The 60,948-nt window shown below is 37.4% G+C and overlaps 3 protein-coding genes across 10 annotated transcripts; 1 reads left to right on the forward strand and 2 right to left on the reverse strand.

The window, feature by feature from the left end:
* Positions 1 to 33,505: 33,505 nt before the first annotated feature.
* On the reverse strand, positions 33,506 to 36,633 carry LOC145069021 (uncharacterized). 4 transcript variants are annotated; one of them, XM_079015996.1, is made up of 6 exons: positions 35,856 to 36,633; positions 34,679 to 34,731; positions 34,540 to 34,576; positions 34,187 to 34,442; positions 34,004 to 34,066; positions 33,506 to 33,907 (listed from the first exon to the last, which is right to left on the reverse strand). In XM_079015996.1, the coding sequence occupies exons 1-3, from the start codon at positions 36,593 to 36,595 to the stop codon at positions 34,557 to 34,559; spliced, it is 813 nt and encodes a 270-aa protein (XP_078872122.1). In that variant the 5' UTR covers positions 36,596 to 36,633; the 3' UTR covers positions 33,506 to 33,907; positions 34,004 to 34,066; positions 34,187 to 34,442; positions 34,540 to 34,556. The 4 variants fall into 4 exon arrangements, with proteins under 4 accessions (XP_078872122.1, XP_078872121.1, XP_078872123.1 ...); XM_079015995.1 differs by having other exon boundaries at positions 34,004 to 34,093; XM_079015997.1 differs by having other exon boundaries at positions 34,004 to 34,093; positions 35,856 to 35,982.
* Positions 36,081 to 43,484, forward strand: LOC145069020 (uncharacterized). Its single transcript, XM_079015993.1, has 14 exons — positions 36,081 to 36,214; positions 37,265 to 37,407; positions 38,056 to 38,298; positions 38,722 to 38,810; positions 38,908 to 39,060; positions 39,329 to 39,473; positions 39,656 to 39,896; positions 40,040 to 40,231; positions 40,296 to 40,535; positions 40,610 to 41,204; positions 41,309 to 41,571; positions 41,958 to 42,102; positions 42,201 to 42,307; positions 42,983 to 43,484. Exons 6-10 carry the CDS (start codon positions 39,364 to 39,366, stop codon positions 40,958 to 40,960), a joined length of 1,134 nt encoding a protein of 377 aa, XP_078872119.1. The 5' UTR covers positions 36,081 to 36,214; positions 37,265 to 37,407; positions 38,056 to 38,298; positions 38,722 to 38,810; positions 38,908 to 39,060; positions 39,329 to 39,363; the 3' UTR covers positions 40,961 to 41,204; positions 41,309 to 41,571; positions 41,958 to 42,102; positions 42,201 to 42,307; positions 42,983 to 43,484.
* Positions 43,485 to 43,614: 130 nt separating this feature from the next.
* On the reverse strand, positions 43,615 to 46,777 carry LOC145069018 (TMV resistance protein N-like). Of its 5 annotated transcripts, none has more exons than XM_079015992.1 (5): positions 46,174 to 46,777; positions 44,645 to 45,662; positions 44,230 to 44,547; positions 44,060 to 44,122; positions 43,615 to 43,966 (listed from the first exon to the last, which is right to left on the reverse strand). In XM_079015992.1, the coding sequence occupies exons 1-3, from the start codon at positions 46,371 to 46,373 to the stop codon at positions 44,341 to 44,343; spliced, it is 1,425 nt and encodes a 474-aa protein (XP_078872118.1). In that variant the 5' UTR covers positions 46,374 to 46,777; the 3' UTR covers positions 43,615 to 43,966; positions 44,060 to 44,122; positions 44,230 to 44,340. The 5 variants fall into 5 exon arrangements, with proteins under 5 accessions (XP_078872118.1, XP_078872117.1, XP_078872115.1 ...); XM_079015991.1 differs by having other exon boundaries at positions 43,615 to 43,983; XM_079015989.1 differs by having other exon boundaries at positions 44,060 to 44,125.
* Positions 46,778 to 60,948: the final 14,171 nt, after the last annotated feature.

Raw genomic sequence — 60,948 nt, forward strand, 5'->3', positions numbered from 1 at the left:
GATCTAGAACAAAATACCTATTACAAAGTATTTCAAGGTTGTTGCAACCAACAAACTCAATTAATTGGACATTTCAAATTCCTATTACTATACCACAAAAAATGTCTAATAGAATTGAAAACCTCGTCCTTTCTCAACACCTTATCTACAAATAAAGCATTCATGTATTTCCAATATACCAGATTATGGTATCAATAATAACATCGACCAACAACTTATTTTTTAGGGGAGTATCACGTTGTTCAAATTTTTGAGATCTCCACCTACTCCCGCCTCCATAACAGCAACATCTACTTGCTCTGTTGCAAAGTTGTACAAATAATTTCTTCCCGTGAATATCAGAACGACATATAAGTTAAAAACTTACCCTGCAAGTGAAACATTTTACCAAACAATTAGTGAGTATATTAATAAAATCACTATGTAAAGTCTCTTCTAAGCTTTTGTGTTTCTCCCTTAATAGTGGCATTTACATATCACAAACCATAAAATTTCTCAAATGATTTAGTGAAGTTCAATAGATTAACTAATTAAGTAGGTGTATTGAAAGGGAAAAAAATAAACCTTAATCGAACAAAATCCACAAGCAGGCATAGGGGTGAAACAGATTAAATTCCATCTAGAAAACTACATGCCTCTCTAATTTGGTTTAAGCTTAGGAAGCATGTCAGGCATGTCATCCATAAAGCATCAAGTAATCCATGCAATTTTATTACTAAATAAAAATGAATAAAAATATAATCTATATATAATCATCCGATATCAACACTCTGGACACTTTAACCTTATTTTATTCCAAAATCGAAATCGCATTTTGTAAAACCAATCGACCTTTTTTATAGTTAAAATTATCAATTTAATACTTTAATCAGCAAATTTATTCATCAAGTCAAGGATAAAATTGAACTAAAGAAACACCAAAATTGCACATCAAAGTAATTCATAACGAATTCATTCAGACTCCAAAACCAGAAGTTGGTGCTTTATCGGAAAATTAGGGTTTACAATAGCGGTTCAAAATAAATTCAAAATCGACAAATTAAAATTAAAAGTGAGTTTATAACTTGTTTATCGATAAATCGACCGCAAAAGAAAAGACGAAGCCAGAGACGTCAAGTGACACGATCGGCTCCAAAAACAAAACCAAAAATTACAAAACTGAATTTGAGAAATCAAATCAATTAAAAAACAGGATTAAGGTTAAAAACATACGAAATAGACAGAGTAATAACAAGCTAACCTATTGATTGAAGCTGTGAACGGTATACCTAAGTGGTTGAATGGATAGTATCATATGAAATGGGTCAACGTTCACCACCAACAACTTAATTCGCAAAGAAACACCAAAAGTGGAAAGGATGTTTGTGAGATGGATGGCGAAGGAATAAGAGCGTTAATATGAAATTATAATTGTGTTAATGTAGACTATAGAGAAAACATGGTGACGACTATCCTCCAATTAGTTACGGGAAAGCGAGGGACATCAACTTTCTTGAAGCGTCGTCTCCAAGGCAAATCAACCAAGAAAAAATGTTCGTCTTTGAAGAATGAATCATGACAGGTAGGTCGAAAATTAAGAACCATGGTAGAAGCGTGAAGATGAAGAGACCCACAGAGGATATGGGCGTATAGATAAATAAAATAGAGGACAATAGGACATAAAACATATGATAGGAGAGGTGTCGTTTGGAGGAAAATGGTGTAACCTAGACCTATAGAGAAATAAACACATTTTGACTTGGCGCCTGAAACCAAGCAAGAGGTGGTGAGCAGCCTTGGAGGAAACGCCGAGGAGAAAGAAAACCCAACAACGAAGTATTGAAACGCCACAATGAGAGAATCATGAGGTCACTAAAGATGACGGTGAGGCGACATGAAGAACCCAAGTTGCTGACCACCATACAAGTTAAAAATGGCCACCCATAACCATCTTATTAGAGGAACGAAGCAACTTATTGACGTGTGCCCAAGTATAACCCCTTAACATATAGGTAAGGGTTAATGAACTAGAAAGGCAACGAATTTTGATCTTTGTTCACATTAAGGTAATCATGTTTTTTTCGTACACATTTGACCATTGAACTTGTTTGACTTGTTCAAAATAAGGTAATATGACTGGTAATCAGCAGTAACATTACCCATTTATGAACAGGTCAAGCAAGTTTACTGGTCAAATGTGTATGAAAAAAAAATATAGTTACCTAAATATGGACAAAAACCAAAGTTCCTTACCCGTTTTAATATTATTAGGTTTTTTATGTTAAGTGCAACTGTCATAAGACCCATTGATGTGACATGAAATTGGGTTGTCTGGTCTTTGTGTATGAGGAGATGGTCAGGTCTTAGACCAAGCTAGTTAAGGGTTAGGTTGTATACGTATAAGGGGCTAGGTTGTATGTGCTTTAAAGACCTAGCAGTACAACGTAGCCCATAACTAGCCGCTCCTGAATTGGGTTAGACCAAGTCTAACCTAATTGTTCGTTGACTGTAATACCCTGACTCTCATGTATTAATTTTACAACTTTATTTTTCATATTGAAAGGTCTACTCGACGAGTTAGATGCCCTGATTCGTCGAGTAGGAACGTTTTGGCCATGTGTTTAAGTGACCAACTTGACGAGTCGGAGGACACGAATTGACGAGTTGGAGCTGAAGGATGAAACCCTAATTTTCAGAGTTTTGCACCCTATTTAAAGGATCATTTTCTCCCTTAGCCCCTTCTTACAACCCTTTGTGAGTCCAGAAACCCTAATTCGTGTGTGCACTCCATTCTTGTGTGATTTTCAAGATTGGAAGATGATTTGCAAGAAGAAGACTTGATGTATAAGAGGAGTAGTGCACGAAGAGCTAGTGGATCTGACTCTTCTGCTTATTGGCATCAGTTTGAAGGTAACAAGTCATTACCTTGACCTTCCCTCTTTCTAGATCTCTTTATGTTTAAGATTAGGGCTTTTCTAGTATATATCTTATCCATTTTTGAGTGTAAGCTAGGATTTGAAGTTGCAACTTTAGATCTGAGCTTATCTTGGTCTTTATAGCTATAAAGTCTCCAGCTTTAGCAAGTATAAACTTTCCCTTTTGAGTTAAACCCCATTATAAGCTTGGATCTGACATTCTAAACCTTTAGAGCCTTGCATGCACGTAAAGTTTGCAACTTTACGTGATAAAAATGCCTTAGGAAGCTTGATATGTAATATAGAGCTTTGGATTGGCTTAAAAAGCATCTGAATGAAGGAAGGACTGAAGGGACTCGATGAGTTGCATGGTCAACTCAGCGAGTCTGATGAAGATTGTCGTGCAAGGATTTCTACATGGACTCGGCGAGTCAGCTTGGGTTTTCCCGACATTTGGACATACATGAACTCGGCGAGTTGCAGGGAAACTCGACGAGTCAACTGGGGATTTCATGACTTCTCGAGTTCAGGAAGGACTCGACGAGTCGGTGAACTGCACTCGACGAGTCGGGTTAACATGGATTTTTGGCCTTGACAATTGACTTGGACATTGACCAAGGGTTGACTAGTTGACTTCTGGGGTATTTTGGTAAATTAGAAATTTATGGAAATGATCTTATGGTAAATATAGGTGCTGGAGTTCGTGGCCATGGTTTGAGAATTTGAGTTTATCACTTCAATTCGACAGTTGAGAGGTGAGTTATCCTCACTATACTAAGGGGTCGAAGGCACTAATGTCGACCTATTAGATATGTTATCCTAGCAGCTGGTATTATGTTGAGTATGAGTTAGTTTTTCATGCTAGTTGCTATGCCAGTTTGGTAGATCTGTCGGACTACCTATGTTATTATCTGATTATCTGTATATGAATTAGTTATGTTATATGTCGCCATATTATGTAGGTTGGGTTGAGGTTATACTGCTCCGTACGGTAGCCAACAAACCCTAGAGTATTCCAGATATGAGTTAAGGGGCGGGCGGGGCATGTGAGACTCATATTGAGGACTCGGGAGCATTCCAGATACAAGCTGAGAGCCGGGTAGGGCATGCCAGACTTGTATTGTGGGCTCGTGAGCATTCCAAATACGAGCTGAGGGTCGGGTAGGGCATACCAGACTCGTACTGTGGGCTCGGAGGTAATCCAGATGTGAGTTGTGGGTCCGGAAGGTAATCCAGACTCACACTGTGGGTCAGGGGTAATCCGGTCTGTAAAGCTATGGGCCCAATACATGTTGTTATTTGTATATGTGTTATTTGCAGTGTATCGGTATTTTAGGGGAACTCACTATGCTTTGGGCTTACAGTTTCAGTTTTTTTTAGGTACATCAGATGATCGCGGGAAGGCAAAGGCGTAATCGTACAACTCCTCATGTTTATGACTTGTTTCTAGGATACTCTGATATTTTACTATTTGAAAACAAGTTTTGTAATGATTAATGGATTTGAAATGTTTTGAAAAAATTTAAATTTGACATGATTTTTATGGGTGTTACATTGACCGTCGGAGCTTGATCACATGACATAGTCCCTGAGACGGTTCTTGTCCAATATTACCAAAACAGGTAAGAGACTTTGGTTTTTTTTTATCCATATTTAGGTAACCGTGTTTGTTTCGTACACATTTGACTAATAAAGTTGTTTGACCTGTTCATAATAAGGTAATATTACCTTAATTACCAGTCATATTACCCTATTTTGATCAGGTCAAACAAGTTCAATAGTAAAATGTGAACGAAAAAAACATGATTATCCAAATATGCATAAAGACCAAAGTTTGTTACCTATCTAGGTCATTAAACATATATATATATATATATATATATATATATATATATATATATATATATATATATATATATAGGTTATTGCGAAAACATAAGTAACTTGCGAAAACGAAAAGAACCTATCAAAATGTGCTGCTTATTTATGTTTAATATTTTTAAAGTTAATTTATTTTTAATTATATATAGTCGTGAAGGATAATTTAGTAAAAAAGTTACTACTAATTTAAGATATTACAGTTAGGTGTTGTTTGTTTTTAAAAACAAAACCTCTTCAAACAACTTTTTGCTGCGGGGCGCAGTACACGCACAACACCTGTCTTCTCACAACAGTTTGTTTTTTTTTAAGACTTCAGACTACACAACTTCTGTGCATGTTCTGCTCGACATAACACTTGACTTGCATCTTCAAACTTCTTCAACTTTAATTTTTTCCAAGTGGTTTTTTTTAGAATTTTGGTATAATTTTTTTTTAAAACTTATTTTTTTTAACTTTGATTTTTCTAAACGTTTATTTATGGATTTGATACAATTTCTTTTTATAGTTTCTACAATTTTTTATAACTTGATTTTTAAAATAAAAAAAAACTATGATTTTTAAATTTTTTTTTACAATTTCTATTAATAAAATTTTCAGTTTCAATTACATATTTTTTAATGTGTGTAATTTTGTACGAAATTTGTAGACATCGTTTGCAATATTTTCTTCAATTATTATTATTTTTTATGTTTTTTAAAATTAATATTTTTTCTAGAATAAAACAGATAGTTTCTTTTATAATTTTTTTTCTAGATTTTTTATTTTTTAAGTTTTATATTTTTGTTTTTTATATGTTTCTTTTAGTATTATTTTAATATTTTAAACCTATCATTATTAAAATTTCGGTTTAAAGATTAACCTGACGCCGCTGCTCCTCCTTCTTCAACCTTTTAATCCTCTTCCCCCAACCCAACTTCCATGTATACTTATCATCGCCGATTCAATATGTTAGTCCCGATACTCTATAATGTCTTTTTTTTTAGTTTAATTCCATCATCTTCTCACAATTATATCTAACTCACACCTCCTCACTCTTCTTCGCCATCAGTCGTTGCTTCTATGTCGCATACAATCAACCATCGCACCATATGACGATCAATATCTAGGGTTTTGCCGTTTGCATATGAGAAAACGCCCTCGTTTGGCTGCCACTGTTTCTTCTCCACTGCCACTGCTTCACTCATCTCCGACAACTGTCATCGGTGGTCACTACTCCGGTTAAGGTATACCCTTCTATCTATATGTCGATTTCTAGAAAAATCGTTGTGGTTGGCCCTTTTACTTTTGATTTCTGCCTTTATGGTTCGTCCTTCTCCGATAAACGTCTTCTGTTTATGGGTCGTTTTGTATAGGGTTAATGTCACTGTATATACATCATAAACTTCTTCTGTTTATGGGTCATTTTGTATATACTTAGACAACAAGTGAAGTGTTCATTTCAAAACGGATTCAAAGTGACTCTATTCTATTTGTGAGGATGGTAGTAGGACCTGTAATTTTTGGTGATCTGGACTTCATTCTTACAACGAACCTGACTATGAAATGATTCCTTGTCCTTTGATCTCAAATAAGTATTTGCACTTGTAGTCCAATAGAAGTGCCTAATATTTTGGTGTTTTTATTGTGTGAAACTCTATTATGTTATGCAAGATTTCATGATGAGGTTTGGTATGGAGAGTATAAAGGGTAGGGTCATATAAGTGAATCTTTTAACTTTTTTTTTAATCTATTAAAACGATGTGATGATGAGGAAGTGGGTGAAATCCTTTGTTTGTTTTGTAGGTGAGGATGACATGATTAGGGAAGTTGAAGATGATCCAAAAGCAAATGGTAACGTTTTTTTTTCATTTTGTGTCTCTTCACACCACACACTATATACACTAGCAATTGTTCAGGATCTAAAAACAACATTTTGCTAAAAAAACGTTGCACCTTCCTCCATCCCTTCTTAAAAACTAAGTTTGAATTAATGATGGTTTATGCATTTACTAATGATGATGATTAAATGAATGTGCATACATTTATATGATGATTAAAAAAGAATTGATTGATACAAAAAATAAAAGGAAAAATTGTTGGACAAGAAGTTGCTACAAGTCGATTGGAAAATTTATTCAAACGCAAGCACAAAGAAGCTCATAAACTAACCATAACTTTAGGATATGGTGGTTTTGTGCATTTCTGGATAATAGGTTAAAACCCATGAATTTAAATCAAGAACCCATGAGTATATGAGTTGAACCCAAAAAACCGAACCGACCAGAAACCGACCCTATTGGGTTCTAAAAACCATAATTGAACATTTTTGGTTTAGGTTAGATTTGGGTCCAAAACCGACACATGCACGACCCTAATTAATATTCCAGACTGCTCTATGATTTACTAAGTCTCTAGATAATTAATACAAAAAAAGAAATTAAATACCCTCCTACTTTTTGTTCATACATATCATCCTACCAAATTAAATAGTGATATGTGTAACATAATTCTCATTTAATGAAATTTAATGATATCTTAGGATACTAATATGACACATGTCATCATTTAAATTGATAGAAGAATTGGTAGGAATAAAATTAGGAGTATATTTTATTTCTCTAAAAAAAACGAAATGACCTGTTAAGATACCTCCACTGGCTGCTTAATTATGTGGGTGTCGGTGTGCTATCCATGGCTTGTATGCGGCAGTGGGGTCTAAATACTATGAGGTATATATATCGGTTACAAAAGCACAAGACTGAAGAAGTGATATGGATCCGAAAACAAGTAGACCATTCATCGAGGAAATACTGTGTGGAAGACAACTTATTCCTATAAACCCTATATTTATCCCTTCTAAAAGCTTTAGTTTCCAAAATCCTTTGAAAATTTCTCAACTTGACTACATTGGCGGAGATAGAGATGACTCAAAGATTTCATGTTATAGATGTTGTTTGGAATATCTTGTAAAGATTCAAACTGTCCCAGGTTCAACATCGCTAAACTCTTTAATTGCCCAATATGCTCGGGTAACTTCTCGAGACGTCTGCAAGACTCAAGGTATAGAGATTTCTGATGAATCAACATGCAAATGCTATCTAGAATACGTCTAATACTTATAGAAATGTACATTAGCTCCTCTAAATTTTCTTAGAAACCAAGATTCTCTGGTAACTCTTCAAGGTGCTGGCAGTCACTAAGTTTGAGAGATTTCAAATGTTTCAACATACAAATGCTATCAGGAAGACGTTTGACGGGTGTAGACAACAAAATGAGTTGTTATAAGCCTTTCAACTGGTCAATGTCTTTGGGCACCTCCGGAATGCAGCCCTGGAATTTAACTTCTCTTAGATGTTGTAAGCCACAAATGCTTGCTGAAACACTCCCAAGTTTTTGGCAAGACATAATATCTAGAAAAACAGCCTTCAAATAAATTCTCATTGTTGACGAGGGTAGATCTTCATAATATACAAATGTAAATCGTAGATTGTTTGTGGAGTCCCTTGGAAAATCCTCCAAAGGATCCACATTCACAGCTAATACAGGTAGACTAAGAAGTACATGTGGTTGCAATTGTTTAACAAAAGGAAAATATACAAACTATAGGCAACCACGTAAATCTATGTAGATTAGCCTTTCTAGACATCCAACACGTGCATAACTCTCTTTCAAACCATGACATCCTTCAAGATCTATCCTGTCAAGATTGGGAGCCATTCCAAGGTCAAAGGTGCTGACCTTCAAATTTTTAAGGTTGTGGAACCGGAGTTTCTTAAGAACCTATCAAATGTAAAAACAAAAACAAAATTAGATAGAGTATTGTTGTTGACGAAAAGTATTATAATGAATCAACCATTGTACCTCTCTTTCCCCCTTCCCCGAAAGGTCCTTAAGTTTGAACTACCCATGTGGAAGAACTTGTGCTTCTTAAGAGATTTTATCATATGCAGAAAGAACAAAAATTAAACAGAGTACCGATGTATCAACCAAAAAATAGACGAAAAACATTACAATGAATCAACCATTGTACATTGTCTAAGTTTTATTGGTTGATACATCAGTATTCTGTCTAATTTTTGTTCTTTTTGCATATGATATAATCTTTTAAGAGGCTAAGTTCTTCCACCTGGGTAGTTCAAACTTAAGGACCCTTCGGGAAAGGGGGAAAGAAAGGTACAATGGTTGATTCATTGGAATGCTTTTTGTCTACAACAATACTCTGTCTATTTTTTTTTTCTTTTTGCATTTGATAGATTCTTGAGAAACTCATCTTCCTCGACGTTAAAAATTTGAAGGTCAGGACCCTTGACTGTGGGATGGCTCTCAATCTTAAGAGGTTAGATCTTCAAGGATGTCATGATTTGAAAGTAATTTATGTGTGTGTTGGATGTCTAGAAAGACTTTATTTATGCAGATTTACATGGTTGCCCATGGTCTGTATCTTTTCCTTCTGTTAAACAATTGGAACCACATGTACTTCTTAGTCTACCTATGTTAGATGTGAAAGTGGATCCTTGGAGGATTTTCCAAGGGACTCCACAAACAATCTACGATTTACATTTGTATATTATAAAGAACTACCCTCGTCAACAACAAGAATTGATTTTAAGGCTGTTTTTCTAGATCTTAAGCCTTGCCAAAAACTTGAGAGTGTTTCAGGAAGCATTTGTGGCTTACAACATCTAAGAGAAATTAAATTCCAGAGCTATATTCCGGAGGTGCCCAAGGACATTGACCAGTTGAAAGGCTTAGAACAACTCATTTTGTTGTTTACAACCGCTAAACGTCTTCCTGATAGCATTTGTATGTTGAAACATCTGAAATCTCTCAAACTTAGTGATTGTCAGCACCTTGAAAAAAATTTAGAGGATCTAATGTTCATTTCTATAAGTATTAGACGTCTTCCAGATAGCATTTTGTGACATCCCCATGTTTACGGCCAGAAAAAGACCGATTTTGTTTATGCTTTATGAAAATCGGAGTACCTCTTTTAATAAAAATGTTGCGGAATTTGTTCCTAGTAAAACATGATAAATACGTTATCAAAGCATTTCCGAAGAAAAGTATTTTTATTCATTTTAAAACATTTGGGATGTCATTTTCAATACAGAAACATAAGTATAAGCAGAACTTGCATTCATTATCACTAGTGATTTAGATCTCCTTCATTTCTCAGTGTAATGTGACTTCATAACCACACATGCGATATAAATAAATTGAGTGGGTCAGGTTGGGAAACCTGGTGAGTACATAGAGTTTTCAACCCACAATACTATAATTATTATGTTTAAACAATTAAGCAATCAACCCAATTACCCATCCCCATTATCTTCTTTATTCTTAAGGATCTACCTTAAGAATCAGCTATTCCTCGTTCATTTATTCCTAAAGATCATCCTAAGGAATCGGCATGAAGTCCATCATTGCCACGGTTTACACAACAGGCACTAAGTCTGCATAGTCGCCAGGGGTTAGGCATCAAGTCTGCATGATCGCCAAGGTTTACACAACGAGCACTAAGTCTACATAGTCGCCAGGGTTTAGGCATCAAGTCTGCATGATCGCCAAGGTTTAGGCACCAAGTCTGCATGGTCGCCAATGTTTAGAGTACACTGGGTGAACTCATCGTTCACAACGCCTATAGGTTACGAGCCTGCTAGTGTTCCACTGGATTGTCTAGAATAGTTCGTGGTTGTCATCCATACTCTACTGAATGACGGGGCCATCGTTTGGGAAAAGGCTTCTCACATCGTCCACATCTCACCCTTACCTCATGGTCTATATCACCTCTTCACTCATATTTCATTTACCCATGTTTTACCCAACATATTATGTAGATATAAATACATATACAATTTAAATCATATAAAACTTGTATAAAATCGTTCATCCAACATAGATAGCAATTATACAGATAATATGCACACATAGCATATAGTTTATATAAAATACTTCATATCTATGTGTAAGATGAAAGAGACCATGCACTCACCTAAGAAGGTGGTGACTCGGTACTCGGACAACGCTTCGTTTACTTTAAAATAATTCCCTTCGACGAAACCTAGTATTATTACCACTAGATTTTTGTCTAATATTTACCGTGACTAATTATTAGTCTTATTATTATTATTATTATTATTATTATTATTATTATTATTATTATATAAGCGTTTAAACAATACTTTCCAACCGCTATGTACAGACAGGGGCCAGACATAAAACATCGGAGGGCAGGACCATTTTGGCGTATAACACTTCTGAAATCCAACAACCCTATGCGGCCCTTTAAACAATATTGATTTTAAATATAAGCTATATTAAAATAGGGTAAGAATAACTTACTTACAAGGGGATTTTAGCTAGGAGTCGGGCTCTGCATGGGCAGAACTTCATCACTGAATCTTTCTAAGAAAGATTTGTGTAGCGCTTCAGTGCTCACCTTACTATACTAATAACTACAGAAAGAGAAGTCGAATCACGAGGGACCGAAATGCTCGGGGGATAAGGAGAGAAAGACTCTTGAATCAAGAGAATGGTGCAAGAAATATGAGAGCCTAAGGCTCTTATTTATACTAATTGAATTTTCAAAAGCTACCCTGCATAATTACTTAATGACCTTTTAGTTATATAAACAACTAAACACTCCTCTATAATACTATTTTAAATGGATTTAATGATACTTGTACTAAACTAATGTTGAAAGAACTCAACATTAGTCTTATAATGACCGCATCGTCGATACCTTTTTAATGATATATACATATGTATATATATGTGTACGTATATATGATTTATACTTTATTTTAATATGTAAATATGCTATTATAATTTGTAACTTGTTCATACGAACACCGTTTTTGATGTTCTTTATATCCACGCGTAGGTGGAGACGTACTCTACAACTTTCGTTTAGACTCCGTCGGGTAATTTTGACTTTATTTTTAAAGTTATATTTTTAACAGGCCGGAACAGGATTGGTCCGTTAAAATCTCATAACTTCTTCATCCGATGTTCATTTTCGTCTGTCTTTTTATCGTTACGCTAATAATAATGAGGTCTTCGATTCTTGTTTAGGTTGTGTCGGCTAAAAACCGCTCGATCTAATACTCGAACTTCGGACTGTACATCGCTAAGCCGAAACTTCAAAAAATCATAACTTCCCCATACGAAGTCAGATTTTGGTGTTCTTTTTATGGATGCAACTTCCCCATACGAAGTCAGATTTGGGTGTTCTTTTTATGGATGCTCTCAGGTTAACATATTCTACGACTTTCATTTAGATTACTAAGGCTAAAAGTCGCTCTATCATAAATTCACTATTTACGTCTCCCCGGTGCCGTGCCGGTTCCGTCGCGAAACTTTGACGGGTCATAACTCGGATTTCGGCGCTCTTTATATGTACGGAACCCTTGAGACATATTCTACAACTTGGTTAAGATGATTTATTCTAAATAATATTTTGTAGAAAAGTCATTTTCGACCCCTATTATCTCTAAATTGACTAGCCCGGATCTATGGGCGTTACAATTATCTCCCCCTTAGGATGATTACGTCCCGGAATCATCAACGAAACAGGACTCACATGATGACTCCATACATTATCTCTTCGTCCTAAGTAATAACCATAACTTCTATGTCATTTCGAACAAGTATCTAACTCTTGGACCCCTTGATTGTAGGTGGTGCTCGATTTTACACTTGCTCCCTATCTCACGTTAGACTCCAAATTATGATCTTCAAGTCACAATCTCGATCCTCAATGGATACAAACTTAAGAAAAGTTGTTTTATTACTACAATGGAACGATGTGTCATATCCTAATGACCTATCATCGTATGATGCATCGCTTGGACTCAGGTCTTTTAGGGTTAAATTTTAGAACAGACTATACTTTCCTTCATGTTCTAAGCATATCTTAAAAGGTAGCATTTCTAGCTACAAGCAACCTTTCGTGATACCTCTACTGATCGCTTTTTATTTAAATCTTTCGTCTTAAGTCAGACGCTACGTCGAACTTGATTCTCTAAACCACATAAAATACTCAACGTAGTCGGATTCAATTTGATATGACCACTAGGGTTGGAATAACAATCATCTTTTTAGTCATTACCCAAATGATGGTAATGACATACTTGAATAAAACGATATCAGTTACTAGCTTCTTGGTAACCTTGTGACTTTCCCTGATCCAAGCGTGAGTCATGTGCTTCCGGTAGTACATGCATCTACTACCTTTCACACCTACTCATTCTCATCCCAAGTATTCTCTCGCAGTTTTCCAAGTCACCATACAAGAAAATCACATAACAGTTTAACACATCAGATAACAAAACGAAGGCTTTATTATTTCCCGAAACTATTACATAGGTGTTCAAGTTCACCCTAGACTATGCCTCTAATAGGCTACATCATATGATTCTATCCCCTTGGTTACTTCATAACTTGATCCTCGGGTATGAATTCCTCATCCTTGGTTCCTCGCATGGTTTTCTGCTTCATCAAGGATCATGTGGAATGCCCTTGGCCTTGGTGGTGTGTTTGGTCTTGCTGCCTCATTTTTCTTTGGGCAGTCCCTAGAAATATGCCCTTCTTTGTTACATCCATAGCACACCTTTTTGTTGGACGCACACTTGCTGGCGTAATGCCCTATCTTTCTACAGTTGTAGCAAGTCACCTCCTCACTACATTTACCGAAGTGCTTCTTTTTACACTTCTTGCACCACTTGGCTTCACCTCTTCCTCCTTCTTCAGTCTTTGGGAATTTCCTTTCTTTGTTGGATTTTGAAGATCCTTCATGCTTCCTTTTCTCGCCAACTTCAGCTTTCTCCAGACCCTTTTCCCTAATCTGGGTCTCAACATTCCTGGCTGCCTAGATGGTGGCTTTCAAAGTGGTTGCTTGTTTGACCATTGGACCAAAGTCTGCTGGTAATCGATGGGCAAAGTTGTTAACCTTGGAGAGTTCGGTTGGGACTAGGTAAGGAACCAACTTCCTCTTTTCCGTAAAGCTTGCAGCGTATTCTGTAATGCTCATTCTTCCCTTCTTCAGATTCTGGAAGTCATTTTTGATCTCCAGAAGATCCTGCTCAGAGCAGTACTGCATCTTTAACTGTACCAGAAAATCTTCCCACGACATCTTGCTCGCTTCTCCTTTGGGCATCGAATCAGCTAGTAGCTTCCACCAGCTTAGTACTCTAGATTTCAACAGAGGAACTGCGAGAGTGGTCTTCTGCCTGTTGCTACACTCGCAACTCTCAAACATCGTCTCCATCTCGGAGATCCAGTTCATGACTTCCACCGGCGTCGGTTTTCCAGATAGACTCGATGGTTTGGATGCCATGAAATCCTTGTATTTGCATCCACGTCCGTCATTTCCTCTATCCTGATTGTTTTGTCTAATTATCGGTGGGTTGGCTTGGCCAAACGTCCCACTGTAGTTTCCTCCTTCTGACTGCCCATCATTCAGCTCGAGTTGTTCAATTGGTATCGCAAGTTCTTCTTGGTTCTCTTGAAGTAAACGCCTTGTTTCCTACATTTGGCGATCCAAAATCATCTGGATCATCGCTTGAAGTAAAAGAAAGTCGTAGAGTTCGTTAAACCATGAGCGTGCATAAAAAGAATGTTTGAATCTGACTTCGTATGAGGAAGTTATGATTTTTCTAAGTTTCGACTTAGCGGTATGCAGCCCGAATACTCGATTTGAGATCGAGCGGTTTTTAGCCGAAACAATCTAAACGAGAATCGAAGATCTTGTTGATAGTAGTGCAACGGTAAAAAGACAGACGAAAATGGACGTCGGATGAAGAAGTTATGAATTTATAACGGAGTTTTCCTGTCCCGGCCTACTAAAATAATATAATAAAAATAAAGTCAAAATTAGCCGACGGAGTCTAAAAGAAAGTTGTAGATCGTAGTCTCACCTACGCGAGAATATAAAGAACATCGAAAACGGAACTCATATGAGGAAGATATGAATTTTTGAAGTTTATTAAATAATTAAAGTATTTAATTTAAATATAAATTCGGATATTATCCAAAGGGGGGAGTCACCGGGCTTATCCGAGTTACGCGCAGCGTACCTAGATTTACGCCCAACGTAATTCGAAGAATCAGCCCCTATATAAAGGGTACAAGGGCAGTCGAGTTCCTTGCTCAATTCCTCTCATCTCTCTCCAGTTTTACCTCATTTTTCGTGCAAGAAATATCCCGAAGTCCCGGTATCATTCCTGAGCCCCGAAGTGAGTCCCGAAGCCCCGAAGATCCCGAGAAGAAAGATTTCCAAGCCGGAGCTTTGCCCGCGAGAAGCCAAATTTTGTGAAGATCTTCCAGATCTACCAAAGAATACTACTTCTACAAGTCGTAGTGTTATCCAATCATCTTCTGATCAAGTGAGTGTGTGGTCACTTTCTTCTAACACATAAATATTAAGTATTTGCTATGAAATACGTGCTATGTGTATAATATATTATGTTTTAATGAGTTAAACTATATATGTATTTTGTATCTAAAAATATGTTGGGTTGAACATGGGTAGATGAGGTTGTTGGTAGGTGATAAAAGATGGGTTGGACCATGAGATAAAAGGATAAAGAGATAAACTTGTTTTAGATCCGAGAGTATGGATCAGATCAAGAGGTTAGTTTTAGATCTGAGAGTATGGATCAGATCAAGAGGTTAGTTTTAGATCCGGGAATATGGATTAGGTAATGAGGCAAATTTAAGATCTGGGAGTACGGATTATGTATTTTTGAACTACGTGTTCATTGATAAGGTATCATGTGTATAGTCCTTTTTAGGAACGTGATTTTAATATGAGTATTGATTAAAATACAAAATATACATATGTATGTGAAGTATATGTTATTGTCCGAAATACGGGTTGGATATATTTGATGATATACAACGTGCGAATCAGATATGGTTCAATATGTGTTAAGATGTGTGTATATATACGATATTATTACTTAAAACCTTGTGTTAAGTATACACTAGTTGGCATTGCCTAAACGGAGATAGTATAAAAAAAATAGATTATAAACATTGTAGGTTTGCCTAGTGATGGGTTAAGACTTAAATGAGATGTTTAGTTCAATTAAGTTTGGACATTGGGTAGTCTCTTATTAAGAGTACGTGTGTTGCGAGATTGATGATCGGTGGAGTACGTCCTCCGTACAGAAGTACATTTTATGTATGAAGTCTTTTTCAAAGCTTTGTGTCTTGGGTGCTGCTTGTGCCAGGGTACTATTATGTTCTCGGGTATGAGTCTTTCGCATACCAGAGTACTATAATGTGCCAGAAGTACTATCATGTACAAAGTCTTTTTGACAATTTTGTGTGTCGGTTACGGGAGCGTACGGGAGTACTCTAGTAGTATTTCCCCATACTTTTATTTTGAGAGAGCTATAGAGTCAGTGTTTCTTTTATGAGGTGATTGATCGAGCTTCATATGTCAGCGTTTTCTTTCACAAAGTAATTACGTGAACTTCGTAGACTGCCTAATAATGTGTGTCGGTAATAGACCACTGCTAGTTATGTCTGGTGTTAAATTGTTGGATAGGGTGCATCTGGGGGTGAAATACCTCATGTATTCAGGCCACTGCTAGGCAAAGTTCGATGCTTGATAGGGAGAGTCTAGGGGTATAATACCTCACGATATTCGGACCACGCCTAGGCATTGTTATCTAGATAACTACCCCTGACTTAAAATGTCTTGTGGTTCTTTCTTTTACGAACAAAGGTTCGTGGTGAAACTTATTCCATTCCCCTCATTTGATGTCTTTATTGATCCTCGTTTGCTGCCAGGGAATTTCCGAAGCAGCTTCGTCGGTTTGTTGTTCATATCGATTCCTTATGCTAGATCTCGTAAGATCATAGTATAGGGTCACTATGTGGGGATCGACGAGATAGGATGGATTGTTTTAGAAATATGATTTATATGTGTTAATAATATTAGTGGTTTTACAGGATCGAGATCTACATTATTATCACGTGGTTTGAGCTAAGAGCTTTCGTACTCTGTGTTCCTTAGGTGATTGAGTTCACCAGGGATATTTGAACTAAGTGTTCACTAGATGTTTTGAACTATGTGTTCGCCAGGGATATTTGAACTAAGTATTCATTATGTATTTTTGAACTAGGTGTTCATTAGGTATTATTGAACGGAGTGTGTTCAATGGGTGTTCTTGAACTAGGTGTTCATTAATTATTTTGAACTGCATGTTCACCAGAGGTAATCTAAGAACCTTGGCAGCACTAGACTTTGTGCCAGTTCCTTTGGGCAATCCTTAAGAATGAATGGGAGAAGGGTAATCGGTTCCTAGGATAGATCTTTAAGGAATAAATAGAGATAATGGGGTGGGTAATTAGATTGATTATTTGATAACTGAATATAATAATTATATTATTGTGGGTTGAAAACCCTATATGCTCACTAGGATCTTAAGCCTGACCCACTCAGTTTTCTTTGCATTACAGGTAATGGCACAGGATTATAAGTTGGTGGACTTGATGAAAGATTTTGGATTATAGATCAGTAATTATGAATAACTGTTGTAAGGTCTATTTTGTTCTGTTTATGCTTTTGGTCTGTATTGAACATGACATCCCGAGATTTTGTTATATAATGAAAATACATTTCTTTAAAGGAATGCTTTGATAAATTCGTATCATATTTTTGTTTTGGGAACAAATTACGCAATTGTTTTTCTTTAAAAGATTACTCTGATTTTAAAAACAAAGCATAAACAAATCGGTTTTTTCTGGCCGTGAAATTGGGGATGTCACAGTGGTTCGCATGCAACCCATGTCCGTGGTAATGATATTGATTGCCATTCCAAAAAAACATATTTGAGTTTTGTAACGAGCCAAAAATAGTAATAAAATTTTCATTTTAATTCGACCAGAAACCATTGAATATTAAAAACGTTCCCAAATAAAATATGTCAGTGTGAGAATAAACATTAGAGTACAAAATCCAAATCATAAAGATATGCAGAATATGAGTGGATGTGTTGCGATCAAGTCGGGTCCTTCCCATTCGAAACGAATGTACCTGAAACCATAAACATAAACTGTAAGCAGAAGATTAGTGAGTTCCCCCTAAAGTACCATATACTATACATGATAAAGTAAATTGCTACGAGCCAGGTCATAGTCTTTCCTTGCAATGTAGAGGGCCAAATCTTGGTCTTACATTCAAGTGCCAGGGACCGAATTCTGGTCTTTCATACATTTGCCTGGGGTAGATCCTGGTCTTTCATACAATTTCTAAGGGCCATATCTTAGTCTTTCATACGATTGCCAAGGGCTAGATCCTGGTATTTCTTACACATATCGCAAAGATTACTAGAATTCTATAACAGACTAATGGGTCAACATTGGTACCTTCGACCCATGGATACAATGAGGAGACTCACCTCACCTCACATCCTAAACCAACGTCCTTAACCATAAAATTATTAAATTAACGCCTTTGCATGGCTCAAATGGACTCCAATCCTATATTAGCATCATACTTTCACCAAATTATGACAACCGTCAATTTTGGTCAAGCAAAGTCAAACAAAGTCAACATGTCAATAAAAATCAAACGAGTCAACGAAAGTCAACTATTTAAAGCCCCAAAACATTGGGATTTAGGTTAGGCACCTGGACCGAAATCATTAGGTGATATCGGCAGGATCATGGCCGAAATAAGCATTGCGATCTCGGTTGGACCATGGCCGAAATCACCATAGTGATCTCGGTTGGTGCTAAGGCTGAAATCACATGTGATTTCGGTTGTACCATGCCACTTGATTGGTTGATTCCTTTCCCAATGTGATATATTAGACATAACAATGCAAACATCACTTCACCCTCACTCCCCTCCTTTATATATATGGCTGAAATCACCTTAAGGATCATCATTTACATCTTCAAACTCTCCCACTTTTCTCTCAAGAAATCATGCTCAAGCTTTCCCAGAGGGTTATTCTTCAAGTTTTGTTCTTAGGATTATGGTAAGTTCCTTCTTAATCTAGTGTTTTTACAAAAACTTTCATGCTAGTTTCATCTCATTTATACAACTCTTAGGATAATAGTATCTTCAAAGAGTTTTTCGACCACCCTCAAGAGTTCTAGGCTTGAAGATCTTCATGATCACTTTTTTTTATCCAACCACAATCACGCTCAAGTTGAGTTCATACCCCTACATTTTTCGATATTTTCATGTTTTTAGGGGGAGGATACAAGTTAAACACAATAGAACTTGTATTAATATAAAAATCGTTATATATGTTTTCTTACATTTTATGTAAAAATACTAGATACATGGAATAACGTTACTACCCAACTTATGAACTTTTACATGCAAAGTTTGCTAAAATACAAAGGTTTTCATTTCAACCGACCATACATTATAAACTATAATACGTATAGTTTATGGGTCATTTACGTTATTTTTCCATTTCGGGATGCAATACAAAAAAATAATTATTTGAAGGCATAATTATTTTACACTACGTAACTACTATGGAAGGATAATACTTCTACATAAAAAATTGGTTTCTTTATTACACTACACGTAAACCGTCAATACATCTTTGTGAGACACTATCTTCAAGTACTTACTAGAGTACCTACAAAAGTCTTATATTATAAGCAAAATCTCCCGTAAGAAAGTGTGATACTTGTGTATAGATCTATACGGCATCGATAATGCCGCACCTAAACTGTTAGCTACAATTGGACCGGCAGGTCTTGGGTGACAAATGTCATTAAAATTCCGATGCCTGAAGAACGTCGTAGCAGACATATCAGGTCATAGTACGGTTATAATAACTCACATGGGGTATTGACTATACATTTGGTTTACAGAACTAATATACCTTCAAATGGTTTTATACAAATAAAACTACATTACACTATTTTCCTGTACAATACAACTTGCATTTCTGGAATCATACATTCAAATGGTTTTATATAGATGTAAAATACAAAATACTATTTTATGTATAATAATATTTAAATATATTGGTCTTAAGGTTTCTAAAGCAACAACTCATTTTAAGAGAAAATATTGGATTTTCAGGAAACACACTCTATCATTTTACAAGGATAAGTGGCAATCTTTTCCTCATACAAAATTCTTATGAACTCACAAACTTAATTGTTGACACTCTTTCAAAACTACTTATACTCTTAGGAAATCATTAAACATGTAACCAAAGAGGTTTTGAAGATGGGGCGTTGTAGCATCACGTCACATATTTTTGTCACATGTATTTTGTATCAAGCAAACAATGTTTTGAACACAATGTAAACTTATAAATTATCAATATGATGATTGTATGGATTTGATCATTAATATTCAATTGTTATGATAATATATATGAAGTCATCTACCCTCGGGCATTTCCGCCGTTCTGGTTTGGGGTGTGACAGATTGGTATCACAACAATGTTTATAGTGAACTAAGTATATCAAACCATATAAGATATACAACTATAAATACAGTGGGACTAAAACTCTCTAACTAAACTTTTTTTCACACAAATATACTTTTAAAATAGAATGATATTTTTATAAAAATATAAATACATGCATACATTTTAGAATAGTGTCATAACTAGAAGAATACAAAAGTAAAAAAAAAAAAAAAAAAAAAAAAAAAAAAAAAAAAAAGACAAATTGGACACTACGATTATGCCTAGATAGTTATGTAATCATATCTGGGATAAATATAGCTTGATCAACTATATTTATGCGAGATATGACTAACATGTGTTTGGGAATAGTCGTGGTGAACAATGAGTCTAAGACTTACCAACCCTATATACCTAGAAACTCTAGAACCAAACATAAAGTTTAAAAATACTATAGGAGTATTTTACGATACCATAGAACCATACACATAGATTCTTTATATACCCCTATTCTTGCACAAACGACATAGTTGGATATCGCCACAAAGACCCCTACTACCCTACCACAACAGTCAACAGATGAATCGAGGAAGAACCAGAAGCGGTTCATGAGGAGGGATCAAACAAGGAGGCAAGTGTTGGAAAGATCGTTAATGAGCCTTACCCTATCAGGAGGAGGCATGAGACCCTTTCACCCCTCTCTTTCCAGGATGCACCCCTACAATAGGCGACCCAACTACATTCATAGGCTTGAGAAGACAGTCGACGATCCACATTCGGCATACACCCACTACACCATGCTCCGGGCCCTAGCACCCAGGGATCGAGCACTACCTCTGATTGTACTATGAGTGACTCGCTTGAGAACTCGGGTTCAGGCTCTCCATTATAAAATAGTGAAGATCAGTGGCGAAGCCCGAAACACAACGGTGCGAATTCGACACATCCACGAGGAACAAGAACACCATATGGATGACATGCCAAACCTACAAGCAGATTTGGAGAACAATACGGACCGCCTACACTCCTTAGAGGAGGAGATAGCCGCCATAAGACGACAGATCCTTGCAGCTGAAACTAGGGCAGTCATAGCGAAACAGAAAGAGGAGGAGGCCACTCGCGAGACGTATGAGATGGCAGGGCACCTTGTGTATCATTTTGGTATATGACATACTAGTATAGCCTAGTGAGTTAGCGACTACACTACTCACACTATGTGTTAGGCTTATTGCATCTTTCATTGTAAATCAAACGAGATACGACCTCCTAAAACCCATGAAACCCAAACCAACTTAAGGTTTTGACATCTATGTTCTATTTTGGTAACTTAACATTTGTACAATGCCTACTACTACTCACTGTCATAAGTACATCACGAGGATGTTGGCCAAAACATTGGGAATCATACAGCAAAACATGAAATTTATATGTATATATAAATATAGATGGGATACAACTAGCAATGACCATAGTTACTTAGGAACTCGTTTCATACCATGTAACAAAATCATGCCACCACGTGGAAGTAACCGACATACCGGCGCAACACTAGTTCTACAAATGGACCTTGCCACATTCCAAGTCGCTGTAGCAGCCGCCTTGATAGCCGTCATGACACAACTTAGCAATAACAACACGAACGGAAACGGGAATGGTAACCACAGTTCCAATCATGGTGACAACCAAGGACACCGAGTGTGCTCCTTCAAAGACTTCCCAAATTACGAACCTAAGAACACCTACGACGAAGGAGTATTGCCCAGAAGCGAAAATTTTGGAACAAGAAAAAGGGTTGTCCGACTAAATAGCCAGCCAAAATACAACAAACTGTGGCGGTCTATACTACCACTATCCCTACTGCCTTAGTACCGACAAAACCATATGATGGAAACCTGCCTAAATGCAACCAGTGTAACTTCTATCACAATGGATTCTACTAATAGATACATTGCAACAACTACAACAAGAAGGGGCATACCACTCGTTCCTATAGGGTGCCAGCTCAACAGACCACTGAGGTTATCGATGTTGGGATGGGTCAGGCTTGCTACAGATGTGTGGAGGTGGAGCATTTAAAATGGGAGTGCCTAAACACGAGAAACCAAAATGTACGAGGTGTCAGGAAAGTTTCAACAATAGGATATGAGGAAGCAACAAGGGACCCCGTTGGGATTACCGGTACGTTTCTCCCTAACTAACTCATATGCATGCATACCCTACAATAACGGTGTGGAGAGGAGTTTCATGAGCAATAAATTTGAACATTTCCTCAAACAAAAACCTCAAAGTAGAAATGGCTATCGGGAAGACTGAAACCACAAAAGGCAAGTACGTAGGATGCACTCTAACACTAAACAACCATTCTTCCAAATCGGCCCAATGTTGGTTACAATAGAAAATGCGATGTGATTACCGGCACATATCCCCATACCAATATCAGGTGTTACAAAAAGGCCGTTCAACTTAACTTACCAAATGACGACAACCCTTGTAATCTATAATGACAAACCTGACATAAACCTCTGAATCGTCTCTCGCTTCAAGGCTCAGAAGTATCCACACAAGAGGTACCACGCCTTCCTAGCCCACGCTGTGAATGAGAAACAAGAAGCGAAAGACATCATGGATGTTCCAGAAGTCCGTAACCTTTTCGATGTATTCCCAGAAGACCTCCCAGGAATACCACCCGTATGACAAGTCAAGTTCAAAATCAACTTAAAAAATAGCAGCTATGGAAAGAGTAGTTGTAAATACTGTCTCACCCAAATTAATCACTTCACTCACGTAGAAACTAAGGACCCATGCTGGTAATCTATGATTACTAAGTGTATACGTTAGGTTTATACATAATTAAGATTCTACAGACTTAGGATTTGTGATTCCGCTTTAACTTCTGTTCCTGGTTTGGTTATGGGCTTAGGGTAGAATCACTTATTCGACTGTCTTTTCAATCTTGATTATATACAAACTTTATACACAAAGCAGTTATGGAAGGACCACATATGGATCATACCACAAACTTCATGACAATGTTGCCCAGTACTATGGGTGGATATGCTACCATTTGGGCGATCATAGACAAGTTAACCAAATCTACACACTTCCTATCGATCAAAGCAACAGATGAAATAGAAAAGCTGAAAGGAACGTATCACAAGGAGGTTGTGAGACTACATAGTGTTCCACTACATATTATCTCGAATAAGGGACAACGGATTTCGCCTCGCGTTTTTGATAGTTGTTACAGAAATCTTTGGAAACCCAAATCTTCTTGAGTACAACTTATCATCCCTAAAACAAACATTCAGAATGAGCAAAACATTCAAACAATGGAAGATATGTTTCATGCCTACGTGATAAACTTTGGAAAAGTATGGGGCGCTCACCTACCACTGGTTGAGTTCTCTTGTAACAGTAACTACCCCACCAGCATCAAAGCCACTCCGTTAGAAGCACTATACGGATATAAGTAGAGATCACCGTTAGGTTGGACTGAAGTTGGGGGCTCCCAACTTGCTGAGGGGTCGAACGACCAGTAGCACCCTCATCGGCCCTGAGATCATACATGAGGTGACAAAGAAGATCGTTCGGATCCGTGAGCGATTAAAGGTATCTTGGGATCGACAAAAGAGCTATGCGGATAAACGACGAAAGCCCTTGGAATTACAGGTTGTGACCGCGTACTGTTAAAGGACTCACCATGGAAGGGGATGATATGTTTTGGAAAACGTGGGAAATTGAATCCAAGATATATCGGGCCGTTTGAGATCCTCTCTAGGATTGGCCCGGTAGCTTACAAACTTCAACTATCATAGGAACTCAGTAACGTGCACCCCACCTTTCATATGTCCAACTTGAAGAAGTACTTATCCGATGACACTCTTGTCATTGCACTTGACTAAATTGAAGTCAACAAGAGTCTAAACTTCATCGAAGAACCAGTGGAAATCATGGACAGGGAAATCAAGAGAACAAAGCAAATTTGTATACCAAGAGTGAAGGTCTGATGGAACGCCAAGAGAGGACTAGAATTTACTTGGAAATGCGAGGACCGGATGAAGAAAAAATACCCACATCTTTTCCCCAACCCTTGAAGTCCCACACAAAATGCTAATTTCAGGATAAAATTCTTCCTAACGGGTGAAAAATGTGAAAACTCTCAATTTTGGTCAAGCAAAGTCAACAAGTCAGTAAAAATCAAATGATCCAATGAAAGTCAACTGGTTAAGGCCCCAAAACATTGGAATTTCGGTTAGGCACCTAGACCAAAATCACTAGGTGATTTCGGTTGGACCATGGCCGAAATCACCATTGTGATCTTGGTTGGACCATGGCCGAAATCACCATAGTGATCTCGGTTGGTGCTAAGGCCGAAATCACATGTGATTTCGGTTGTACCATGTCACTTGATTGTTGGATTCCTTTTCCAATGTGATATATTACACATACCAATGCAAACATCACTTCACCCTCACCCCCTCTTTTATATATATAGCCGAAATCACCTTAAGGACCCTCATTTACATCTTCAAACTCTCCCACTTTTCTCTCAAGAAATCGAGTTCAAGCTTTCCCAAAGGGTTATTCTTCAAGTTTGGTTCTTAGGATTGTGGTAAATTCCTTCTTAATCTAGTGTTTTTATAAACATTTTCATGCTAGTTTCATCTCATTAGTTTCATCTCATTTATACGCATTATCATGTGTTAAAACTCTTAGGATAATACCATCTTCAAAGAGTTTTTGGACCACCCTAAAGAGTTCTAGGCTTGAAGATTTTTACCATCGCTTTTTTATCCAACCGCAATCATGATCAAGGTGAGTTCATACCCCTACATTTTTCGAGATTTTCATGTTTTTAGGGGGAGGATACAAGTTAAACACAAGAGAACTTGCGTTAATATACAAATCTTTATTTATGTTTTCTTACATTTTATGTAAAAATACTAAATACATGAAACAACATTACTACCAAGCTTATGAATTTTTACATGCAAAGTTTACTAAAAATACAAAGATTTTCATTTCAACGGAACATACATTATAAACTATAATATGTATAGTTTATGAGTCATTTACGCTATTTTTCTGTTTCGGGATACAATACAAAAAAATAATTATTTAAAGGCATAATTGTTTTACTCTACGTAACTGTTATGGAAGGATAATACTTCTACATACAAAATTGGTTTTTTCATTACACTACACGTAAACCGTCAATACAGTTTTGTGAGACACTATCTTCAAGTACTTACTAGAGTACCTACAAAATTCATGTATTATAACCAAAATCTCTCGTAAGAGAGCGTGATACTTATGTATAGATCTTTATGGGACTAACAATCTCACACCTAAATTGTTAGCTACAGTTGGATCAGCAGGTCTGGGGTGACAAATGTCATTAACATTCTAACACCCGAAGAACGTTTGGTTTACGGAACTAACATACCTTCAATTGGTTATAATAACTAACATGTGGTATTAACAATACATTTGGTTTACGGAACTAACATACATTCTAATGGTTTTATATAAATAAAACTACATTACACTATTTTCCAGTACGATACAACTTGCATTTCTGGAATCATACATTCAAATGGTTTTATATAAATTTAAACTACAAAAATACTATTTTAAGTATAACATATCGGTCTTAAGGTTTATAAAACGACAACTCATTTTAAAAGAAAATATTGGATTTTCTGGAAACACACTCTATCATTTTACAAGGATAAATGACATTCTTTTCCTCATACAAAACTCTTAAGAACTCACAAACTTAAATGTTGACACTTTTTCAAAACTACTTGTATTCTCAGGAAATAAATAAACATGTAACCAAAGAGGTTTTGAAGATGGGGCATTGTAGCGTCACGTCACATATTTTTGTCATATGTATTTTGTATCAAGAAAACAATATTTTGAACACAATGTAAACTTATAAATTATCAATATGATGGTTGTATAACTTTGATCATTAATATTCAATTGTTATGATATTGTACATGAAGTTATCCAACCCCAAACATTTCCGTCGTTCTTGTTTGGAGGTGTGACAGATGGACTTAAAATCATGCATAGTTGATCCTCAATCATCAATATGCTAACTTTATGGACTAAGGATCTCAAAAATATCAAGAGAAACAACTTCTAACTTTTGGAGTGGAAGAAATCCACTAGATCTCATTCAATGGACTAAAAAGTGAACATAACTCCATAATACTAGATCTAAGCATGTAATGAACAAGTTCCAAGATTTACACCTCAATGAATCTGGAATGATGAGTAGAATCTGGATCTATAAGCTCTCCATTTGTCAAAGCTCCTTCAAGACTCTTCTTCCTCAAGAATCACCAACACATACTAAAACACACACAAATAGGGTTAATCTTCTCTAAAGGGGTTAGGGTTTCGAAATGAGGTTCAAAGGGAAATGGAGGTAGAGAAATGAGGGGATCATGGGTCATTAAGATGCTTAAAGAGTGTCCAAACCTAAAAATTGAGGTTTTGGTCCTGACCGAGAACGCATTGCGTTCCTGCATGGACGCATAACGTTCCTAATGGACGCATTTCGTTCGTGTGAATGGAAATTTTCCTCAACTGCTAAAAGGGTCCTATTTTGCCAATCATTCTCATATCAAGGGTATAAATGGAATACCTGGAAAACAAGGTGTTACAACTCTCCCTCCTTTAAACTAGAATTCGTCCTCGATATCTGCTGCTGCAAATAAGTCTGGGTAGTGCTTCCTCATCTCATCTTCTTGCTACCACATTCACTCAGAGCCCTCTCGGTGCTGCCATTGCATCTTCACCAGATTCACCACTTTATTACGCAGAGTCTTGGTCTTCCTGTCAAGAACCGCAATCATCCTCTCCATGTAGTTCAAGCACTCATCCACTTGAATATTACCCAAAGAAATCACTACCGAATCATCAGATAAATCCTGTCGGTATGCAACCTTGCCTACCCGGGCAAAAATCCTGAATGGACCAATAAATCGGGGGCCTAACTTTTCCTGCTTCCAAAACCAGATGATACCTTTCCAAGGTGACACCTACAGAAGCTCTAAGTCCCCACCTGAAACTCGAGGTCCGAACGTCGCAAGGAATAACTAGTTCTACACTACTTTGGGTTCGAACTCTCACTAACTGGCGCTCACAGTCATGGCCCCCTTGTGGCCCAACCAGTTCATCTCGATGATAACCTTCGATCCTCGCAGAGGAATCGACACCAGATCAATTGAGCACCTCTCATTGAACAGGTGCAGGACACATCTACGATGAATCCTCGAAGCACTCACGAAATGATCATTAACAATATCGACCTCCAATGGGTAATCCAGAATCCTGGGATCATCACTAAACTTCTTGCTAAGCGCAAGATATATAAAGGATCGGGTAGCTCCCGAATCAAATAAAACATGAGCAATCATACCATTGACCGGAAAGGTCCGTATACAAGATCAGATATAACATGAGCATATGAATAAAGAAAGCAATAAAATGTATGAATCAGTTATGTACCAGTAACCACATCGCTGCACAGGCCTCATCAGTGGTCAGCTGAAATGCCCTGCTCCTCACCACATGTGCCTCTATCTAGCCCTGGCGGCCATCCGTAATCCTCAATGTGGTTGGTATTGGCGTCGCCACTGCCCCTCCCATCAATCTCGGACAATCGGCCTTTTTATGTCCGATTTGACTGTAATGGAAGCAAATCAGAGCATCCTGGGGGTAGTCCCTACTAACGTGGCCCCACAGACCACAGCTGAAACATCCTGGACCCACCGCTCAACATGCCCTAATATGCGGCTTTCCGTACTTTCCACAATGGTCCCGACCCTGCTGACCCTAAGTGTGTGAATCGAAAGTCTTAGACCTCTTAGCCTGGCCTACTGTTGTCTGTACCTGCTTTGGTTTATGTTTTTTTTGAAGCTCTAGCTCAATCTCCTTACAGGCCCTGTTGATCATACCATTCAGGGTCCTGCACCCCGAAATGCTCACGAACTCCCAGATATTATCCCTCAACATGCATGGTATATTTTCTTCTTCATTTCCTCATATGTGGCGTATTGGGGAACCAAAAGAGTCGTCTCCCTGAACTTGGCAGTGAACTCCGCTGCAGTATCAGTATTCTGGTGAAGATTCTAGAATACACTCGCCAACTTGATAGCCGGTGCAAACTCCATCTGGAATCTCGAAACGAAATCCTACCAAGTCATGACTGCCACAATCGTCGTCCCTATAGCTCGACCAACCTCATCCCACCAGTCACATGCCTAATCCCTCAACAAGCATGATACAAATCCTACCTTCGCCTCCTCAGGACAAAAGCTCGTCCGATGAGAATTCTCCATGTCAGCGATCCAATGTCGGCTAGCTATGTGTCCTTAGCCCCAAAGAACTTAGAACCTCCACACGCCTTGAACTCTTGAAATGAGAGAGTTCGTGCTCCTATCTGACTCGCAATGACCTCGACCCGAAAAGCCCTTAGCAACTCCTCCATAATCTCTATGATACCCTCCTTGATGGTACCAAACATCACCAAACATCACAGTGGTACCATCCAAAATGTCATGAGTAACCTCTGTTGCAATAAGCTCACACAGCCTCTCATCAATTGTTCTTGTGCTTGAGCCAAAACCTGAACTAGAACCTCATCCTCGAGTAATCACCGCCATCCTCAAACTAAAACACAACATAGAAACAATCAACATAAGACTCGAGGGGATTCTCACTATTCGGGTCTCCTTAGAATCTCCAGGTCTATCCTTGTCTCAATTATAAATCTTATGCTTCCAGTAGTACAAACCCAATACTATCTTCCATACCTATCTGTACCTTCCTCAAGAATCGTCTTGATTTCTCTAAGTCACCATACTAGGACTATATACCAATCTTATGCTAAACATCATACATATCCTAGGCTCTCCTAAGAATCCTCAACTCTCATCGCTCACAAACTAAGAACCAAAATCAGCACCGTTGGTTGCCTTATGTATGCAAGTTATACATAAAATGGGATCACATAGACTGTCAAATGATGATTCTAACCTAATTCCACAACCAAAAAAGGAACATGCAATAAGGCTAAATCGATCATTCTAGGGATATATAATCCTAATCGTATACAACTTTGAAAGCATACATTTAGCAATTAAATGAGTCGATATCAATTCGAAGTAATACATAGCAATCAATCCTCCTAGGCTATAAGGAATCACATAAATCAGGTAATTCTAACATATTATTCCTGAAGCTATCCTTAGCCCTGATTTAACATGCAGTTCACATATCAAGCATACTACTCATAATACATAAATATGGGTACTTAGGAACCACTTACTTGAGCTCGACTGATTGCATGCATCGCACCCTGTTTACTTAATAAAAAATCTTTTTTTTTCAAAAAATTCGATTTCTTTTTCTTTTGAAAAGATTATCATTTCCTCAGTTTGAGTTCTGACACACCATAAAGTGTGTCTGAATCCCTCAAACCAAGGCACTGAGATTAACTTGTAACCACCCAGAAATAGTGAGAAAATTTTCATTTTAATTTAACCAGAAACCATTGAGTATTCAAAAACACTCCCAAATAAAATATGTCAGTGTGAGAATAAACATCAGAGTACAAAATCCAAATCATAAAAATATGCAAAATATGGGTGGATGCGTTGAAATCTAGTTGGGCCCTTCTCCTTCGAACCAAAAATACTTGAAACCATAAACATAAACTGTAAGCAGAAGCTTAGTGAGTTCTCCCAAAATACCACATAATATACATAATAAAGTAAATTGCTATGATCCAGATCATAGTCTTTCCTTGCAATGTCGAGGGCCAAATACCGGTCTTACATTCAAGTGTCAGGGGCAGGATCCTGGTCCTTCATACGATTGCTATGAGCCAAATCCTGGTCTTCCATACAATAGCCATGGGCCAAATCCTGGTCTTCCATAAAATAGGTAAGGGCCAAATCATGGTCTTTCTTACATATATCGTATAGATAACCAGCATCCTCTATAACAAAGTAATGGGTCGGCATTGGTGCCTTCGACCCATAGATACAGTGAGGAGACACACCTCATAGACAGGCGAAAAAACTGAAACAATACGTTGCTCCAAAAACTGCTCTATTGATCACCTTAACAAATAACAGTGACCAAAACTCAGACTACAACTCAAAATACCCTAAGGTCAAACTTTGTCAAAAGTCAAAAACTCAACCGAGTCAACCTAGCGTGAGAACGCATAGTATCTAGAATGCATGAATTACGTTCAGAACACATAGCGTTCCTAGGAGGACAGATTGCCTTCTTCAACCGACTCCATTTCATTCCATTAATAGCCTAATCCTTAAGCTCTTTTGCTAAATTTTCAAATCTAGTCCTAAGCCAACATCCTTAACCACAAAGTTATTAACTTGATTCCTTTGCATGGCTCAAATGGACTCAAACCCTAGATTTAGCATCTTACTTTCACTAGATGGACTTAAACTCATGAATGGTTGATCCTCAATCATCAATATGCTAACTTTATGGACTAGAGATCTCAGAAACATCAAGAGAAACAACTCCTAACTTCTGGAGTAGAAGAAATCAACTAGATCTTATTTATGGGACTAAAAAGTGAACAAAACCCCATGATACTAGATCTAAGCATGCAATGAACAAGTTCTAAGCTTTATACCTTAATGAAGCTGGAAATAATGAGTAGAATTTGGATCTACATGCTCTCCCTTGGTCAAAGCTCCTTCTTCAAGACTCTTCTTCCTCGAGACTCACCAACACACACTAAAACACACACACAAAGTGGGTTAAATCTTCCCTAGAGGGGTTAGGGTTTCGAAATGAGGCTCAAAGGGAAATGGAGGTTGACAAATGAGGGGATCATGGGTTATAAAGATGCTTAAATAGAGTCCAAACCCTAAAAATTAGGGGTTTGGTCCAGGATGAGAACGCACTGCATTCTTGCATGGATGTAACGTCCAGAACGTATAGCATTGCTAATGGACGCATTGTGTTCCTGTCAATGGAAATTTCCCTCAGTTGCTACAAGGGACCCATTTTGCCAATAATTCTCATATCAATGGTATAAATTGAATACCTGGAAAACAAGGTGTTACAACTTTTTCTAATATAATTGCTATAATATATTTATTTTAACTTTTTGTAAAATTAAGATTAAAATAAACATTACATTTCTATAATATTAAAAAAGTTGAAAAGATCTTTTTTGTACAAAGATAATATATTTTTTCATAATGTAGTTTTACGCTTTTTTTTTGTTTGTTAAAATATTAATTAGAAGGTTAAACATGTAATGTATAATGAGGTCTATAGTGAATTGAAGAAATATATAATAATATTACATTATTAAGGTTATTTTGTTTATTAATCTATTATAGGAGCTCTATATATTTAATACATATTAGAGTATATTTTAAATAAATTTGGTAAAATACAAAATAATTGTTTCGTATAAATTTTGAAAAAAGATAATTCTAATGCTATAAATCATGAAGTAAATTAAATTATAGGAAGCTTTAGGAGTTTATTATATTAATAATAAAAATTTATATATCTATAAAGTTGTATTTTTTAATGACTACAAATTTTTAACGATAACATCATAAGTATCTTTAAAAAAAATAATAGCAACATACTTACCTTTCATTCCAATAATAGCAATGAACTTATCTTTTTTAAAATAATAAAAACATACTTTTCTTTTCAACCAATAATAGCAACATATTTACCTTTTAATCCACTAATAGCAATGAAGTTATCTATTGTTACAAATAATAGCAACATATTTATTTTTTTAACAAATAATAGCAATATACTTTTCTTTTACACAAATAATAGCACCATTATTTTCTTTTCAATCAATAATAGCAACATACTTATATTGTTATCGAATAATAGCATCATACTTATCTTTTCAAGTAACTATTGTTTATTTGACACCATGTAATGCATTATCAATTGTATAGACAATTATATTAAACAAAGCTCAACCTACATTTCAGCATCTAATCAAAATCAAAACTCTCTTGGATGAGAAAATTTACGAACACCTAAATTTGATTTTAGAGGGAGAAACACCCCTCTCTCCGCCTTTCTCTGCTCCTCTCCATCCCACTCCATCTTCAACCTCCCACGACTCCGTTTTCAACTCTTACACTCCCCTCTTCCCCCCGCTTCTTATCTCCTTCTATTTGGGATCATCTCTCCCATACATCTACCCCATGCTATCTCCACCACCAAAAACTATTTTCTTAAAAAACCTTTGCTTTCAGCCGCTTCTTCAAACTCGATATCTCTCCTAGAATTTCACGTTTCTTCAACCCACATGGTTCCTACCACACGCTCCATCAACTCCTCCCACAGTTCACGTATATAATCATTGGTTATAGAGAGGTATATATGGCATATAACGTTAGTTGATATTAGATGCTTTTGGGGTTTGATTTTTATGGGGAGGGGATATGGACTAAATGTTGTAATCCAAAGGTGTGGATCTAAGGAAATTGGATTATTACTAGGAAAAGTTGGTTCTTGTGGTGGAAATCAAATGGAAACTTGGTGGAACAATTTATAAGTATTTTTTTTGTAGACTAGTTCAAAATATCCCAAGTAATCCAATATCTTGAATAGATATTATGTTTGGAAAGTTGTTTGCTTTTCATCTAACAATTTTCTGGGTTCGGGTTTCAGGAAAAAAGCAAGACAAATTGGATATTCTTTAAAATGAAAAATTTTCATTGCAAATTAGTTTTTTTTGTTCTTTCCAAAATTTTTTATGTTAAAAAATAATCTTTGTTGATGACTCCTCCAAACGTAATAATTTGGCACAATAAATAAAATATCATAAGCAATTTTGCTACACTGTAAAATCTATATAGACAAATTACTGGAAATACCAATGTACTTTACTCGCTATACTAATACGACAATATATTTTACTTTTTAACCATAATAGCAATGTACTTATATATATTTTCCAACGCTGGCAACATGCTTATATTTTTTTTATTACATGCAATAGCAATACGTAACCTATAATAGCAACATATTTCCTTTGTTTTTTGCTAATAATAGCAATATGTAAGAAAATAAAGTACATTTACTGGTAAGAATAAATAAACCTCGCTGTTATCAATACAAAATTCCCTAAATTTATTTATTTATTTATTATATTTTTGTTTATACTAAAACCACCTCAAACTTGGAGTGAAATTGGTCTGAACCAAATCTCAATGAGCTTCATGGTTTAGAAGTGATAAAGAGGCAACGAGCTTCATATGATATCGATACAATTTCCTTATTTTAGTATTAGAAATAGAGAAGGATTCCAAGATGTAGTGTATAAATATCTTTATGTTTAATCATAATGCATCATACAATAATTGAAATATATTTTGATATAGGTTACATAAGGTCATGAAAGTATATAAAACATTGACAGGTTGACTCATTGTTCCAAAATAATTCATAAAATCCAGCCACGCATGCCCAGGATTTACCTATCCAAAATTTAAATTCAAGAGCATTAATTAAGTGACTGTTTTTACATGTCTTTCCATTACCTTTTTTCTTTTTTTTCTAATTGCCAATGAATCCAAGCCAATGGAGAAAGATTGCAAAAAGAAGCATAAATACGACCATAAGAAACCCCTGCCTCCCCAGAAGCCAATTTTTGGTTTTTACAGCACCTTCACATGCTGTTTTTATTCGATCAGCCAACTTTATCTGTAACAACCCCACCACATCTTTAATAAAACAAAATCCAAAATCCAAAAATCTAGAAACAATAAATGCATGAATATATAAATAGTGTTTAATTACCAGTCTATCGATGGTCTCCGGTGACAAAGACGACATGACTTGTTGGGCTCTTTCTGCATCCTCCTGAGAGAGTTTGATGTCAGGTGTCATCTTTCCAGTCAATAAAACAAACATCAGTTAATCAAATGTCAATTGATACACAATCTGTTAATATGCTTTTTGATTATACAATAGCATATATACCTCACGCATGTCTGGATTCGTCAATTGGCTTTGTGGAATATTACTCCTATTTGTTTCCATTGGATTTTGGGTGTTGAAAGATGATGTCATTTCAGACCTCTTTTGGAGCTCTTCTTTTAGCATCTTAATAATCATGTCAGTTTCCTTTTCACTCATTTCTGAAGAACCATTGTTGTCACCTTGAAAGGAGGTGATCACTTGGAGCATATTTTCGAAATCTTCTGGTTCTGCTGCAGACATGAAGTTCTCCAAGAATCTATTCAATAAACCAACAAAATACCATACCAAACACTAGATTACTTCTCAAATACTGTACAGCCTGTCATGTCATGCGTAAGAAAATGTACACAAACCTGATGAGTTCTTGGTTCTACAGATACTCTGAAGATTCTGAAATACATACAAGATGTGACAAAAGAATACATACATGTTGGTCAATAAAAAACTTGACTTGAAAAAAAAAAAAAAAAAAAAAAAAAAAAAACAAAATACCTCCTCCTGGTGTACCCTCATCACTATCTTCAATTAATATTTCCTTGTCCTCCCTTTATCAGTACATAAAGGAAATTAATATATTTTATTAAAGATTACATGATTAATAATTTATAAAATTGAATTTGGAAAGAATATCAATATTAGCTGTGAATGAACCAATTTTTGCAAGGTTTCTACAAATTATCGTGAATTCAAAAGGGATTGGCCGAAAATTATATTTTTCAATTCGAAAGGTTGATTTGAATTTAAATTGAATTTAATACATTGATTGACAAATTATTGAAAATTTATGGAGACATTTAAGTTTTCTTATCTTCTTTATTATATTTTTAGATTAGATTTTTTTATAATTTAATTTAATAACAAAGCCAAAAAAACCACAAATTGCCAAGTGGATTTAAATGGTTTTGAAAAAATTAAAAAAATGTCATGTGGCATATTGAATTAGGTGATTACATATGGCAAAAAACATTCATTTATTAGGTAGGAAGGATATAAGGATCAAAGGCATAGTTCATTCAAAATCTTAAATGAAAATCAATGATTAGTCGATTACTGCTTCCAATTAGATCAAAGGTATGAAAAACAACTCATAAAATAAAAATAATATTTTTTTTGTTTGTATATATAGTCGAGTTTTGATCCTCATATTTGGTTTTTCATCAGATCGATGCGTGCATGTGTTTGAATTAATGATGGTTGATACATTTACTAATGATTCGTGATTAATTGAATGTGCAGACATTCGTATGCCCATTAAAAGAGAATTGATTGATACAAAAATAAAAGGAAAAATTGTTGGACAAGAAGTTGCTACAAGTCGATTGGAAAACTCACTCCAACACAAGCACACAAAAGCTTATAAATTAACCACAACTTTAGGATATGATGGTTTTGTGCATTTCCGGAAAATGGGTTAAAATCCGTGGGTTTTAACCTAGAACCCATGAGTATATGAGTTGAACTCAAGAAACCGAAAAACCGCCAAAACCGACTCCAGAAACCAAGAAACCGAACTGAACAAAAACCGACCCTATTAGGTTCTGAAAACCATAAACCGACAGTGGGGTCCAAAACCGACCCATGTACAGCCCTGATTAATATTCCACACCACTCCATGATTTACTAAAGTATATAAGAAAATTAATAAAAAAAAAAAAGAAGAAGAAAATACCTGGTAAGATACTTCTGTGTGGACTGGCTCCTTAATTCTGTGCGTGCCAGTGTGCTATCCATGGCCTGTATGCGGCAGGAGGGTCCAAATTCTTCATGGGTATATATATCGGTTGTAAAAGCACAAGACTGAAGAAGTGATATGGATCCACAAACAAGTAGGTCATCAATCGAGGAAATACTGTGTGGAAGGTGACTTATTCCTGTAAACGCTATATTTAACCCTTGTAAAAGCTTTAGGTTTCCCAAATCCTCTGGCAATTTCTCAACTTGACTACATTCGCGGAGATAGAGAAGAGTCAAAGATTTCATCTTACAGATGCTGTTTGGAATATCTCGTAAAGATTCACATTGTCCCAGGTACAGCATCTCTAAACTCTCTAATTTCCCAATATCATCGGGTAACTTCTCGAGGCGTCCACAAGAGTCAAAGTATAGAGATTTCAGATGACTCAGCATGCAAATGCTATCTGGAATACGTCTAATATTTATAGAAATGAACACCAGCTCCTCTAAATTTCCTAACCAGCCAAGGTTCTCCGGTAACTCTTCAAGATGTTGGCAATCTCCAAGTTCGAGAGATTTCAGATTTTTCAACATACAAACACTATCAGGAAGACGCTGAATACTTGTAGTCGATAAACTCAGCTCCATTAAATTTTCTAACAAACCAAGATTCTCCGGCAACTCTTCAAGATGCTGGCAATCACTAATGTTGAGAGATTTCAGATGTTTCAACATACACTACTGGAAAATTGGTAATAGAGTACACCCCCATCTAATACGGTTGTAAAAAAACCCGTATTATAAAGGGATAAATAAATATAATACACACAATTGCAGCATCTAATACGGTTAATTGCAGCATCTAATACGGCAATGAGATGTACTAGAAACAAAATCAAATAACTAAAAAAATACGCCCCCATTTTGATTAAGTACGACTAATACATAAACATGATCAACTTCCTCTTTAGTTAGAAATCCAACTTTAATGCCTTTATCCTTGCTGCTACAACTTTGATCCTGTTTTCAACTATTAAAGTATTTGTCCCTGGAAAACCTCCTGTTGACTACCAAGGAGCTAGAGAAGCAAAACCAATCACAGAATTTGCACTCAAACAAGTGAAGACACTCCTTAAAGACAGATTAAGTTGAAAAACTACAATTACTGAAACAAGTGTACAGGTTTGTATGATGATATAAAACCATTATTCTCAAAGGAATGGAATTGATAGGGGAATGGAATGACTGATTCCATTCTTGTCATAGAAAAGAAAAGAGAGGTACATAACAGAAACATATAGAGATGTGCATCAAAAAAGTGTACAAGTTTGTATGATGATATAAAAGTACAATTTTACCCTTGGGGTAATATATTTTTAATTTGACCATTTTGCCCCTTTATAGGCCATGAAAGCACAAATGGGCGATCTTGGACAGAGCTTAGGAATGACCCAAGGTTTGGGCAACCAGTTCAAGCAATAATCGAATTCCCATTTTGCCCTCATCCTTCAGAAAGCTGCAGTTTTGTAGACTAACTGTGCCAAAAGGTCAATATTACCCCTCAATTTTTAATAATAATAATTGTAGCAGTTCTTGTTCAGTTTATTGATTCAGCCACTTGACTATTTTCTGTATTTTATCGTTTTTATTTTCTGTATTTTCATCCTTTTTTGTAAGAAGAATTGTGGGGTAACACAAGTGACTTTTTTTATTTTTATTTTTTATTATTTTAGGTTTGTTATCGGTTTATTTTAAAAAATTACCAAACATCAAAAACCAATAACCAGATGAGGGTCAAGTTTCAATAGATTACATGCAAAGTTTGGACCATAAAAATGGTCAAATGGAATGAACAGATTACATTCAAATGATTTTTCTTTAAAATTTTTGTTTTATTTTCTGTATTAAACATAATGAAAGCTTGTTATAACCAAAGGTCATAAACAAAATAACTTTTCCAATTTAATTAGAATAAGAAATTTTAGATTATTATTGTAAAAAGGATGAATCTTTTGTAGGTTATATTTTACAGTGTACTCTATAGATTATTTTTAAATACAATTAATGAACTTTTATTCCATGTCGAGTACAAGGGAAGAAAATACCATGAGGCAATTAAATTCAATAGGATATTTTTATGAGTAAAAATACTTGAAATAAAAAATTAAATAAGTTCATTTGATTAAGCCCCGCAGCAGAATTCATTCTTTGAGACGCTTTCTCCCTTTGAGACGCTTCCGGCATATGACCAAACAAATTCATCGCCATTTTCGATCTATTACTTAGAGTTGTTTATACGAAACCTTAGCCTTCGGTCGACGACGCCTCCGCCTCCGGTTGACGACGCCTCCACCTCCGGTCTCCAGTCGACGAGACTGACGAAGTCTCCTACTCCGGCATACAGCCGCTTCTGCCTCCTTCTTTCACGTTGTTTACAGGTACGCTCGGACTTTGGGTGTAGTTGATTTATTCGTTGATTAATGTTGTGTTTATGACAATGTCTTCTCTGTGTACGAAATATTACTTCATATTTCTGGTTGATAACCCTAGAAAGCATCATCGACTCTGTTTTGAACTTCATCTGCTGTTGCTCCAAAAAGAAAAAATTGTCCTCTCCAACTTCCTTCCTGATTTCAATATTAGCCCCATCTAATGTTCCTATAATCAGGCATCCATTGAGTGCAGATTTCATATTAAGAATATTTCAAAACCACTCAATGATCACACATCCTCCTCTATAACTATTCGATTTTGACATTATAATTTTGTTAAAGTTCACATTTATTGCTTAATTATATAGAAACCAATATTTAGAAAAGCAAGATTTTTCATCAAATGTTGACCAAGATATATGCTTATAGCTGTGAGAGCTGCAGTATCAGCATTTCGTAGGGAAGAAGAATCACAAGTTCACCATTCATCTAAAAGAAGAAGAGAGAGATCAGATCAGGTTTGTCCATTTTTCTTTATGGAACTCCATGTTAAAGAGGTAATTTGGTAATTTAGTTTCAGACATAATAGTAGTAACCTGTATTGTATGGAATCAGGACAGGGTTAATTATGGTGATTCAATGTTCATGGAGACACCACGAGGCAAAGGTCTTCAATTCCCATTTTTTGTTGCTGATCGTGTTATTATAAAGTCCAATATCGCTCATTAGCTAAGGTTTCTGATACTTCATCATCACAGCAAACTTCAAGTAAGATAACACCCAATTGGCTCTAAACCCATGTGGCATCTTTAAATGTATCATGTTTCAAATGTATGTGTGTGTGTGTTCTAAAGATAATTGTGTAGCAAGTTTTGCATATGTGACTGATTCAATTTCACTTCAAGTGCCTTTAGCTGTGGGGTATCGATTATTATTTCATCATCTTCTCATTAGTTAGATTAAGTCATAATCTTTAACATATCTTTACCCTCATTATTTTCTATGATCATTTTTATGCTCATTTTCTTATCAACAGGTCTGAGGTTATACATTGGAAATTTACCATCACATATGGATGAGGTACTAGTGCAAACAACCAAGAGCAGGAGGATCCGTATGGTAGAAAGAAAAACCAGAAAAAGAAGTGTTGATAAACCCAAAACGAAACATCTCGAAGCAAGGTATACATATTAACAAACATTATTTGAGTTAATATATGAATCAAGAGTACATAAAGCATTGAATTTGTTTTGAAAAGAGCATAAACTTACCTTGGGCATCTTCAATTTTATATAAAATTTTGGTTTTTTTTTGGTGTTCGAGACTCTTAGAATTAATTATATGAGTGTTTATGCTTTTGTAGGCATACAATGGACAGTAAAGAAAAGAAAAAGAGAAGTGTGACATTGATCAAAGATCATTCCAAAGAATATCTATCAAATTTAACAGTTGAGTTTGATCAATTCGGTAGAGCTATTGGACCTAACCGCTTTAAGTTCACCAGTTATCGTGGAGTGACTACGAGGAAGATGATTTATATCCTTATAGATAGTTGGGATTTAGTGGATCAATGTGACAAGGATCAATTGTGGTTGAACATAAAGGTAAAACTCATTTCAACACACTTTTGATATCATTTAATAGTAGCAATCACAATTTCCTGCCATGTTATTCTCTTCTATCATACAAGTTGTATCATATCATTTACCTAATAATTGTTATCTTCATTTTTTATTTAAAAAAGCAGAATTATTGGCATATACGAGATGATAATCATAAAGCACAAGTACTTAGAGATTGCAACACGCAATGGAAGGCCTACAAGTCGGCGCTTCTTAAGTTGTGGGAAAAAGGTGTCAATCCAGTAAAAGAATACCCGTACCTTGATAAAGCAATGTGGAAAAAGTTTATTGTTCTAAAATCCACGGAAGAATTTGAGGTCTGTTTGAGTTTATAATATTATTATGTTTTACTATTTCTAATTGGACAATTCATTTGTAAAGGAATTAAGAAGAAAAGGAAGGGAGGCAGCAAATAAAAACAAGAACCATCCTCGGTTGGGCCCAAGCGGGTATCGTGGTAATGAAAGCAAATGGGATGAAGAGGCAACATCTGGTGTAACAATAAAAGGCCACAATATATCAAGCAAGCGGGCAAGGAATTTTCTCTATGCCAGGAGAAAACGCAATGCATCGGGGCAGTTGGTTATAACGCCAGAGACCGAACCTCTAGTAGATAAGATTGTAAGATAGTGGCCTTTGAAAAGTTCTTTATTAAATAAACTGCTCTTACAGTTGTATTGTTTGCATTTTTATAGATCCAAAAAGATATTCTGTTATCTCAAGGAGTGTTGGAGCTTGGACCTCGGTCTGATCTACTGGCAGAGGTACTAGGACGGGAACATTCCGGTCGCACGAGGACAGTTGGTCATAATATCGGATTAAAGCAATCAATGATTTATAAAAGAAAAAAGAAAGAACATGAGTTACCCAATGTTGAACAGATGCAAGAAAAGCTAGAGACGAGGATGTTGAATACCAACTTTTATGACAAGATCAAAGATAGGTTGATGACTGAGATGTCGGAACAATTAGTACCGATAGTGGTTGCTGCGTTGAAGCAAGATAAGACAACTGATATGGCGGAAGACACAAATTTTTCTCTATAACAGTTGAAACCCAATACCCTTTGTAAGCTCAGGATGTTGATCTAAATCAACTCTTTTTCCGGTGGCATCCAAATGGGCAAAATAGTCATTTTGCACTGTACATTATGATACAAATTGATTAGCATGACCACATTAGGAACCTCAGATAACAAAAGGGAACTTGTTAGTCTCGCTATTATGATGTTAGATTTGATGATGCCATGTTGGTAGTTTAGGCTGTCAGTTTGAGCAGCATTGCAACCAGGTTGGCACTTCAGGTTTCCTTTATTAAATCGGGTATGAAATTATCACATTTTTTATTCCCTTGTGAAATGATTTTGTTTGTGTTGTGATTCAAATCATCCCCAGGTTGAACATCATCAATTCCAATTGAGAATCTACCGAGCACTGCATCAAAATAATCTCATCATACACTTTCACCAAACATCTATTCAGAGCTCACAACTTCTCCTATAGCAGCAGCCTCACTTGGGAAGGTGTATAAGGGTAGATTAAAGGAAAATGGGGATTTGGTTGCTGTTAAGGTACAAAGGCCTTATGTACTTGAAATAGTAACTGTTGATTTATTCATCATAAGGAACTTAGGATTGGCTCTTCGACGTTTTCCTCAGGTAATATTTGTCAAAATTCAGTTCCACATAACATGCATTGTTTTTCTTGATTATCTGAGGCTAGAAAACAAGTGGTTAATGTTATTTGTAAATTAGTAAACTCTTTCTATCTGTTTTTCATATCTTCTTTGCATGACATGATTTCTCCTTAATGTCTCTTCAGATATCATTCTTTCAGAAAAATATTCAAGTAACCGATTCACAAATACAAGATATAATCATATAATATCAACTTTCTTTATGTGAGTAAATGAGTAAATGACCATTTTACCCTTCTGTAAATAAAAAAGAAAAATGAATAGGAGAAAAGATTTCTAGATCCCAAATTCAATTCATCTTCTGTGTAATCTTCAATCACATTGATCCTTTTGAAATTTTCTGTCCAGGACCAAAAGATTCAGAGACTATTCCAATCTCATACGTATATAATCGTTTTAGTGCAATCAACAATTGTCCAATTGGGAGTGTGGTTACTACGTTATGAACTGGATGCATGAGTTTGTACTTTTTCGACAACATGGATTTCCGAATGTAAGTATATTGTTAGTTATTTTTTTTGCATTTTTGTTTATTGTACTAAAAGCTCACCTTTGTTAAATAACAAATTTTTTATCTTAATTTGTTTGTAGAACATTTGGAAGGACAAAAAACCATTTTCTAGTGAGGAATTGGACGAACGAATTAAAACTTGGTTGAGAACTTTTGGAGATAAAGTGAAGTCTTTTTCAAGTTAACGGTTAGTTGTTCTATATACATTGTTATAATTGGTTATGTTTTTCAAAAAACCATTTTCTAGTGAGGAATTGGACGAAAGTTTTTTTATGGAAAATGAGATATATAAAAGTAGGATGCTATATTTTGTGTTTTATTGTGGAAGTTTGCAAATTTCAAGTTAGGGAGGTTGTTGTTATGGAGGTACACAAACATCCCTTGTATTTCATGTTGTATTTGCTCATATTTTTATGTTGTGGAGAAGTTTTCACCCGTGCATTGCTATAGATGAAGTTGTTAATGGCATGAATGTCCAATAATTTGAGTTTTCTTCATTAAAAGTTATTTGAGATTTTGAATCCTAAGTTTTCTTGTTTTTGTAGGCATACACTGAATTAGCCACAAAGGGTAAATAGAGGTCAGAGGTGTGACATTAATAAATTTAAGAATGTTTTTATGTTTAATGAACTAGGTATACAACTTTTAGATTGTATAGACTGTAGTCTGAATTCTGAAAGAATATTAATGTTTTTATGTTTAATGAACTAAATGGTTATTGTAATTTTTTTTTCTGTTTCTTAAAATGAAAACATGATCAATGATGTCCCACTTCTTATGATTGGAATGGAATCATATAGTAGGTTTGTATTTTATAGAGATTGATCAATTGGTTACAATTCACATGGTAAAAGCTTTGCAGAAATTAAAGAGTTTGTTTCAGTTGGAATAGTTGGAATGGTGATCCATGTGTTCCGCAGCATCCATGGAGTGGAATTGGCTGATTAATAAGGCTGGAATGCAAAGCCAGAATGGGCTGGAAAGGCTGCTTAAAAGGCTGGAATAAGGCTGGAATGCAAAGCCAGGAATAGGAATGAATAAGACATCAAGTACGGTTGTTTATTGGTGTATTAGATGTGTATATATGGCGTATTAGATGATACTTGAGACACGGTTGTTTTGGTGTATTAGAAGTTTATATATGGCGTACTAGATGATTGTATGGGATGGTATAGGATACATATAATACGGTTAAATAGTCGTACTTTATTATGCATGTAATCTAATACACCCCTCTACTAGTACGCCTGCTATGTACGTACTATATTCATAATTTCAACCGTACTCTATTAACCTTTTTCTAGTAGTGATACAAACACTCTCAGGAAGACGTTTGACGTGTGTAGACAACAAAATGAGTTGTTCCAAGCTTTTCAACTGGTCAATGTCGTTAGGAACCTCCGTAATACAGCCCTGAAATTTAACTTCTCTTAGATGTTGTAAGCCACAAATGCTTCCTGAAACACTCTCAAGTTTTGTGCAAGGCTGAAGATCTAGAAAAACAGTCTTATAATCAATTCCTTCTCTTGACAAAGGTGGTTCTTTATAATATACAAATGTAAATCGTAGATTGTTTGTGTGGTCCTTTGGAAAATCCTCCAAGGGATCCACTTTCACAGCTAACACAGGTAGACTAAGAAGCACATGTGGTTCCAATTGTTTAACAAAAGGAAAAGATACAGACCATGGGCAACCACGTAAATCTATGTAGACAAGCCTTTTTAGACATCCAACAGGCGCATAAATCTCTTTCAAATCATGACATCCTTCAAGACCTAACCTCTCAAGATTGGGAGTCATCCCAAGGTCAAGGGTCCTCACCTTCGAATTTTTAAGGTCAAGGAACCTGAGTTTCTCAAGAACCTATAAAATTAGATAGAGTATTGTTGTATCCGCTAACAAATAGACGAAAAGCATTACAATGAATCAACCACTGTACCTTTGTTTCCCCCTTTTCCCGAAGGGTCCTCAAGTTTGAACTACTCAGGTGGAAGAACTTGAGCTTCTTAAGAGATTATATCATATGCAAAAAGAACAAAAGTTAGACAGAGTATTGATGTATCGACCAACAAATAGACGAAAAACATTACAATGAATCAACCATTGTACCTTTCTTTCTCTACTTTCCCATAGTTGTGTGATTTTGCTTCCAGTCAATTCAAGTCCAACAAGATTCTTTGCTCGAAATGTGTGGGGTAAAGAGAAACCAGGGTATTTATCCTATATCAGATACTGTAACGAATTCGGAAAGGAGGGTTTCATTTCATCAAACTTCCAGTCACTAGGGAAACAGTCACTATCGTTCCCCAAAACACAAAGATATCTAAGTTTCTTCAGGTTTCCAAGTTTTTGGATGATAATTTCAGGACTCAGTTCACACAGCAGCAAGAGCAGCAGCATTCCGGTACATGTTGAGGTTGCAGTACCCTAAATATGATCCAAAAGCAGTCACCATGAAACTTGTGTCAGAGGCTGCAGTACCTATAATTAAAAATATGTTGCTTGCAATAAATTCGATCCTTACCTCATCATCAGACAATAATTCTACAATTTCCTCTTCATTCCAGAGTCGGCTATGTTTGTTGAGTTCATGGGGGTGGGGGTGCTCTCGCCGAATAATATTCTTGCCCAATTCTTGTATTGTATCATGCATGCCCAATCTACCATCTGAAATCGTTACGAGAGATTTGTGCTCAAGAATTCTTAAACCATATGTAGCATGAAATCCACAGCTCTCAAGGATTCTAATTGCAAATTCATGAGAAATCCCGTTCAAGAAGCATGCAACATCTAAGAAGATTTCCTTGTGATCTCTCCATACATCCTTATTTTCACCACACAGATGGGAACCCAAAACCCTAATCGTTAAGGGAAGACCATCAGCATAATGTACTACTCGGGCTGCAAGCTCTTCGTACCCTTGATCTGGAATATATCTCCTAAACGCAAACCAACTGAAGAGGCGAATTGCTTCCTCATCCGACAAGAAATCAACATCATGAATCCACTTCTCATTCACTCGATGTGACAGCAGCACTTTCTCGTCTCTTGTTGTAATGATGATTCTACTTCCATCCTTAAACCAATCACCAGCTAACGCCTCGAGCTGTTTTGTATCATCCACATCGTCTAGAACAAGAAGCACTTTCTTATAGGGTAGCCTCGTTCTCATGATTCTTTTCCCATCATTAACACTTCCCACAATGCGTTCATCTTTAAGAACATCTGAAAGGATTTGTTGTTGCAATGACTCCAACCCCTTCTTTTTTGAAACTTCTCTTATGTCAGCAACAAAGCTGCTACCTTCAAAATGGGAAGATATTTGATCAAAAATAGCTCTGGCTAAAGTCGTCTTCCCAATGCCTCCCATCCCCTTGATCCCTATCATCCGGGCTTTATCTTTCAATCCGATCCCCAAAGACGCCTCCAAAGCTTGCATCCGCTGTTCCATGCCTATTAGATGTTCATCATTGCCCAAATGAATGGAACCTAGCTTCAATGAAATTTCTTCAACAATTTTTTTGATGGCTTCAGCTTCATGCCTGTAGATTAAACAATATTTAAGTAGCTTGCTCAAGATCCCACATGATCAATTAGTTTCAGCACTATACCATACATATATTTCATGTTTCACAAATATATATCCATCTAGAATGTTGGAAATAAGAAGATTAATGTTTGATGCTTTGTTTATAAGGCTCAACTGAAAAAGAAAAAAAAAATTGTTGATGTAGAAATACCTCTACCCAGACACCAAAGATCAATGCAAAAATGCACATATTCCTCTTTAATTTGAAGGAAACGATTTCAATAATAGTTAGTATTTATAAGCATATTGTTTCTAAAACTTAAATACTAACTACAAATCTAACCCATACTTCATAAATCAAGGAAGAAATACCCAGACACCAAAGAAAAGAAAAATCTATCATTACATAAAAGATGCAACTTTGAGTTAGAGATATACAATATAATATTGATGACCCATCTACATGATAATACAAAAACGAAAGAAGTTTTTTGCAGAGATATGATGAAGGAAGGAATTTATACCCATTAGCAATGTTTTTAAGGTCCCACCCAACCAGATTGCCTGCATCTTCCAGAGCTTTTTCCCATTTCTTAATTTGTTCGTTGTCCTTATGTTTGGCGATTGCTCTTCCAACTGGCCCAGTTTGATGGCGGATGTCGCTGGGCTCCACACCATAAAAGAGTGGATAAGCAATCTGTTGGTTCCCATCTTGGCATTCCATAATCTTCGTGATCTCCTTCAAGCACCAAGAAGAAGATGCATAGTTTTTGGAGAAAACTATGATAAAGAACCTCGACTCTTCAATGGCTTTGAAGAGCTCATCGATCCGTTTTCCTTTCTCGAGCTCCTCGTTATCCCTGAACGTATGAATACCTTTTTGCTTAAGAGAAGCATAAAGATGATCAACGAAGGTCTCCTGTAAAGCTTAAGAACACCTGATACTTGAAGCTCTTTTGATTGGATGAAGTTGAAGAAGACGCCATTAAAGGTTTTCTTGAGACAGATTCTTAAGAAATAACTGCAAAGAAATTAGGAATGTGTGAATTACACATACATTTTGTGGGTTATCTGTAATACACGCCAATGAAGAAATTTCAAATGCCCCGACCAGGCCGCCTGGATTGAATGGATGCATTTGCTTATGAAGCTACGTTGCAACTTGCAATGGTTGACTGAAGAAGTCAGCCAAAGTTGACTAATTTCATGTTTACTCCCTGTGATTTTCCAAATATAGCAGGTTTAGTTCACAAGATTTATTTCTTGTTGTGTTCATCCATATTTCCGAAATGTACGTAAATAACATGTTTTGAGGAAGATAGAGGCGGTGTATGCATAAGCTCTACTTAACTCTACTTACCTTATTACTAATTTTCAGCCAGGAATATGTAATAGATGAAATAAATAGAGTTAAGTAGAGCTTATTCACATACCGACTCTATCTCCCTCAAAACATGTTATTTACATTTAGGAAATATGGATGAACACAACAACAAATAAATCTTTAGAACTAAACCTCCTATATTTGGAAAATCACAGGGAGTAAACATGAAATTAGTCCAACTTTTGGCTGACTTCACTACTAGAAAATAGGGGGGTTTTCTACGGAAAATAGCAACGGAAAATTTTTGTACGGAAAATAAATCTTGTGAATTAAACCTGCTATATACGGAAAATAGCTACGGAATGGCTACGGATTAACTATAGAATGGGACACCTTAATTTTGTAACGGAATGGCTACAGAATAGCTACATATGCTAGTTCGTAGCTATTTCGTAGCTAATTAGCTACGTAATGGCTACGGAATAGCTACGGATATAAATTCGTAGCTATTCTGTAGCTAATTAGCAATTAGCTACGGGCTAACGACGGAAGAAAATAGCTATGAAATAGCGACGGATTTACAAATTTCCATTATTATTATTATTACTCCCATTATTATTATTTTTCATTATTTGACTCTTAATTTTTTTTGGATCACTTTTCTTACATATTTAAGACACAAACAATTAAAAATCATACTAATAATAATATTTATAAACATCATAATAATATATAATAATTGTAACAAATGTGTTTAACACACAAACAAACGATTAAACAAAAAAAACTATGTTTAACACATCAATACGGTAAAATAATCTATGTTTAATTTATAACTAATGAAAATTGATTATAATAAAGGGAAATATGTATATTTGTATGTGTATTTATGTATTTATCTATGTATGTATGTGTATGTATGTATATGTATGTGAATGTGGGTGCGTATGTAAATGTATGTGTGTATTTGAATGTGTATGTGTATGTTTATGTGTATGTGTATGTGTATATGTATACATGTGTGTGTATTTCAATCAACCATTGCAGTTTGCAACTTAACTTTGCAAGCAAATGCATCCATTGCGGCCTGGTGGGGGCATTTGAAATTTCTTCATTGGCGTGTATTATATATATATATATATATATATATATATATATATATATATATATATATATATATGGAGAGAGAGAGAGAGAGAGAGAAAGAGTGTGTGTGTGTGTGTGTGTGAGAGGTTCATGTATTCTGAATGGTGGATAATTATAGACCAATCATTTTAAATATTAATATTTAAAAACTATTTAAATATATAACGGGAGTTTGGTAAATTGACAAATAAATAAATTAGTTTAATTAAAATTCAATCTTATTATTATGGTAACTAATTTATTTATTAAGCCTATAATTATGGTAGATATCTTTTTTCCTTCTATTTCTATGACATTTATCATCAACATTAACAAATTTCCTCTTTTTTCTTCTATCTTTGTCGGTCTCCCTTTATGTTCTCATCCCTCTCCAGGCCAAGGACATCAAAAACAGCTCACAGCCCCTGGCGTCGCCCCTATCTTAATGAGAAAAAATCGGCATTTATGTTGAAGACCTGGCCGCTCTCCCATCAGTTGATGTGGTAGCATAGAAATCACCATGAGTCTCTTTAGCCACGATAGCAGGTATGTCGATTTTGGTTTCACGGGAAAACTAAATCAGAATTCTCTCGAAAAAATAAATTTTGATCGGTTTTGAAGTCATATGAACTCGCCGAGTTTGGAAATGACTAATCTTTTGAAGTTATTTTATATAAATTTATAGAAATAAATTCTCATATATACTAAGTAGTACCTCCTACTGCGATTTGTAGGTTATGTTGATTCCAATAGGTTCGATACCTTATTTCCCTTCTTGTCAAATTAAATGAATGGTGGAAAGTAGTATAAAAAATTATTAAGGTTTATCATATTCCAGAAAGGAAAAAACCTATATATGGTACTTAAGTGGGATTAATTAGGTTTTGTAACATCCCGACTCCCAGGTATAAATTTTAAAACTTCATATTCATATTTGTAGACTTACTCGACGAGTTGGATGCCACAACTCGTCGTGTAGAAACCGACAAAGTCGTGTGGATTCTAAAACCTACTCGACGAGTTGGAGGCCCCAACTCGACGAGTAGAGGATGTGCATGAAAACCCTAATTTTTAGGGTTTACACCCTATTTAAAGGACCTTAAGTCCTCCTTCTAGCCTCCTTATCACCTTTTCACGTCCAGAAGCAAGCCCTAATGGAGCTAACCCCTATTTTGAGTGTGTGTATGTGTGTGTGAGGCTAAAAGTGTGTGTTTGGTGCATTTCTTGAAGAGACTTGAAGATTTAGAAGCTTTGAACGAGAAGGGGCTTGTAGATCCAGCATCTACATTGTTTTGGCATTCATTTGAAGGTAAAAAGTCATTACCTTGATCATTTTCTTGTTAGATCTCTTCATTCAAGAGTTTAGGTTCATTTTTAGCTTATTCTTGAAGCATTTCTGGTTTTGAGCACGATTTGAAGTTATAACTTCAGATATGGACTCCTCTAGGCTCTCATGGACATAAAGCTTCAAGCTTTATGAAGCTTTGGCCCTTCTCCATGCCCTAAACCTCTTCCTAAGGCTATTTTTGAGTGTTTTAGCTTCTTGAAGCCTTGCATGCACGTACAGTTAGCAACTTTACATGGTATCTACACCCTAGGAGGCTAGATCTATAGTTTGGAGCCTTGGTTTCGCTTAAAAGCATCTGAATGAGAAAAGGACTGAAGGAACTCGACGAGTTGGATGAGGGTTTCTCGCTTTCTGGATTCTAGCATGAACTCGACGAGTTAGTGAGATAACTTGACGAGTTGGTTAGGGTTTTCCCGACATTCTGGATGTTGCATGGACTCAACGAGTTACTTGATAACTTGGCGAGTTGACTGGGTTTTCATGATTTTCTAAGTTCTAAAGGAACTCGATGAGTCTATAAGCTGCACTCGACGAGTTGGGTCAACATGGACTGTTGACCCTGACCGTTGACTTTGACTTTGACTAAGGGCTGACCAAATTTGACTTCTTAGGGTATTTTGGTAATTTAGGAAATTATGGAATTTGATCAATGGCGGTTGTAGGTGTTGGTGTTTGGAGCCATGTTTTGGTAGTTTCATCTTTTCAATTTCGTTCAACGTTGTGAGGTGGGTTTTCCTCACTATAATCAAAGGTTGAAGACACCATGTCCGACCCTTTGGATTGTTATCCTGTTTTATTGTTAGTGTGATCTGTTAGATCAGTATCCTGGTAGATAGGATGTTTCTATTTGGTTATGATCAGTTAGATCAGTATCATGGTAGATAGGATGTTGCTATGCTTAGTGATCTGTAGATCGGTTTGTCTGTTTGTAGACTGTTATGTGATTATCTGATATATGTTCACATGATTGATTGGTGGTTGAGGCTTATATGTTTTGTATGAGAACCAACGGACCAAGGCATTCCAACCTGATGTTTTTGGGCCGAGAGTATTCCATCCCGAGGATAATTGGACTCATAGTATGTGGGCATTCCAACTCAATGATTTTGGGCCGAGGGTATAGCGTCTCGAGGATGATTGGACCCATAGTATGTTGGCATTCCAACCCGATGGTTAAGGGCCTAGGGTATTCCAACTCAATGGTTGATTTGGCCCATAGTATGTTGTTATTATATGTATGTTATTTGTTGTGCGGGTATTTTGGGGGAACTCACTAATTTCCAGGATTACAGTTTTGGATTTTGTTTTTGGTACTTCGGATGATCGTGGGAAGGCGAAGGCTTGATCGTGCACCTCTTCCCATTTTATGATGTTGATTATCGAGGATACTCTGATATGAAACTATTTTGAAAATATTTTGTAATAAAGAATGGTTTTGAATGCTTGAAAAAGTTTTAAATTTTCATGAATTTTATGGATGTTACAAGTATGTATCAGAGCCTTAGTTTGAGTGAATTGGAGGAACACTCGTGTGAATTCAGTCTCAAACTAAGGAAAATATTTTCAAAATGACTTTTTCAAATGGTTTTCAAAATACGAAAAGAGGATGCAGAGTGTACGATCAGCCTGAACTGGTAAGTAGTGTAACAGCCCGGAATTTCAGGTATTGTTATATTTATGATTTTGGGTGTTTTAAGAGGGGACTCGGCGAGTTGGAGCCTAGACTCGCCGAGTAGGATCGTGGATCTGGCCGCGGGTTCGCGACTGGACTCGACGAGTCCGAATATGGACTCGGCGAGTCTGCGTTGTATAGCGAAAACCCTAACCGTTTAGGTTTGGGACGTATATGAGGGACTTTATGGCCGTCATTGTTCACCCTAGCCCTCTGAGAGAAACCCTAATTCGATTGTGAGCAGCTGGAGCAAGGTAGAAGACCATTGTTGATTTTGGAAGTATTGTCTTGCAAGGAAGGGAAGGATTGGTTAAGGGAACAACAAGGGAAGCCACGTTCTGAGGATTGAGGACACAGAGAGCACGTTATTTAGGTAATATTTCGAATTGCATCCTTCTATGATTGATGTGTATATGGATTTAGGGTTTATTGAACCCTTTTGTGGCTAGGTTGAGTATTACCGTAGTCCCCCAAACGATTGGAACTCTGTATTGGGACCTTTGGAGGTCCAGAATGTCCCATGCCTGAGCATTTCGGGAATCAATGGAGGTTTTGGATTGGAATCCTTATGCCTTAGGTCAAAATGTAAATTATGAGTCATGGGGTGTATTATGAGCACCGAAATGAGGACCTTACGTGATGAATCAGTCTAGGAAGGCCAGACCTAGGAATGGTCGGAGCAGTTCTGACCTTAGGAAGCAGTTTGAGCGGTTGCATGGCATGGACTCGCCGAGTTCGATGAACAGACTCGGCGAGTAGCTTGAAAATTAACTGGGACTCGTCGAGTTGTTCTTCAGACTCGGCGAGTTGAGTCGGGGTGGCCCCGCGATTCTTCCAGGAGGAACTCGTCGAGTTAAGGAGGATACTCGACGAGTAGAAAGGGAATCTTAGAGAATTGGTGAGGACGTCTAGACTCGCCGAGTCATCCTAGTACTCGCCGAGTCCGGTCAAGTTGACCGTTGACCGTTGACCGTTGACCAGAGTTGACCTATGTCTGACTTCTTAGGGATAGTCAAAATTAGAAGATAAAAGTGTTAATAAGAGATGTATGATGATATAGGGAGATTGTAGCTCGGCGGATCGAGCACGAGTGATTTCGGGATTTGCTAGCTTTCGATATTCATGAGGTGAGTCTTCTCACTATACCGTACCCGGAAGGGTTTGACTGTGTGACCGGAAGGTCGGACATGATATGAGATATATGTGCTATATGTGATAAGTTAATTGTTATGCGTGCTATGTATGTTACGTGAGCCGGAAGGCAATATGTTATGGGTCGGAAGGCGTTGTGTTGTGGACCGTATGGTTGGCGTGGGTAGGACCGGAAGGTTTACCCAGCAGGGACGGAAGTCCCCTGAGACACATGGACCGGAAGGTCAGGGCCTGGAAAGGCGTATGTGCGTAAGTCGTATATTGGGGAACTCACTAAGCATTTATGCTTACAGTTGTCATGTATGTGTTTCAGGTACTAGCGAGGACCGTGGGAAGGCGCCGGCGTGATCTGTACACACTGAAAGATGTTTTATGATCTTGGGATTTAGACGATTTGTATTTTGACATGAAACTTGAAATGTTTATGCCTTGTTTTGAATAAAAATATTATATTTTGAAATGAAAATTTTGTTTGAAAATTTACGGTGTTACAAGTAGACCCCAAAATACCATGCAGTTATTTGATATTATGATATGTTAGAGCAGCATGCTAGTTATAGGCTAAGGATCTTCAGGAATTGCATAATAGAATTGCCTGATTATATGATGCCTGATAACCTAGGATTTCCTTATATAAAATTGACATCATTACTGTAGTTGCTTAGTGTATGCATCATAGTTGTACATAATTAAGATCCTATAGCCTTAGAATGTTTGGTTTGGCCTTATTTCTTGTTCTTGTTTGATGAAGGGCTTAGGGTAGGATCAGATATTCGAATTTCTATAGGGTCCAGCGTTATCTATGACTAACATATACGAGTGATGCAAGGTTGGTGAAAGTTTCATGGGTGAGTTGTGCATGGTCAGTTAGCCAGCTATAAGATATTTAGCCTTCCTCAAGGAGTGAGGATTGAGCACTCGCCATGCATATGTATATTGTTAGGGCATTGTGATGATACCTGAGACAAATATGGGTAGGTGTGGAAGGTAGTATAGGCCTGTACTACTGAAAGAACATGACCCATACACGTAGTCACAGCCCCTAGGGTTTAGTTGGGAGTTGGTACCCCATTATTTATGTGTATTATGTGATATCTTCCTGGTGTATTTTCAGTATGGTGGTTCTGAGGTGATTTGAGACCGGATCCGGGTCAGGATTAGGAGCTGGTAGTCAGGGCGAGCCAACATTGAGAGAGGATCGTGTTAGGGAGATCATCCGCGAGGAGGTGATTGAGATTGTCCAGGGTAAAATTCTTGAGATGTTCGGGTCTATTAAGACAACCATGATGAAGTATTTTGATGACAGATATGCGGCCATTGTTGAGACTGCGGCCGTTGCAGCCTCCGCAACCATGGCGGCTGTAGGTATGGGGACAGTTCGGGCTTTTTAGTAGTGGGAATTTGATAACACGAAGCCCCCGAATTTCGATGGGGTGGTTATTTGACATGGAGGGATGTTTGATAACACGAAGCCCCAAATTTCGAAGGGGTGGCTTTTCAGTACTGGGAATTTGATAACACGAAGCCCCTAAAATTCGGACTTTTCAGTACTGGACTATGAGGTGGTTGTTTGACGTGGAGGGATGTTTCTTCACATGCTCATGTCCCGCTGACCAGAAGGTCAGATGTGCTCTGAACCTGCTAAGGTTTGGAGCAAAGGACTGGTGGAGATTGATGACAGGGTCATATTCTGATGAGCAGTGAGCGGCGGTTACATGGGATCAGTTCAGGGAGATGTTCCGCGCTCGCTACATTCCATAAGTTGAGCAAGAGCGGCTGTCACAGGAGTTCTTGGATCTGAGACAGGGTACGGAGTCAGTGACGAAGATCACCGACATGTTCACTGAGAGGACGATGTTTTTCCCGGAGTTTGCATCCGAGCAGGATCAGATGACTAATTATCTGAACATTCTCAAGACTGACATCATATAGTTTGTTGTTACCCAACGATGTGACACATTATTGGAGTTACAGGAGGCGGCTAGGCGGCGTGAGCTTGAGATTGAGCTATAGTTGAGAAAGCAGAAGCAGGCACCGGCGCAATCGCAGCCGGTGCCGAAGCGGTCCAAGACCGCTGATTCTAGGTCTTGAGGTCAACACAGACGCACTTGTGGGAAGTGCGGGAAGGCTCATTTTGGGGTTTGTCGATTTGGTAGTGGGTGCCACAAGTGTGGCAAGCAGGCCCACATTGCTAGGGATTGTAGGCAGCAGACTCCATCTTTTGGGGTCATACTTGGTTACCATTGTGAGCAGGTGGGCCATATGAAGGCCCAGTGTCCCCTACTAGCTGCCAGGCCGACGTAGGCTCCAACGCCGGCTACACTGAGGATTACTGACGGGAGTTAGGATAGAGCAGAGCCTCCGAAGGCTCAGGGACGTGCCTTTCAGCTTATAGTCGAGGAGGTCAGCACAACACCGGATGTGGTTGCTGTTATGTTTCTATCCCTTATCTTGTTGATTATATTTGTTTTATGCTTATATGTTCGTACCAATGATTAGGTACCTTTTTAGTGAACTCATTGCCTGCTTTGGTATTATTTGACTCGGGGGCGAGTCGGTCGTTTGTCTCTCGATTTTTCAGTGGGGAGTTCGGTTTGCCTGTAGGAGGGCTAAAGTGTCCGTTGTGAGTCTCTATCGCCAATGAACATGGGATTTATGCTTCTTCTATCTATCAGGGTTGCGTTCTGGTGATCTTCGGGGTATCCTTCCCGATAGACTTGATTTCGATTCTTATGGGGGATGTATGTATGATTGTGGATATGGGTGGGTTGAGTCGCTTCGGTGCTATGATCGACTGCGAGGGTCAACGGGTGGTAGTTCGAACCCCAAGTGGGGGAGAACTGGTTATCTACAGCGAGGGCACCAGATTGGTTTCAGGGTTTTGCTCAGCTACTAGGGCTCGACAGTATATTCAGCACGGGTGTGCAGGCTATTTGGCATATGTGGTGGATACGGGGGTCAGGGATCAAGTTTCGGTTTCGGATGCTCCGGTTGTCAGAGAGTTCATTGATGTGTTTTCGGAGGAGTTACCCAAAGTAGCTCCGGAGAGGCAGGTCAAGTTCAGGATCGACCTGGTGCTAGATGCGGCTCCTATCGCCAAGGCGCCGTACCGATTGGCACCAATGGAGATGCAGGAGTTGTCATCTCAGCTACAGGAACTATTGGGCAAGTAGTTCATCCGTCCAAGCAGTTCTCTGTGGGGAGTGCCAATTCTCTTCGTCAGGAAGAAGGATGGTTCACATCGGATGTGCATTGATTACTGGGAGTTGAAGAAGTTAACGGTGAAGAACCGTTATCCACTCCCGAGGATGGATGATCTTTTCGATCAATTGCAAGGAGCATCTTGGTTTTCCAAGATAGACCTGAGGTACGGATACCATCAGGTCAGGGTTAGGGACGAGGACGTGGAGAAGACTGCGTTCCGGAATCGTTATGGATATTACGAGTTCATGGTGATGCTGATTGAGCTCACCAATGCGCCGGAAGTATTTATGAACCTGATGAATCGGGTATGCCTGTTGGATAAGGTGTCTAAGTCCATAACTTATTTGGTATATACTTGACCCGACCCGGCATGGTCCATTTGGGTTGCATTTCATCCAAACTATTTATGGATAATTTTATGAGAGTTATACACATATGTTTATTAATATATTATAAGTTATAATATATTAATATGAAGTCATGTTATTTAATTAGTCTTAGTCTTAAATTAATTATGAATTAATTTAGAGATTAAAAGGAAGACTAATTCGATTGTAGGCTATTGGTTTTATATAGTGTGGGCTAACACTCATTTGTTAATGGGCTATGCTTATATGGAAGTCCATGGATGATCCATGGAGCTTTTAACCCATGGATCCTTGGAAAGGAAAAGACATGGGTTATTAGGGTTTCACCCTAATCATGTACACTATATAAGCATGCTTATGTTGCATGAAATGGCCACTAGTGTGACTAGTGTGACTAGTGTAACTAGAAAGTATGTGTGCTTGTGTGTGGCCGATTTTATAAGTGTGTATACACTCACTCAAAGTTTTCCAAGAGTTTGTGGTGATTTGTGATTCCATTTGAGGCATTCACACTATTGGTGCTAGGCCCTCAAACTCCTTAGGAATCAAACTCATCATCAAAAGGTATGTAATTTCATCTAATTCTTTTATGTTTAAAAGTACCCCATGCCATGTTAGATAGGTTATGAACCTTGGAAAATTATTATTTTGCATGTATTTAGACAAACATAGATCCAAGGTTTATTAGGGTTACATGCACACTTAGGAAGTGTTAGATTGCTCAAAACCCAACAATGTCGACCAATGCTCGATCGCTCGATCATTGTGTTTATAGATGACATCTTGGTTTACTCTAAGACCAGAGAGCAGCATGAGGAGCATCTCCACGAGCTATTGGGAGTTCTGAGGTGAGAACGGATTTATGTCAAGTTCTCGAAGTGCAATTTTTGGTTATGAGAGGTTCAGTTCCTCGGACATCTCGTTAACCAGGAGGGGATTTTGGTCGATTCGGCCAAGATTGAGGCGATTATGCAGTGGGAGGTTCCGAAATCTCCCTCAGATATCAGGAGCTTCTTGGGATTGGCAGGGTACTATCAAAGATTCATACATGATTTTTCCAAGATTGAGGTACCTCTCACTCGTTTGACGAGGAAGGGGTGGATTTTTGGTGGGGCCCTGAGCAACAGACTGCATTCGAGACTTTGAGATAGCGACTCTGTGAGGCGCCAGTGTTGACACTCCCTAAGGGAGTTGAGGATTTTTTAGTGTTTTGTGATGCATCGATCACCGGGTTGGGATTAGTCCTTATGCAGAGAGGACAAGTTACAACATATGCATTGCAGCCATTAAAATTGCACGAGACGAGATATTCCACACATGGTCTTGAGTTGGGAACAGTAGTGTTCACTCTCAAGATCTAGAGAATTACCTCTATGGGTCTGTTGTACCAGATACACAGACCATAATAGTCTGAGGCACATCATGGATCAGTCGAACCTGAACATGAGACAACGCAGGTGGCTGGACGTAATCAAAGATTATTACTGAGAGATCCTTTACCATCCTGGTAAAGCGAATGTGGTTGCGGACACCCTGAGCTGCAAGTCGGCTTGATCTTTTATTCCAGTTGCATGTATGAGGATATCTGTGGATTCTCCACTCGTGAGCTTGATTATGGAAGCTCAGGCTGAGGGTATGCAATAGGAGAATTGGAAGCTTGAGAGGATCAGGGGCGAGAACACCCGATTTGTGTAGGATAGTTGCGGATTGTTGACCTGTTGCGGTTGGGTCTAGGTTCTGATATCTGGTGGGGTGAAACAGATTGTTCTGGATAAAGGTCATCAGTCTATCTTCTCTATTCACCCGGGGCCACCAAGATGTACCGGCATTTACGACTGAGTTACTAGTGGCCATGCATGAAGAGGGAGATCACATGGTACGTTGAGAGGTTCTTAACCTGCAGGATGGTCAAGGCCGAGTACCAGAGGCCGCATGGCAAGCTGCAGCCTCTGAAGATTCCCATGTGGAAATGAGAGCAGATCACAATGGATTTTATCACCAAGCTACCGAGGACGGCTAAGGGCTTCGACATTATTTGGGTCATCGGGCATCGATTGACCAAGAGTGCCCATTTTCTGCCCATTCGAGAGAGCTCATCGGTCGAAAAGCTGGCCGACATGTATATCCGCGAGATCGTTACTCGCCATGGGGTACCAAGCTCTATTATCTCAAACTGTAATGTTCGATTCACCTCCCGTTACTAGTAGAAGTTCAACGAGGAACTGGGCATGCGGCTGCATTTCAGTACAGCTTTTCATCCGCAGACAGACAGCCAGAGTGAGCAGACTATAAAGACTCTCAAGGATATGTTGAGGGCCTGCGTTATTGACTTTGGTGGGAGCTAGGACTCCTACCTACCCCTTACAAAGTTCTCCTACAATAACAACTTTCATTCAAGTATTGGTGCTCCACCATTTGAACTGTTGTATAGACGGAGATGTCGCACTTTAGTCTGTTGGGGTGATGTTGGTCATAGGATGATGGGACGAACCAAGGGAGTTCTGCAGACTGCCGAGAGGATTCAGCAGATCAGACAGCGGCTAAAGACAGCTCAGAGTTGGAAGAAGAGTTACGTCGACCGGCACCGATCTGAGTTGGAGTTCCAGGTGGGTGACATGGTACTACTGAAGGTTTCACCCTGGAAGGGTATGATTCACTTCAGAAAGAGGGGAAAATTGGTTCCCTGATACATTGGACCTTTTCGGTTTATCGCCAGGGTTGGTAAGGTGGCATATAGATTGGATCTTCCGAAGGAGCTCAGTCAGATTCACAGCACTTTTCATGTCTCACAATTGCAGAACTACATACTAGATGAGGAGGCAGTGGTGTCACTAGATGACATTCAGGTCACTTTTCATGTATCGCAATTGCAAAACTGCATACTAGATGAGGAGGCAGTGGTGGTACTAGATGACATTCAGGTCGATGAGCGCCTGAACTACGTGGAGAGGCCAGTGGCCGTTCTGGAGAGGTTCTACGGAACAAGGAGGTACCTTTGGTAAAGGTACAATGGGAACATCGGAGGTAATCTGAGGGGACTTGGGAGCCGGAAGCTGAGATACGGGAGCATTACCCGAATTTGTTTGTTGCATCAAACTTCTAGGACGAAGTCTAGTTCAAGTGGGGGAGAATTGTAACATTCCAACTCCCAGGTATAAATTTTAAACCTTTATATTCATATTTGTAGACCTACTCGACAAGTTGGCTGCCCCAACTCGTCGTGTAGAAACCGATAAAGCCGCAAGGATTCTAAAACCTACTCGACGAGTAGGAGGCCCCAACTCGACAAGTAGAGGTTGTGCATGAAAACCCTAATTTTAGGATTTGCACCCTATTTAAAAGACCTTAAGTCCTCTTTACCATCTTTTCACGTCCAGAAGCAAACCCTAATCGAGCTAACCCCTATTTTGAATGTGTGTGTGAGAGAGGCTAAAAGTGTGTTTGGTGCATTTCCTGAAGAGACTTGCAGATTTAGAAGCTTGGAATGAGAAGGGGCTTGTAGATCCATCATCTACATCATTTTGGCATTCATTTGAAGGTAAAAATTCATTACCTTGATCATGTTCTTGTTAGATCTCTTCATTCAAGAGTTTAGGGTCATTTCTAGCTTATTCTTGAAGCATTTCTTGTTTTGAGCACGATTTGAAGTTATAACTATAGATCTGGGCTCCTCTAGGCCCTCATGGACATAAAGCCTCAAGCTTTATGAAGCTTTGGCCCTTCTCCATGCCCTAAACCTCTTCCTAAGGCTATTTTTGAGTGTTTTAGCTTCTTGAAGCCTTTCATGCACGTAAAGTTAGCAACTTTACATGGTAACTACACCCTAGGAGGCTAGATCTATAGTTTGGTGCCTTGGTTTCACTTAAAAGCATCTGAATGAGAAAAGGATTGAAGGAACTCGACTAGTTGCATACTCAACTCGACGATTTGGATGAGGGTTTCCAACCTTTTGGATTCCAGCATGAACTCGACGAGTTAGTGTGATAATTTGACGAGTTGGTTAGGGTTTTTCCCGACATTCTGGATGTTGCATGGACTCGACGAGTTACTTGGTAACTTGGCGAGTTCACTGGGGTTTTCGCGATTTTCTGAGCTCTGAAGGAACTCAACGAGTCTGTAAGTTGCACTCGACGAGTTGGGTCAACATGGACTGTTGACCTTGACCGTTGACTTTGACTTTTACCAAGTTTGACTTCTTAGGGTATTTTGGTAATTTGGGAAATTATGGAATTTGATCAATGGTGGTTGTAGGTGTTGGTGTTTGGAGCCATGTTTCGGGAGTTTGATCTTTTCAGTTCCGTTCAACGTTGTGAGGTGGGTTTTCCTCACTATACTCAAGGGTCGAAGGCACCAAGGTCGGCCCTTTGGATTGTTGTCTTGCTTTATTGTTAGTGTGATATGTTAGATCGGTATCTTGGTAGATAGGATGTTTCTATGCGGTTATGATCAATTAGATCGGTATCCTAGTAGATAGGATGTTGCTATGCTTAGTGATCTGTAGATCGGTTTGTCTGTTTGTAGACTGTTATGTGATTATTTGATATATGTGCACATGATTGATTGGTGGTTGAAGCTTATCTACTTTGTGTGAGAGCCAACAGACCAGGGCATTCCAATCCGATGGTTGTGGGATGAGAGTATGTTGTTATTATATGTGTGTTATCTGTTGTGCGGGTATTTTTAGTGAACCCACTAAGCTTCGAGCTTACAGTTTTGGATTTTGTTTCAGGTACTTAGGATGATTGCGGGAAGGCGAATGCTTGATCGTGCACCTCCTCCCATTTTATGATGTTGATTTCTGGGATACTATGATATGAAACTATTTTGAAAACATTTTGTAATGAATAATGGTTTTAATGCTTGAAAAAGTTTTAAATTTTCATGAGTTTTATGGATGTTAGAGGTTTCTTTTTTGTAATTCGGCGTTTTCTTTTTGCATACTATCAAACTAATAATTGTGAACTAATTATTAGAGAATTTGAAGATTATTTTTATCGCACGGAGTATCAAAATAATTTTTCAGAATTGAATATTTGACCATTAATTGTTAAATGCTTTATTAACCTTTAGACTTTACATTAAATCATACTTTATAATTGTTAAAAG

This window comes from Lactuca serriola, chromosome 8, assembly GCF_051521515.1.
Source record: "Lactuca serriola cultivar US96UC23 chromosome 8, Lser_US96UC23_V15, whole genome shotgun sequence".
NCBI classification, from domain to species: domain Eukaryota; kingdom Viridiplantae; phylum Streptophyta; class Magnoliopsida; order Asterales; family Asteraceae; genus Lactuca; species Lactuca serriola.

What these genes read in the sequence shown, in the direction of transcription:
- LOC145069021 (XM_079015996.1), bottom strand. Translation starts at nt 36,595, where the DNA reads ATGTTGAAACATCTGAAATCTCTCAACATTAGTGATTGCCAGCATCTT. An exon ending in ACACAGAAGTATCTTACCAG is followed by an intron (nt 34,732 to 35,855) that starts GTATTTTCTTCT and finishes GTACTGATAAAG; the next exon opens with GGAGGACAAGGAAATATTAA. An exon ending in TGAGGGTACACCAGGAGGAG is followed by an intron (nt 34,577 to 34,678) that starts GTATTTTGTTTT and finishes TATGTATTTCAG; the next exon opens with AATCTTCAGAGTATCTGTAG.
- LOC145069020 (XM_079015993.1), top strand. Translation starts at nt 39,364, where the DNA reads ATGGATGAGGTACTAGTGCAAACAACCAAGAGCAGGAGGATCCGTATG. An exon ending in AATTGTGGTTGAACATAAAG is followed by an intron (nt 39,897 to 40,039) that starts GTAAAACTCATT and finishes TTAAAAAAGCAG; the next exon opens with AATTATTGGCATATACGAGA. An exon ending in AACCTCTAGTAGATAAGATT is followed by an intron (nt 40,536 to 40,609) that starts GTAAGATAGTGG and finishes GCATTTTTATAG; the next exon opens with ATCCAAAAAGATATTCTGTT.
- LOC145069018 (XM_079015990.1), bottom strand. Translation starts at nt 46,373, where the DNA reads ATGGAATGCCAAGATGGGAACCAACAGATTGCTTATCCACTCTTTTAT. An exon ending in CTTAAAAACATTGCTAATGG is followed by an intron (nt 45,663 to 46,173) that starts GTATAAATTCCT and finishes TTTAATCTACAG; the next exon opens with GCATGAAGCTGAAGCCATCA. An exon ending in AATTATTGTCTGATGATGAG is followed by an intron (nt 44,548 to 44,644) that starts GTAAGGATCGAA and finishes GATCATATTTAG; the next exon opens with GGTACTGCAACCTCAACATG.